This window comes from Chenopodium album, chromosome 1 (assembly GCF_948465745.1).
Source record: "Chenopodium album chromosome 1, dcCheAlbu1.1, whole genome shotgun sequence".
In the NCBI taxonomy this organism is placed as follows: domain Eukaryota; kingdom Viridiplantae; phylum Streptophyta; class Magnoliopsida; order Caryophyllales; family Amaranthaceae; genus Chenopodium; species Chenopodium album.
This window is the reverse complement of record NC_137834.1, coordinates 12,262,095-12,334,183: the sequence shown is the minus strand read 5'-3', so window position 1 is coordinate 12,334,183 and position 72,089 is coordinate 12,262,095. Positions and strand designations below refer to the sequence as shown.

Below are 72,089 nucleotides of genomic sequence, written 5' to 3'. Positions count from 1 at the left end.
AGTCTGGATGAATTGAAAAGGGACCCAAAAGCACCTCTTCGCGGTTCTCCAATTTTATTACAGGTAGAAAAATAATATTTTTAATTACAGAAATCAAAAAACATATTTTTGTATTGTAATATTAATTTATTTGCATTGGAATTTTTTTTTACAGATGTGGCTAATGGAGAGGCTAGGATTAATTAGCCCTCCGGACGATATTAAAAATTATACGACCACTTGCTTTGTGAGGAGAAAGAAGCGCATCCCTAAAATTGGGCGCCATGGGTGGAAGAAAGTCTTTGAATCACGTGATTTCGCTATCAAGTGGGTCGTCCCATGGTGGAAAATAAAAAGGATGGTTGGTGTTAACAAGCAACCTTTCTGCCGTCTTCCAAGCTTGTCTCGCATGACATATTATTATCCCTGCAGAGTAAAGAGACAATATGGCTTGCTTCAAAATATTCCTTCCGGGGATCTTCGTCCTCCCTATGAGTATCCCATATCTCAAGAAGTAGATAAATTTGACACTTACTGGAGCGCTAGACCTTTATGGGAAGTGATTACCCAAAAGGTTCCCCCTTCTTTACCTAATGATGTAAAGAAGTGGTTGTTGAAGAAGTCTTCAATTGATCAGGGTAGAACCGATGTGAAGAATCGTCTAGGTGATAGGGTGACACCGGACAAGGAACGCTTAGGTGCAAGAATTGAGTTCAAAACACCTATAATGCCTAAGAAGAAGAAAACTACTAAAGATATGGGGAAAAGGAAAACTACAGACAAGAAGGCTTGGGTGGAAAAGAAGCATGGGGTGCTAGCTGAAGGAGAAACAATCTATTCTAAAAATGAATGTAGGTCCTCAAAAGGATGCCTACTAGCTAAAGTAATGGATGAAGAGGAGGAAACGGAAAAGAATTGGAAAAGGGCAAAGAAGGAGAAGAAAGACTAGAACATTGCTTAGCTTTAGATTTATTAGATTGTTAATTTTTTATTTAAAGTTAATTTATTTCAGCCTTATTTAAATTCCATTAACAATGCAATTTTATTTCATTAATGAAATTTCAGCTTTCAATTAAATTGTTACTTTAAATTTATTTTATTAAAGCAATGAAAAACCGAAAAAATTAATTTTCCAGAAATTCTTCGAGTACGGAAGTCGAAAATTTTCCGAAAAAACACCGAAATTCGCCCAGATTTTTTGACTGAATTGGCGTCAGTAACTGCAGATTGGCGCCAGCTATTGAGGTCTGGCGCCAGGCGCCAATACCGTCGTCTGGCGCTAATGGCTTTTGGCTGGCGCTAGACTCTGTTCTATGAAGCCAATAATTTTCCGACTTTTTGTTGACTTTTGTTGATTCTGGAACGCGGAGATATCGAAAAATAAAGTGGCCGCACCCGTAATGGGTTGCCTACGTATCCTTTCCTAAGGAATCAGGCCGAACGTAGCTCTCTTGAGTGTCCTACTCAAGTAATTATGGGTAGTATTTTTTAAGTTGGTCAAGATTGGTCATGTTTGAGAATTCATGGCCGTCCATGTCAGTTAATTTTGCTGCACCACCTGACAGGATTGTTTTGACAATGTATGGGCCAGACCAATTAGGTCTAAACTTTCCCCTTGGATCTAAAACATTTTTCCTTAGCGCTTTTAATACCAAATCTCCTATTTTGATATTTCTTGTCTTTACCTTCTTATTAAAATGTCTAGCCATACGAGTTTGATAGCACTGAGTGTGATGTAGAGCTTCTAGTCGTTTTTCGTCGAGTAGGATCAATTCTTCATATCGTGCCCTAGTCCATTCGACTTCATCGAGTTTACTCTCTAGCGCAATACGTAGAGATGATATTTCTAGTTCGACAGGTTGTACGGCATCCATTCCATATACCAAAGAAAATGGTGTATTTCTTGTTGACGTACGGATTGACGTGCGATAACCCCACAATGCAAAGTGAAGCTTGTCAGGCCAATCCTTATAATTTTCTGTCATTTTCTCGATGATAGTCTTTAAATTCTTATTAGCTGCCTCGACTGCTCCGTTTGCTTGAGGTCTATAAGGGGACGAATGATGATGTTGGATACCATATTTGTGTAGCAAATCTTCACATTCGGCTTGAAAGTGAGTTCCATTGTCACTTATCATTTCATGTGGGACTCCATATCGACAAATGATATTCCTCTCGATAAAGAGTGCTACATGTTTTGCAGTGAGTTTAGCATATGATTGCGCTTCAACCCACTTCGTAAAGTAATCAATTGCTACTAGAATAAATTCATGGCCTCCTGTCCCTGGAGGAGCGATCTTGCCAATTATGTCAATTCCCCATGTAGAGAATGGCCATGGTGATGTGTAGGTGTAGAGAAAAGATGGAGGAACGTGTTGTAAATTGGCATAAATTTGACACTTAGGGCATCTTTTCACATATTGATGGCAGTCCCTATTCATGGTAGTCCAATAATACCCTTCTCGCATTATTTTCTGGACTAACATTTTGCCATTTACATGAGTTCCACAGATTCCTTCGTGGACCATTCTCATTATTCTTTGTGCATCCACCTTCCCTACACATAGGAGAGCTCGACCTTTAGGTACCCTTTTATGTAGCTCGTTGTCTATGAGTACATATTGAGAAGCCAAAAGTCTCAAGGCTCGTTTTGCTCTTTTGTCAGCATGAGGGGGGTATTCTCCATTGGTGACATAGTTGAGGATGTCAGTGTACCATGGTTCTTCTTCTTGTTCTTCATCTTCGTCTTGGACTAGGTTGTCGTCTTCTATAGCCTGTATATATGCCGGTTTGTGCCTTTTTTCGATAGTTAGAGGCATTTGCTCGATATCCGTGGGAATCCTAACCATTGAGGCTAATCTTGCCAAGGCATCAGCAAATTGATTTTCTTCTCTAGGTAGATATGTGTATTCCACCTTCTCTAACTGATCGGTAAGAGTTTCCAGATAAGTTTGGTAAGGGGCTAGGCTTTCGCTCCTTACTTTCCACCTTTTAGATATTTGATTGATGATTAGAGAGGAATCTCCGAATATCCTTAACTTCTTTACTCCCAATGCCAGAGCTGTTTCAAGGCCTACCACACATGCCTCATATTCAGCAGCATTGTTGGTAACGTCAAAATCGAGTTTTATTGAGATTGGGACGTGTTATTCTTTAGGTGATACTAGTAGCACTCCGACACCACATCCCTTTTGGTTTGAGGCTCCGTCAAAATACAGGGTCCAAGTATCATCTTCGGTGACCATCAAATCTTCATCTGGAAATTCGTTGTCCTGTATTGGTGTCGAGTCTTATATGGAAAGTCTGCCAGAAAGTCTGACACCACAGATCATTTAATAGCTTTTTGTGGCATAAACCGCACATCGAACTGGGCAAAGTTGACTATCCATCTTGAAATACGTCCATTGAGCGTTGATTTCTCGAACAAGTATTTGAGTGGATCCAATCGAGATACCACGAAAACGGTATGCACCAACATGTAATGTCTCAACTTAGTTGTGGCCCACACCAAAGCGAGGCACAATTTCTCGAGTGGTGTATAGCGTATTTCGTATTCGAGCATCTTCTTACTTAAGTAATAGATTGCATTCTCTTTGTTTTCTACCTCTTGTGCTAGCATGGCTCCCATTGTCTCTTTGGTAACCGTCAAATATAACCTAAGAGGTATTCCGGGAAGTGCTGGCGCTAATATGGGAGGATTTGCGAGATAGGCTTTGATCCGGTCAAAGGATTTTTGACACTCATCATCCCATATTACTGGTACATTCTTCTTGAGCTTTTTGAAGATCGGTTCACATATCGTTGTTAGTATTGCAACCGGCCAATGAATCCTCGAATCTGTTTCTCGGTCTTGGGCGGTGGCATTGACATGGTTGCTTTAATCTTGGTTGGGTCTATATCTATTCCTCTAGAGCTTATGACGTACCCCAAGAGCTTGCCTGAGGTGACCCCAAAAGCACATTTTGATGGATTCAACCTCATATTGTATTTTCTTAACCTTTCGAAAAATTTCCTTAAGGCTACTTGATGGCCTGGACGGTCCTTTGATTTCACAATCATGTCGTCGACATATACTTTAACTTCTTTGTGCATCATGTCATGAAGCAAGGCAGTTGCTGCACGTTGGTAAGTAGCACCTGCGTTTTTCAACCCAAATGGCATTACCGTGTAACAGTAAGTGCCCCATGGTACGGTGTGATAAAAGTTGTCTTCTCCATGTCTTCTTCCGCCATGAGAATCTGATTGTACCCTGCGTATCCGTCCATGAATGAGAGAAGTGCGTGATTTGGTGTGTTGTCTACCAGAATATCGATGTGTAGCAAAGGGAAGTCGTCCTTTGGACTTGCCTTATTTAGATCTCGATAGTCGACACACATCCTTACCCTTCCGTCTTTCTTTGGAACTGGGACGACGTTGGCGACCCATTCGGGGTATTTGGATACCTTGATGAAACCTGCAGTTATTTGTTTTTGAACTTCTTCTTTTATTTTAAGTGCTACGTCGGGTTTCATTCGACGCAACTTTTGTTTTATAGGTTTCATTCCTGGGATTAATGGTATTGTGTGTTGAGCTATTTCTCTGTTAATGCCTGGAATATCTTCATATGACCAAGCAAATACATCGATAAATTCTTTAAGCAAGTAAATTAAATCGGTTCTTTCTTGTTTATTCAATGTTAGTCCGATTTTAACTTCTCTTTTATGAGTTGAATCATTTGAGATGTCAACTGTTTCAGTCTCTTCAATTACTGGTGTTTTCTTTTCAAGTGTTTCCATTGCTTTAATAATTTCTTTATCTTTTTCATCGTTAGCTAAGCAATGTTCATCATCTTGGGTTAAGGAAGAACACGAGAAGTAAGAAGAATGAGCGATATTATTATACTCTGAGATCATTACATCAAAGAGTGATATGTCCTCAGGGACTGGATCACTAACTATCAACTTCGCTTTCTTCATCGGAGATAGCCAATGTGTGAGCTAGAGGTGCATTGTCAATACTCGGTTTCTTACTGGCAGGGGGCAACGGCAGCTTGTTACTGTCAATTAAGTCTTGAATAGCTTCCTTAAGCTTCCAACAGCTTTCAGTAGAATGGCCCCTACCTTGATGATATTTGCAATGTGCATTGGGGTTCCAATTAGGCGACCTCTTCTCGACTGGTGGATCTCCAAATGGTCCAATGGGAGTTATAAGACCTTTTGCATTTAGCCGATCAAACGCGGTGTCATAACTCATGCCAATAGGAGTGAAGTTTCTCCTAAAGGGTTTCTTTTGTCCTTGATTATTCATGGCGAGGACTTCTCCTAGATTAAAGGTGCTAACATTATTTGAGTGGGCGGTTTTGGAAGAAGAAGGATTGTCGTTCTTCTTTCCTTTCCAGCCACTGTTGGAGTTATTGTTGGCAGCTTTAGATTTAGCCAAGTCATCTTCGATATTAATCCCAATATCATAAACAGCCTTAAAGGTATGAAGGTTATTTTGATATTTAAGATGTTTTGAATATTTTTCTTGGAGGTTTTTAATGAACAATCTCACGGACTCTTTTTCACTTGGTACCTCAATCATTTTAGCTGAGGTTTCTCTCCACTTGTTAAAGAAAGATGTGAAGCCTTCATTCTCCTTTTGTTTGAGGATTTCAAGTTCTCTATGGTCAGTTTCGACTTGAACGTTGCACTTGTACCTATCAACGAAAGCGTTTGCTATGGATTCCCAGGTAGAGGTCTTTTCTTTTTCAAGAGAAAAGAACCATTGTTGGCAAACGGTCTCGAGAGATAGCGAGAACAGAGAAGGGAAGACCTTCTTATCGATACCCTTGATACTCATTATTGTTTCAAATGCACTTAGATGGAAGTAGGGGTTGTCGATTGCCCTAAACTTTGGGATGTCGTTGGCACTGAACTTCTGCGGAAGAAGATCCTTATCCACCGAGACCCCTTGGGATGTGAGTTCTTGAAACTTGTAGTCCCTGGACAACTTGCTTAGGCTTTCTTGCATGAGGTCCATTTGTTGTTGCTTCACGGGATCTTCGATCTTAACTGCGAGAAGTTTCAGTGTCTCAGTTACAGTAGCCAATTGGTTCTTGAGATCGTTAACTTCTTCCTGAGTTGCAATTATGACTCTTGCTTTCCTCTTGCGAGCTATAGGTTTGTCGAAAAGTTGGACTTGTACGAAGAGGTTATCTTTGATTAATCGTCCTTCCTTTCTTGACCACGCGCTGTAAATTAAGCCAGTTTGCGTTTTAATTACTTGACTCAAATCAATTTGACTTTATGGTTTTTATTTTTTTTTTAAAAAAGAAGAAAGAGGGTATGTAAAAAAGGGTATGCAAAAAAAGTATGCATATTTTTAGGGAGCAATAATGTACATGCGTTTAGGGAACTTAAGTATTATTATTTATTGGAGGATTAATATCCGACTTACCCCCCTAAAAAAAATGACGAAAAATGACGCGCGCACACAAGACTCCCTTAATCATGGTCAAGACATGTGTATTGGTGTGTGTATTGAGTGTAAGTGACATGCTTGGACTCTTGTGTAAGACCATGGGAATTAGTGCCTAAACTCGAATATTGATTCAATTAAGGATTATTGCCAGCAAAATTAACCGAATTAAACAGGAAACTGATTAAATAGACATTAGGTGATGACTCGACGAATAATCCGAACTGTCGGCCAAACGACAGGACTGGCGTCACAATATGGTGGTTGGCGCCAGACTTTTTAGTAAATGTCTGGCGCTACACACCATACAGTGGCGCTACAGCTCAGATTTTGGCACCAATTTTGGAGCCTCGGTCTGGGACTGTTTTCGATATTATTAATCAACTGGGGTATGCCTAAAGTCGTATTAGGTCAATTCCGATTAAAAAAAAAAGACTTTATTGACTCGAATTAATTAATTAGGCAAAATTCTTTAAGTCATTAATTATAATCTCAACACAAATCAACAAACGGTTAAGAGGAGCATAGGATATATATGCACAACAAATAATGCACAATTAGTCAAGTAGGCACAACATGATGCAATGAGTTCGCAACCTAACCATGGCTCTAGTTCTCTAAAGTTCGGGATATGGTTTGGTCAAATAGGGTCCATGGTTAATTGTCCAGATGCACCGCGTAGTAGCCTAACCGTGAAGGGTTAACGCGTGTGGATAGAACACCGCAAGTTTTTAAAAAAAACTCACTTCCATGGTTTGGTGAATTCAACCTCTCAGATGTACCCTTTGTTGCCAGGAGCGTTCAATCAGGTAGATAGAGCATGAATTCCTAGAGGGTTATGTCCATATGTAGAACACATATGGGTTTCAGAAAAGTGAGAAAAAATTCAATCAGGAAGCAGGATCGAGCAAACAATAAGAAAAACCGTTCGAAATTAGAACGCATATTTCTGGCTCGGTATTGGGGGAAATTGGCGCCAGCAAACAGAGACTGGCGCCAACTTTTAATTGTAGCGCCTGGCGCCAATACTGGCGTCTGGCACTACGGCTAAAAGTTTGGCGCCAAGCTCTGGCCCCTGACGCTACTTCCCACATGCCTCAGCAGCTTTCTGTGCTCAATAAAATCATCCTGTTTCGCGCGGTGTTATTTCAGTCCTAGTTGTGAAAGACATTTCTCAAATTTTCTACGTGTAAAAATCCTATGTTTTTGACTCATTACGGATGGTCTTTCCAATGAGAACCTTTTTATGCATATGCCACAATGTTAATCAAAATTACGCACATGAAATACTTAGAACTTTTCGATTCTCATCCACTCATTCTAAATCATTGCCGAAACAAATTCAGGAATTAAAATAGAAATCCTCCCCAGTGGAGTCGCCAAAAACTGTAGGGAATAGTTTCAAGCCTTTAAAATCCCACTAGCTTGAACCCCACTGTGATCATACACTAAAGTACAGTGGCGTCCAAAAGGGAAGAAGATAGAGCAAAAGAGTCGCCAACAAGTTTTTAAGGAACTTGTAAACCGTTCACGAGGTGAAGGTTACACCCCTTAACGATCCAAGAGATCGTCAACTCCATAAGGTCATGAACCAAAATAGGGTTCGGGGATGAAGGTACAAATCCAACCTAAAAGAGATTGAATCTGCCCTAATAATAGGCCTTTACTTTATTCTGCTCGTATTCATGTTCGCTTTCTGACTAACATGCAATCAATAGGATCAACCCTAAACCTGTTTAATCTATATTGGTTGAATTTAATGCACAAATAAACTATCATTGGCGGTCACTTGAATTATAATCAAAGTTAACCTAACAAGATTATTAATTATCTTATTAAGCGTGATTACAAGTACCAATTCCCTTTAACATGCATAAAAGGTGTGATCAAGCAATAACAATAAACATCAAGCAACATAATAAATAATCAACATCATTAATAATAATAATATCAATCATAATTATAATCATCATCATGTTAAAGCATAGCAAGATCCTAGGTATGATACTAACAAGATTAATAACAAACCCTAGCATGTCACTAAGCAATAAAAATCAAATCTTTAACCCTAACATGATACTAACATGAATAAATATTAGGAAGAAAATAGGAAGCATCGCAGGAATCATATTTAATATTAAAAATACCCTAGACATGATACTAGGAATATCATAATAACAATATAAACATGATATCTACATCATAAATCAATTAATCAATTAAAGTACTTACTTGGATGCCTCGTATCTCTTTCTAATAACAAAATACACGCGTTAGTAACTTCAAGGAAAAATAATAATCAAACAATTAAATTAAATAATTTAAATAGAGATTTGGGACCAAATCCTCAGAAATTAAAACCTTTCACGTCTAGGGCGAAGGCAACTTCGAATATGGCTAGGTGTTTCTAGATCTTGTGAATGCGGAATTATTTATTTGAGAAAAGGCTAGTTTAGAAAAAAAGAGAGAGAGAATAATCAAGAAAATCTTGATGAGAGTTGGTGAATGATAGAGAATTGATGAATGAAAACTGAGTTTATGATACGATATTTATAGAGAAAATCATCCAAAAAAGATAATTTATCAAAACAGAGTCTGAAGACCACAAAACCACCTTGGCGCCAGCCCTGGCTCATTGGCGCCAGGACCAGTGGCTAGCGCCAGGCGCCAATGGCTGGCGTCTGGCGCCAATCCTGATTCCAGGCACCAAGGCCTGGGGTTGGACGCCAAATTGGATTTCAACGCGTTTTCGAAAATCTGATAAATTTCCCGTACTGGAAGATAAAATAATATAATTTCAGTCGAAAATGCTATTTGATCCAATTAAAACTCTGAAGAGTCCTAATTGAATTAGGAATGAAAAGAACCTTCTAGAAGACTAAAACCATTCCTAATTGCATTAGGAATGATAAATCATATTAGGCCCTCCCCTAGATCATTGGGCCGTACATAAAGCTCAAACCGGGCCCAGTTTAGTAAATTGGCCATAACTTCCTCAATATTCATCGGAATTGGGCTTATAATATATCGTTGGAAAGGTCTTTCCAAACCCCATCCAACTACACCACTATTGGACCCATATCATGGACCAACCAAACTGTATTGGCTGTTTTCTTTAAAATAAAGTTTTCAAAAACAGGGAGAAAAGAAAAGAAATAAAACTTTCCGCAACACTAGACCTTTCCACACTTTTGTTTCATTCGATTATGATTCGACGTGAAAGGTACTCATCACCGGGTTTGGTTTTGGGGAGACACAAATGGGTGTCTACAGTGCTAAGTTTTATACTAATTTGGCTAATTGGCCGTTATATGTTTATGTGGGATCTTGTTAGATTTATCACATTGTACATTTTATTAAAATCAAGTTTTTATAATTTTTATGCGTAACGTTTTAAGACACATCTTGAAGATCATAAAAAGTCATACAGAAACTATATTTTAGGGATGAAGAGAGTATAAAAGCATCCACAATGGCTTGCTACGAGTTGCCACATCATTAAACCTAGGGCTGACAATTTCACCCGAACCCTTGGATACCCGAATCACCCGATCCGATTAAATGGATGAAAACCCGATAAAATACGGATTTTATATGGATGATGGATAGATCAGGTCACGATTCGAGGCGGATTTGGGTGGAGCTTCATCCATCCATCAGCTAATATTTGTTTAAAAATTACAAATGTTTTTTTATTACCGATTTGTAATACTACATAGGTATATACTTTTTATTTTTTTTTGAAAGAAAGTGGAGAGTCATAAGTATATACTTTATAGATACTAGTAATATAAGTTAGACTTATAATAATGTGAATGGTGAGAAATTTAAAGTGTCAACGATATATTTCAATTTCTTAGTTTATGGATAATAATATTATAAATAAACGATGGTGCATTATATTTTACCCTTTATTCATCCGATCCGGCCGATTCATCCGCGTATGGTGGACAGGTAGTTGGATGTGGATGGAGAGTTAAATGGTGATGGATGAGTTGAATGACAGATGGATCGTTGGCGGATGGATGTGGATTGAGCTCCACCTCTAGTCCATTGTCAGCCTAATTAATCCTCAAAATATATGATTTAAGCTACAACCACTACAATGACAAAATATTTTCTTTGTAATAAATAAATCATAAAAAACAAAAAAAAAAGACAAATACATTAAATATTAAACAAACCAATATATGTGCATTGGGTGGAGTGAAAAAGCCTCATTTGTGTTTTTTTTAGTTGTCACCTTTCTATTATCACGCTTGTCAACGCATATTTTTAACGATTAATATATCTAATTATCAACATTGTAAAATTATAAAAAGTAGAAATTAATAAAATATACGTTGAAACGATTTAAACAAGATCCACATGAATATGTTTTATCGTAGCTATAAACCACAAAAGTGAGTTAAAGCGTGTTGTTTGAATAATGTAAAAGTCAAACGGTGCCAACTAAAAAAAGAACGGAGGAAGTATTTAGTTTGGCTTTAGTTACAACTTATGTAGTTCAATAATGGCTAACATGTAGATGTAGCTCTTACTAAGTTTGGTCCCGTGTTATGCACGGTAACTTTTAATAACTGTTTTTAAAATTAACATTATATTAATTTTTTTTAGTTTCGTATGTTACGACATAATATATCTTTCTTAAAAAAAAATACATATCTCACAAATTAAGTTAAGAACATTTTCTTGCTTAAGTTTATTAGTAATTTTTGGTGTAGCAGGCCACACCATGCGGCAGGGGTTACCCGAGTTTTTGTTATGGGTTACCTGAGTTTTTCAGTTACGGGTTACTTAAGTTTTTCACTCAGAGGTTACTTGATTTACTCGGACAGAGATTACTTGAATGGTTTGGACAGGGGTTAATGGAGGGGTTCACTCGGTTAAGGGTTACTCAGTCAGGGGTTACTCGAGTTTCTCAATCAGGTTGCATTCAAAAAATTGTGGCTCGAGCAACCCCTAACCGAGAAAGTCAAGTAACCCTGGAAATTTGAGTAACCCCTGACCGAGAAACTCAAGTAACTCCGGAAACTCGAGTAACCATTGACCGAGTGTAGACACCTAAATGTGTCTCCCCAAAACCAAACCCAGTGATGAATACCTTTCACGTTATTTGATTATCAAACGAAGTGAAAGTGTGAAAATTCTAATGACGAGAATGTTTTTATTAAAATATTTCTCTTTCTGCTTTCAAAAATATTTCTTTTCTTACTCTATTTATGAAAAATAGCCAGTCCAATTTGGTTTGGTCCATGATAAAGGTCCAATAATAGTGTAGTTGGATTGGGCTCGAAAAGAGCTTTCCAACGATATATTATAAGCCAATTCCGATGAATAATGAGGAAGTTATGGATTAAATTAAATTAGTCCAAATGATTTTAAATGTGGCCCAATGATCTAGAGGAGGGCCTATTAATTATTATTCCTAAAGTGATTAGGATTGATTTTAATCTTCTAGGAATATCTAGAAGGTTCTTTTTAATTCTAATGAGATTATGATTGATAATTATATTTTTAAAAGATGTTTTATTTTGAATAAAATATATTATTTATCACAAATCTGATTTTAAATCTACTTAGACGGGAATTACCTTTTAACCCATTTAAAAGATGACTCCGCGTACGAAAGTGCGTTGAACTTTTGAATCAGCTTGTCGTCTGGCGCTGCAGCTTTCGCCTGGCGACGAGCTTGTCGCATGGCGCTGACTCCTGTCATTGGCGACAGGAGGTATTTTATTCCGAATATGATTTTCTTTGATCTCGTGCTATTTTTCCTATAAATAGGGGTCGTTTCATTCACAATAATGAATTCACAACCATCATCTCTCTCTAAAAGCTAGAAGCTTTCTCTCTCTTTCTATTCTTTTTCTAAACCTTCCCTCTTTCAAAATTCCTCACTCATAAGATCTAGACACACCTAGCCAAGTTCGAAGTTGCCTTCGCCCTAGACGTGAAAGGTTTGACATTTCTTAGGGTTTGGTCCCAAATCTCTATTTCAATTATTTAATTTAATTGTTTGTTTTATTATTTTTCCTTGAAGTTACTAACATATGTATTTTGTTATTAGAAAGAGATAAGAGACATCAAAGTAAGTAATTTAATTAATATAATTGTTTTATTGATCTTTTAAAATAGAAATCATGCTTAGATTATTTTGTTGATTCCTAGTATCATGTTACACTAGTAGAAAAATTGAAAAAGGCACCGCTCAATGGCCACCGGTTTTTATAAACCGGTGGCAAAAAGAAGTGGAAAAATGGGCGGGATTGTGGGGATATATTATTGCCACCGGTTCAAACCGAACCGGTGGTTAAAACATTAATTCCACCGGTTCAAAACCGGTGGCCTTCTTAAAAAAAAAAAAAAAAACGACCCGTCCCTTTATAAACCCCTAACCCTATTCAATCCTCCTAAGCGCCTCTCTCTTAGTCTCTCCTCTTTCTCTTTCCTCCTCACTCTCCTCTCTCTCCTCTCTCTCCTCTCCTCTTTCTCTTTTCTCCTCACTTCGTCTCATCCTCACTCTCCTGCGTCGTCTCCGGCTGCTCTCTTATCTCACTTATCTCTCCTCCTCTGTCGTTATTGCTGGTTGGTGGGAATGGTGGTGTTAAATTTCATGGTTTTTAAAGTTAAATTCGACCATGAAAACTCTAGATCTAGAGTTTTCATGGTCGAATTTGACCTTATTAAACCAAATTCAAACTAATTTCGCTTATTACCGGTATGTTTTTTTGATTTTTTTTAATTTTTTTTGTTTTTAGGTCGTTGTTGTGGTTGCTGTCGTGGTGGGTGTCGTTGTTGTGGTTGCTGACATGGTGGGTGTGGGTTTGGGTGACGGCTGGTGGCCTGGGGTGTAGGTTTTCTGGATTTGTGATTAGTTTCTCAACCTTCAATGACTTAGGTTTTCTGCATTTAACCTCCTATTGCTGTCGTGGTTGGTGTAGGTTTCTCAAGCAAAAGGTTTTTGTTTGATTTATGATAATTGTGATGTAGAATGTTCTGGATTGAATTTCTCAACTTTGTTTGTTTTGTTTGGATGTGTGTAGATCTGGGTTGAATTTGCCAGTGAATGGAATTTGGAAATTGGCGGATCGAAATATTTGGGCGGATTTTTTTTTTTTTTTAAATTTTGCAGATTTAATTAATTTATTATTTATATTAGGTATATTAATGTAATTTATGTATGTAATTTTGCAGAGTTATGTATATTTATGTAATTTTGCAGATTTAATTTATGTTTGTAATTTTGCAGATTTAATTTATGTATTTTATGTATATTATGTTTAATATTTAAGTGTATACTGATTTTTAGTTAAAAAAATGAAAAAAAAAATAATTTTTTGGGACAGTATTGCCACCGGTTAACCGGTGGCAATGACCATTATTGCCACCGGTTTTGAACCGGTGGCTTTGCATCAGACTATTGCCACCCCCCAAATGACCACGGGTTCCAAACCGGTGGCAATGGGGGGTTTTGAACCGGTGGCCAATTCATATTTTCGCCTAGTGTTAGGATGTTATATTGCTTCCTAGTATCATGTTTAGGGTTAATTAAAATTTCTAATATCATGTATATTTATGATGTTTCCTATTTCTTTCCTAATATCATGTTAGTACCATGTTAGGGCTAATTTATCTTTAATGTTTGGTGACATGCTAGGTCGTTATTAATTTTGTTAGTATCATGCCTAGGATTTTGCTATTATTATTATGCTTTAACATGATTATGATTTTTATGATGATTGTTATTATGTTGCTTGATATTATATTTATTTTTATTGTTGTTGCTTGATCACACCTTTTATGCATGTTTAAAGGGAATTTGTACTTATAATCACGCTTAATAAGATAATTAATAATCTTCTTTAGGCTAATTTGACTATCACACCTTTTATGCATGTTTAAAGGGAATTTGTACTTATAATCACGCTTAATAAGATAATTAATAATCTTCTTTAGGCTAATTTGGCGATAATTCAAGTGATCGCCAATAATAGTTTTATTTGTGCATTAATATTCAACCAACATACATTAAACAGGTTTAGGGTTAATATATTGATTGCATGTTAGACAGAAAGTGCACATGAATACGAGAAGAATAAAGTAGAGGCCTATTTTTAGGGCAAGTTCAATCTCTTTTAGGTTGGATTTGTACCTTCATCCCCGAACTTTCAGTCATGGTTCCAGACCTATTGGAGTTAACGATCTCCTGGATCGTTAAGGGTGTAACCTTCACCCTGTGAACGGTTTACAAGTTCTTAAAACTTGTTGGCAACTCTTTTACTCTAGCTTCCTTCCCTTTGGATGCCACCATGCTTAAGTGTATGATCACAGTGGGGCTCAAGTGTGGGATGCCTTGAAATATTCCCTACACCGAGAAATTCAAGTAACCCTGGAAAAATCAAATAACCCATGATAGAGAAACTCAAGTAACCCCTGCCGCATGGTACAACAGGCCGCATATAAAAATTTGTGTAAGTTTACAGTTGTCAATATGTTAGTTTAAAGCTACATCAAATATTTTATTATACTTAGATATGTAATTTTTACTAATGTAGAAAGATTTAATTAGTTTCTTAAATAGATTGTTTTCCAAAAAAAATAAAAAATAAGAAAATTTAGCGAAGAACTACCATTTAAATGACGGGTTTTGAAAACAACTACCATTTAAATTTTTTTTTTGAAACAACTACCACAAAAATAAAAAAAAAGATTGAGTAGTACTACCTTGACAATTATTCCGGCAAGAATATTCGACAAAAGGCCCCACGAATTACACTTTTCCTCCTAAAATTCTTTCTCTCTCCTCTACATTTAACTGATAAACTTCGTTTGCCCCCTTTTGCCTTTGTTTAAAAATTTTAAAACCCTAATATCTTGATTGTTTTCAATTCCAAGTAAACATGGGAAACGGGCCATGCCGCGGTGGGGGTTGTGCCGTGCCTAATTTTGGCACGCCCCAGCCCACGGCACGGCACGACCCACGTGCCTGGCGGGCCGTACCGTGCCGGGCCGCGGATCAAACCGTGCCACTTTAATTTTTTTATTATTTATTTTTTAAATAATAAATGTAAATAAAAAAACGATATATATTGTTTAGTACAACTTAATTTTATATAAATAATGTGATTAATTTATGTTTATGTTAATGTTAATATATTTTGTTTAGAACAACTTTATTTTAATTAAGGTTATATAAATTATTTATCTAATTATGTTTAAGTTTATATAAAGAAATAAAAACAATTTTACTAATTTAGCAAAAACAACAATGCATATAATAAAAAAAAATTACGAGTGCGATAATCCGAAAACACAAAAAATTGAAGAATAACTTATTTTATTATATGCCGGGTTCCGGTACGATAAATCAATAATACAAATAATTAATGATAATTAAAAATCGTACAATATTTGGTGAATAACTTCATTTATTATACGGAATACGAAGTTCGATATTACAAAAATTGTACAATAGTGTATAATGGTGAGTAAATATGGGCCTCGTGCCGTGCCTGGCCGTGCCACGTGTCGTGCCGTCGTGCCATGTGTCGTGCCCTTGCCAAAATTGATTTTTTTGTTCACGGCCCACAGGTGGGCCGTCGTGCCGGGCTGGGCTGTACCGGCGTCGTGCTGGCACGACCCGTGCCCACCTTTAATTCCAATCAAGAGATGAAGGTAAATTTTTAGGCAAACTCAAGTCAAGGTAATGTATGTCTCATTACCCATTTTAATTGACATAATTTCTCAATTGAATATTCAAATTAGGGTTCTTGGGGGAAAAAATTGAAATTGGGGATTTCTAAAATTGAGGGTTTTGGGGGCAATTAATCTTTATTATCCAATCTAGAGTACATTCGTCAATTCAGGTGGGATTTTAGGAGGAAAAGTGTAATTCGTGGGGCCTAGTGCCGAAGATTCTCGCCGGAATAGTTGTCAAGGTAGTGCAACTCAAACTTTTTTTTTTGTTTTTTTGGTAGTTGTTTCAAAAAAAGATTAAACGGTAGTTGTTTCCAAAACTCATCATTTAAATGGTATTTCTTCGCAAAATTTTCTAAAAATAAGGATTCACCATAAGACGACACGTGTTATTGCTGGTGTGTCTTTTAGTATATAGTTATTGATTGATGATTGATTATTTACAAATCGCAAGCAAGTCCTTTTATACAATCACTGTGGATGCTATAACATACAATTAATTTATAAAGGTGTATCACTTACAAAATACCATGTGCTCCTTACTTAGTACAACACTCCATAATATCTAATGTGGGATAGGAATTAGGGCATGTTCTGATTAACTAAACTGAGCTGAACGAAACTGAACTGAACTGAAATGAACTGAACTGAATATTTTATGAGAGAAGGAAATTAAGAACTAAACTGAACTTATTGGAGCCGAACTGAACTAAACTGAAAATAATCTGAAGAGAATAAACCCTTAGGAAAGACCACCCTATAATCTCATTCTCCGTACACTCCATAGCAAGGCAATATGGAGTATTTGCAAATACTGTATATAGTATAGTTTAATTATAAACCTAAAAGAGTAACAACTACATTAGTACGAGGTTGAGGTGATAGAGTAGTGGCATCACTCCCACCTCGTATCCCTGAGATATAGGGATCAAGCCTCATGAGATTCATTAGAGGGATTTCCCTTATATCCTCCCTCAAATGAGGAGCCTTTTTCCAAAATAATGTTTTGTTTTTGTTTTGTTTTTTTTTTTTTTTCTAATTCCCAAAACACAGCCACTTTTTTAAATTTTCCCATTAAACTGTACACGTCAGCCAATATACAAAAATCGTTTTTTTTTTTTTTTTTTTTTTTTAACGGTTCAAGTGAAAGCCGCTATTTGAAGTGGCGGTTTTCATCTGAACTATTAAAAAAAAAAATCCAAGTTAAGAGCTTTGAGCATCTGCAGCACCTGCATTTATCAACCCCATCTTTCCTCTTTTTCCATAGTAAATCTTCTTTGACATATGCATGAATCCAATTAAAATACGTAGTATAAAATTTAACATTCCAACCCAAATTTGAAACTGTAGTAAGTATCACACTAAACTCACATACAATTTTCTCAACGAAAACCATCCCTCAGAACATCACTTGTCAATCAAACTCCATTTATTTCCAAATTCATCTCTCACAACTTTCTCCCAATAATTCTAATTTCATTCATCAAACTTACAATTTCGATAATTATTTGACAATTTTAATAATTAATTTTTTTTTTAAAAAAAAGTTAGGGCAACTAACTAACCATTCACCAAAAAAATTAGGATAAATTAAAACAGTAGCAGAATTGTTGCAGGAGCGGCTCGATGGTGGAGGTTAGTCGGCGGCGGATTACTCCTGCCATGATGATTGAGGCGCTCTCCTTGACATGCTAGAACTCTAGAAGGTTGGTTGGTTGTCGAAAGGAAACTTGTTTCGCTTAAAATTTATACCAAGTATAAACTGCTACTTGGTTTTGCAATAAAACCGTAAATAAAAAAAAGTCACACTAAACCGGTGACGTGGACGGTATAATGGGAAATTTTAAAAAAGTAGCTGTATTTTTGGAATTAGATAAAAAAAAAAGCAACATTATTTAGGGAAAGAGCTTTCTTTAACCAAAAAAAGAAAAAAAAAAAAAAAAAAAAAAGGGGGGGGGGTTTTCTAAGCTATACCCCTAAGGTATTCGAGTTTCTAAGGTGTACCCATGCTTTTTCAAGTTTCTAAGTTGTGCCCCTCAACTCACTACCATTAATGAATGGTACCCTCCTTGGGACTTCCACGTCACCTAAAGTTAACTATAAATTTAATAGAAAGATGATAAAAGGTAAGGAAATGGTAGGAGAAAGAAATCTTAGTCACCGCAACCCTAATAATGAAAACTGAAGCCACGAAATCACACCCTCAATTAACTTTTAAATAACTAATAAGGGGACATTTTAGTATTGATAAGGAGTTGAAGGACACAACTTAGAAACTTGAAAAAGCATGGGTATACCTTAGAAACTCGAATATCTTAAGGGTATAGCTTAGAAAAACCCAAAAAAAAACTACATTAGTTCAGTTACAAGTTGGAAAAAAAAAAAAAAAAAAAAAAAAAAAAAAAAAAATGGTTTGCTGGAAAGACTTGACCAAAAATGGGAAAGAACATATCAATAAAAATGAAACCAACCAAAATGTCTTTGCTATTACTTCTGGAAACCTGCAAGAAATCCCCTTCTTCCATAAAACCTCACTGTGTCCCCTATTCTTTACATTTCCAATGTCGTAATTTCATGACTGGTCTACTTACTTGACTCGCTACTCTAACTTAATCACTCTCTCTCTTTTGCAGCCTTTTCATACCCATATACGATCTGACGGCGCTTCCCCTCTCTCTCTCCTTTGACCTTTAGTCAACACGCTACCGCCATTTTCTCTTATAAATTTTAAAGAAAATTAAAAAGGGTACAGTACCACAGTAAAAAAAATTAAAATTAAAAAAAAATACTGAAAAAAGCAAAGTGGATTTCAGAATCTGGGTACCAGCCAATTTTAATAAAGTGCCAAGATTTCCTCCCCACATTTTCATTTTTTTTTCAAAGGACACACAAAAATTAAAATTTTATTAAAATTAAATTAAATAAATAAATGAAATTCCACCTTAGTATAAAAATTCCCCCACTTCTTCTCTTACCTCATTCATTCCCTTTCTTTCTACCTTTTCTCCTTCATCTTCTTCCCCTCACCTTAAAAAATTTATTAAAATTATAAATTCTCAAAAATAAAGATAAATTAAATTTAAAAACCACACAAATTCACTTTCCTTTTTGCTCAACAAAAGTTTCCTGAAATTAAAATAAATAAAAACAATTATACACCGAGAGATTCGTATAAAGATGATGAATATGGCTCGGAACGGCGTCGTTTCGAACCGGCGATGGAAGTCGGAATCAGGAATTGATCTTCTAGATTCTCAAACTGAAGCTCATGTTCTAGCTGTCGATGACAGTCTCATTGATCGTAAAGTTATTGAAAGATTACTCAAAACTACGTCGTGTAAAGGTAATATATATTACTCCCTCTGTTTCACAATAATAATTAAACTTTCATAATTTTTTAACGGTCTCCAATACAATTAGGCTCCGAAATTTAACTGTAATTCTTGTGAATTGTTGCAGTTACAGCGGTTGATAGTGGAATGCGAGCTTTGCAGTATCTTGGATTGGTTGAAGATCAAAGAAGTTCCGTTGTTGATGTGAGTCTGATTTGTATATATATTTTCTCCGTTGTTTTTTAATCGCAACGTTAATGAGATGCACGGTATTGAATTGCATTCTATTTTTCTAATTTTCGGAAAAATTTGATGATATCAGGGGTTGAAGGTTGATTTGATTATAACTGATTACTGTATGCCTGGAATGACGGGGTATGAACTTCTCAAGAAAATCAAGGTTTGCTTCTTCGTTCTCATTTTTTTTTTTTTTAATTACAAAATTGTTTTATTTCGATAGTTTTATTAACGATGAAAATTTCGGCATTGTAAAATAGCAGGAATCATCAACTTTCAAGGAAACCCCGGTTGTTATAATGTCATCCGAAAACGTTCTGGCGCGAATCGATAGGTAATTTCAATTTCCTTATCCGAGTCGAGAGAAGACTGTACTAACTTCTTGTGTGTAGTTGTTAAAAGATGTATTTTGCAAATATGAATATTTTAATTAATTTTAAATTGTGTGGGAGCAGATGTTTGGAGGAAGGAGCAGAGGATTTCATACTAAAACCAGTGAAATTATCCGATGTAAAACGAATTAAAAACTACATGACCAAAGAAGAAGGATCCAACGGCCGAGAAAGTGGGATAAACAAGAGGAAAGAAAGGGACGGTTCAGATCAATCCTCAGAATCACAATCACCTCCTTTATCAAGATCTACATCGTCCGATTCATCAACGTCATCATCATCGTCTTCATCGTCGGATTCTCCATTAACACCTCCCTCTTCATGTGAACCATTGGATTCACCCATAACACCATCGTCACCTTCTGGACCGTTGGATTGTCTTACTCCATCTTCACCTTCTCCTGAACCATCTCAACCGTTGGATTCTCCAACTAGACGGCTTAAGATGACCCCGTCTGACCTGGCAGGGCCCACTTCTTGATCACTTGGTCCGGTTCAGGTTGGGTTTTTTATTAAAAAAAATTCGAAAAAGCCGTCCAATTAATGTGTTTTTTTTGCCAGCATTTTGCAATTTACGGGGTACAATCTAACGTTTTTTTTTTTTTACTTTTGTATTTTCGATTTTTTTTTTTAAATTTTTTTGGGATATTTCATGGAAAATTACAGGATACTTATCATACTAAATTAGCTCCTTTAATCTCCACTGTAAATTAATGGAACCACCTATTTTTTTTGTTTTTTTGTTTTTTGCGGTTTAATTAGCATGATCAATCCTTTCAAATTACATATAATTAATGATGTAGAGTTTTATTTGCTTATAGTTTTGTACTCCGTACTAAATACTATGGAGTATTGCTTATGTTCATTATTTGACTTTTTTTTTTTTTTTTTTTGACGTCTTGTACTGCTTTCTCCATATGAAAAATATTGGTTAGTCACGTATAGTACTTAAAATAATAAAGTTTTTAAAGTAATCCATACTTTGTTTGCTAATCGAATTATCAATAACTAAAACCGTGCCTAGTTAGATTGAAGGAACATAGAGTTGGAAATGATGGTCTCGGTTTATTTGCTCATCGTTTTTTTTTGGTGAATACGAGAGGCAAGCCCCAATGCTCATCAAATAATCGGATAACTATAACCGCACCTAGTTAGATTGAGGGGAAAACAAAGTTGGAAATGATGGCCTGGATAGAGCCAACGTTTTAGGTTTGAATCAGGTTGTCGTGTTGGGTTAAAGATTGTAGGATTTATTTATAAATCTAACACAACCTTTGTTCTTTAATTCCTTAAATTGTAATATTCTCTACTTGTTGGGATTACGGGCACTTGAAATTCAAATTTAAGATCTTTTACTAGTATTACATCCGAAATTTTGTACTGAGTAATATTCTACCCAGAAATATTTTTGAAATAGCAGAGTATAATATTAATTTTCATTAATTTCCACTCATGAAGAGGGCCTCTTTGTTTTCTTACCTTAGCTTGAAAATAACAATATTATCATTGATTTTGGGTGATTGTATGGATTAGGTTAGTTTGATGTAGTTTTCTTAAGGATCTTGTTTATAGATTTTGATTCATATGAAAGTATTTGGTTAAGGAGAAAAAAATAATTAAGGTTTATTACAACATTGATAGTTCAACGGCAAGACCGCAAGGGGCATTAAAAAATGGGCCATGGTCTAATTTATGTCAATTCACAAATCTTGTAAGAGGGTCCCCTGTGATTTAGTGAATCATCATGTTGAAAATTGCATTTCAGTTTCTTTCCCTCGTTTTTTTTTATCTATTTATTCTATAGTACTCTTTTGTTGCTTACTTTTTGAGGTGTCTTATGTCTACCTTATTTATAGAAGATGATTTATCTCTTCTTTCTCACTACATCATTAGTGATCATTTACTTGATGAAATAAAATATCATCCTAATCACCCAATTGGTAAAATTGGAAATTTTAACTTTAAAAAAATTCATCTTGTAAAAATTACTACCTCCTGTTCGTATTATATGCAACTTTGGAATATTTTATACCTCACAAATAATGCACCAAAGTTGCATATAATACGAACTTGAGGTAGCATTTAATTTTTACAATTTTACGCTCTATATGAATATACTCTGTATCATTTTGACTGGTGTGTGAATGATACTAAATAGCCAATAAGTTCATGTACGTCTTTGGTTTTGAATTATAAAAGGAAAATAATTGGTATCTCAAAAGTCTTTTTAATAAGTAGACAACCCCAAAACAAAACAAAAAATATAGATCTCATTTTTAGCATATAATCTACATATTCCAACTTCCTTCATAAAAACAAAAACTAAAAGTTTTCGACTTTTATAAAATCAATTTATAGTCATTAGTCATCCCTTTGAGGAAAAAAGGGTACACGCCGATGTTGATTTTTATCCACACATATATTACGTATATTTCATTTGAATTTTAACAAAACAGGAAAAAAAAATAGAAAATTCGAAGTAATGAGATTTTTTTTTTTTTTTTTTTTAAAAAAAAAATTAATGAGAACTTGAGAAGGGTATTTTAGGTAATTCCAAAACCGAGTACGGGAAAAAGAATATGGGGAGGGAGGCTGGACTTCTGTTATGATATGGAAAAGATATGAAATGATATGATTCGGATTACGGGAGGTGGGATTGATATCTGTTGTCTGCTATGTCAAGCAAGAATACACCTAATTTTGATTAAAATAAAATTGGGTGCAAAGATTACACGATGTTATAAATTATAATAAATTAATAATATGTAAAATGTACTTAAGTTTATGTTGATGAGATGTGCATGCTATGTATCTTAAAATAAAATAAAATAAAATAAAATAAAACTTAATTAGAAACCATATTATCTTCCTTTAGTAGTTAATTAAGAAAGTGGACCAACAAATAAAATACAATGTGGCTTGTGGAGTTGGAGCTTCGACTTGGAGGTGGGTTCCTCTTGCAAGTAGTAACTAATTTATACAACTGGATAGTATCTATTGTGCATTTTCTAGTTTATGAAAAAATTCCGTTTTGCCACCTTGAGGTGTCGCAAAATTTTACTTTGTTATTCTGTGTATAAGTGTTAAAAATTGAAATTTAAGTTTAGATGATGTTTTATTTGTGATTCATTAGTCCTTTAGGTTAGAAGATATTAGGTAAAAAAAACAAATGAATATTGATGGCAAGACATTCAAATCGATTCAATTATATATTCACTATAAGTCATAGAACAAAAAATATCCACAAAACACACTATTAAGTTTGCAATATTAGTGGATGTCATACAAATACCAACTTACTCAATTTAGTCAATACAATGTTCGAGTACTTATTATTTGTATGTGGATGACTTGATGGAATAAAAATACCATTAGTCCATTACCCCTTTAGTTGATTTAACTATTCTAATATTCGTAAAATCTCGATTCATACCATACTAAAATTTCAATCCTGACCCTTAACCAACCTTAAATCTAACATATTATTGAGAACAAATCGAGCAGAATGTATATGTTAGAACTTATGTATCAACGTGGCAGAATATACGAAAAGTGAGGCGTCCGGCCCAATAAAGTGACCGGTGACCCTTAATAAGATGATAAGGGTGAGCAGCATAGGGCTTGTGGGTTCAAGGGAATGAGCTGGGAATTAAACCAGCCAAAAAAGGCGGCCAAAATAGAGACAACCAGGGCTTGGGGTCATGCTGTAGAATTGTCCCAGGCAGATCCCCTTTTGGTTGGCAACAATATCTTGTTATCCAATTTTATTTTATTTGTCGCCATTTTCTTCCGAATTTTTTGCCAACTACTTTTTTTGTCACCAAGATCTTCATCTAATTGATCTAAAGCTTACACACTACCTAACATTTTTTTTAATAAAAACAGCTTACAAAAAATTAGTTCTTGTTCACCAATTACACACTTCCTTATCTCTTAATTATATTAGTACTGAGTAGTCCTATTTTCTATTGGTAATTTATCAACTTTCATAGATTTTGTTCTGACTCATAAGATTTTTTACATAGTGGGCCGGCAAAATCCACCTTTATTACTTTCTTATGTGATTTCCAAGAGGTCAATACATTTATTACAATTGTTTTTGAGGCACCATTCCTAAATATAGATCATAGTTGACTTTGATACTTTTTTTTAATTGTTTGTGAAAAATAACGCTTCACAATTATATTTCAATGATACATACTTTCTAATCTAGAATAAAAATTGGAGAGAAACCTTGGAGGTTGACGGGCTTTTATGGGTGCCCGGAGGTGGGTAATAGACATCTCTCGTGGAGCTTATTAAGGGATTCGGTGACTCAATCTAGCTTGTCGTGGGTGTGCTTAATGAGATCATGTTCCCGTCGGAGAAAAATGGAGTCAATGATAGAGTTGCGTGGCAAATGGAGAATTTTAGAGATGCGACAGATTTTTGTGGCTTGAGAAATCTTTCTTTTTTCAAGATATGCCTTCACATATGACAATGGTATAGAGGAACATGAAAATACACAATGTTGCCTTGATAGAGCTTTGGTGACTAATGATTGGTTTATCGTCTTTCCAGATGTAAATGTGGTTCGCTTGGATAGAGATTGGTATGATCATCATTGTAGACGCCTAAAAATGTTTCCCAAAACCAAATCCGATGATGAACAACCTTTCACCGTCAGTATTGGTCGGGTTGAATATTTAATCTTTGGAGTGGTTAAATACATATTCAATCCAACACATTTCATAAACCAACCCAATTTTTAGTCCATTTCCCTAAACCATATCTTATTTTCCTCATTTCGTGTCCACATCACAAAACAGAACTAAAATAATTTTATGGTCCTTTAATTTTGATCCAAATATTATTTTATTGGGTAGAACTTAAAATAAGCTTTCCAACGGTATATCATAAGCCCAATTCCGATTTAAAACGAAAAAGATATGAGCAAAACACTAAAATTCGGCCCATAACCGACACCATTTCACTAAAATGTCCATATATTAAAATAAACTAAATATTTTGACATGATTATAACTGGATGAGAAAGTAGACTTGAATATCTTTCCAACGATATATTATATGACTTATTCCAAGTAACGGATCAAAAGTTATCGAAGTTTTAAAAATGAGTAAAAACTGGAATTTGCCGCGCCATGCTTGCGAGGTAGAGAGAGACCTTCCTTAGGTTCTCCTTCTTCACTTCTCTTTGCCATCAAGCCTCTTCAAGGTTTTGCAAGAAGACCGCAAGAAGCGAGAAACTTGACTTTGAGAAAGAAGGGCATTCTATTAGAAAGTAAAGGCTCCTTATACTATCTATAGTGATCCCTATAGAAAGGCTACCCTTTCTTGTTCGTTGGCGCCCTCGCCTTGTTCCTCTAATCCATAACCTAACAGAACGCAGCAGTGAATAGTACCAGTGGCGTCTAGGAGGAAGACGGGGAGTGACTGGGGTGGGGAAGAAGAGTTGTCGCTTTGGAGTTTCACTTTCTTAGAATGGGTCGTTGAGAATTTTTTGGTTGGGCTAGGTAAAGTAAGCCCTTTACTTTCTTTCTCAAATAGCGGGGTGTTTACTCGCTAGGTTATCTTTTTCGTTCCTGCCCTACATGCGTTATTCCATTTCTAGTTGGATGAAAAAAGTGCTCCTAAAGGACTTCTCAAGGACCGCGGAAGTACTATCGTGCTACTGGCTTTTAAGCGGATTGCTGCTGGTTTGCTGACAAAGCAAAATGAAACTTCCTTCCTGTCTTCTCCCTCAGAACTTGCATTCGAGGTTCCATTTCGCGCTTATCTTTGCCCCTTAAGTAGAAAGACAAGAAAGAATTTTTGTGTTTTCTTGCTCTCGCTTCCTCATCTGCGCTCGTCAAGCCAACTTTCCTCTTTGGTTTGGGAGGTGAAACAGCGGTTGAAGCGGACATTTTGAAATAACAGCATCAATCTTTGAGTTTGGATGAGGAAGTTGTGTTTTATGACTTTGTAGCTAATGAAGGAGAAGGGGGAGATGACTCAACCCTCTGAAGCTTGCGTATTCGAGAAATTCATCCGCAAGAAAAGGGAAGCGCTTACGAGCAAGAAAAGAAGAAGACTTTTTCATTGCATTTGCTGGCCCAAGACCGCATATCAAAAGGTTTGGAACCCAAGCTTACTTTTTTTATGAAATAAAAAAGAAGAAGGCGCTGTAAGCGATAGTAGGTGTAGGTCTTTCTTTCCAGCCGGATTCATTAATGCAATGGAACTCCAGAACTTGAAGAACTGGCCAGCAATTGTGAAGAATAGCCATTCTCAAACAATCATTTGTATTTTCATTCTTTGACTGCTCCGCTCTCTCGAGAAATGAAGAAAGACTTATTCTTTCCCAATTCAGGAAGACAGAAATCACCGGTTGGTTCTTAACCCTTCTTTCCTCTCTCTTCTCCCCAAAAACAAAAAAAGGAAAAAGGAGAGAGATGTCCCGTCCTTTCTTTATGCACATTCATATACATAGCCAGACACAAAGGTGTACAATCCGGTCAAAATCTGCGGCAAAACTGTCGCGCCACGTCATATTTTACCGTGTCACAGAACATTCTACCGTGTTACGACAATTTGTGGAGTGACAAGTCAATTTCTAGGGTTTATTTCTCCGCATCGCTTCAATTGTAGGGTTCCGTACCTCACCCTTATATTTTTGCTATAAATACGAATCTGATTTCTCAATTTCGGGGTACCAAATAATACCCTCTTCCTCTCTTATGTACCAATACATATTCTAATTTCTCTCTCACATTCTAAGCCTTAAATTTATTCTCACTCCATACAACAACCGAAATTCCATACTTAAACCAAGGCGTGAAAGGGAGAATCGATTGAGGGTTTGGAGTTTTGGACCAAATCAACTCTACTTTAATTTAATTTAATTTCAATTTAATTCAATTCATATTTTGATGAAATATTTGCCAATTACTACCGCAAGTTAATACCACTTTATAAATTACTACCGCAAATTAAAAAAGTTGTGAATTACTACCGCAAAATTTTTTAAGATGTTGCGATTACTACCAAACCCCCATTAAACCCAACTATGACGTCATTATAGCTCTTTAACCCCCATTAAACCCCCGTTAAAGTGATATAATGACGTCATAGTTGGGTTTAATGGGGGTTTGGTAGTAATCGCAACATCTTAAAATTATTTGCGGTAGTAATTTACAAAGTGGTGTTAACTTGCGGTAGTAATTGACAAATTTTCCTATTTTGATTGAAGTTACTAACAATTTATTCATGATGTAGTAATTTAAGGAAGCACATAACGTGAGTAATTTATTTATTTAATTACTCTCATTTTTATCCTTATTGCTAGTATCATGATTAGGCTTATTAAATTATTATGCTTTAATTTGACTATCGTTATTATGGTTATATTGCTTCCAATTTTAATATTAATTCTACTGTTTATTGTTGATCACTGTATTGCATGTTAAAAGGGAATATGTAATTGAATATAACGCCTAATAAGATAATTTGGTTAACCGGTTATGATCCTTTTTAATCTAGTTGTTTAATTAAGCGATCACAATATTTTAGAATTATGCGTTGTCTTAATATTCAACCAATTTAGCCTAATATTAGTTTGGAGCAAATTGAATCTTTGTTTGAGTGCGTTTGAGATTGCATAAATACTTTTCACAATAAGAATCGAGTAGTGGCCAATACCGGCGAATGTAACCCATGACTCATTTCGTACCATCATCTTGGATTCTCTTTTAGTGGTTCCGGACCATATGGAGTTAATAATCTCATGGATTATGAATGGGGTGTAACCATCACAGGTCAATTGTTATTGCCTTTCGTTGTACCCTTTTGTGGTTGCATTAATTAAATGATCCATGAATGATTTATGTTGACGGCTCCCTACTTTGCTTTGTCCCTAATCGTATGTCAATTCCTACTTCCTATGAGTACCAAACATATTCACCACATGGTTTTGCGTAGGCGCGCTTTGAACGACGCGTACAATCATGCCCCAATTAAACTTGTCATGTGGAATAAAAATAATGATAGGTTATTGTAGGGAATATTTCAAGCATTACCCCAAACTTGAACCCCTCTGTGATCATACACTAAAGTACGGTGGCGTCCAAAAGGAAGGAAGCTAGAGCAAAAGAGTCGCCAACAAGTTTTAGGAACTTGTATACCGTTCACAGGGTGAAGGTTACACCCCTTAACGATCCAGGAGATCGTCAACTCCAATATGTCTGGAATCATGACTGATAGTTCGGGGATGAAGGTACAAATTTAACCTAAAAGAGATTGAACCTGCCCTAATAATAGACCTCTACTTTATTCTGATCGTATTCATGTGCGCTTTCTGACTAACATGCAATCAATAGGTTAACCCTAAACCTATTTATCTATGTTGGTTGAATATTAATGCACAAATAAAACTATTATTGGCTATCACTTGAATTATAATCAAATTAACCCTAAACAAGATTATTAATTATCTTATTAAGCGTGATTACAAGTACCAATTCCCTTTAAACATGCATAAAAGGTGTGATCAAGAAATAACAATAAATATATCAAGCAACATAATAATCATAAAATAACAATAATTATAACAATTATAAAAATAACAATCATAATTAAAATAATCATGTTAAAGCATAATAATAATAATAAATATAATAATAATAATAATAATAATAATAATAATAATAATAATAATAATAATAATAATAATAATAATAATAATAATAATAATAATAATAATAATAATAATAATAATAATAATAATAATAATAATAATAATAATAATAATAATAATAATAATAATAATAATAATAATAATAATAATAATAATAATAATAATAATAATAATAATAATAATAATAATAATAATAATAATAATAATAATAATAATAATAATAATAATAATAATAATAATAATAATAATAATAATAATAATAATAATAATAATAATAATAATAATAATAATAATAATAATAATAATAATAATAATAATAATAATAATAATAATAATAATAATAATAATAATAATAATAATAATAATAATAATAATAATAATAATAATAATAATAATAATAATAATAATAATAATAATAATAATAATAATAATAATAATAATAATAATAATAATAATAATAATAATAATAATAATAATAATAATAATAATAATAATAATAATAATAATAATAATAATAATAATAATAATAATAATAATAATAATAATAATAATAATAATAATAATAATAATAATAATAATAATAATAATAATAATAATAATAATAATAATAATAATAATAATAATAATAATAATAATAATAATAATAATAATAATAATAATAATAATAATAATAATAAAAGCATTGAATAATAATAATAATAATAATCAAGACCCTTTGATTATACAAGCTAATGATGAGCTTCAAGTTCCAATTATCAACTTTGAAAAGTTGATCAATGGAGATAGCTTTGAGTTGGAGAAGTTCCATTCAGCATGCCAAGATTGGGGCTTTTTCCAGGGTGCGATTAGGGTGCGATTAGGGTGCGATCAGGTTTCTCGTCCTCGTCAATAATCCGGCAGTTTCCACGTTAGTTTTCCGGCAGGTTCATCGGCGGCTTCTGCAGCGGTGGTCCGGCATATATAGGGGCAGCAACGACTCTGTTTTCTCGTTCAATTTGGTGTTGTTTTAGGGCGTAATTCAGGCAGTTTCCTGGCGGTTTTCAGGCGAATTTTCTGGTGTATTTTTGGTGCAGCGTCGGGTTCTGTGATCGTCATAAAGCGGCTTTCTATTCAGGTCTATTTTCTGGTTTGTTCTGGCAGTTTGTGGGCAGTTTTGGGTGTTTTTGGGTGCAATTTCAGGCGATTTTCAGGCGAAAATTGGGTGTATTTCCTTGCTGTTTTCTGGTCAGTTTTCTGGTCGGTTTTTGGGTAGTTTGGCAGCCGTTTATTGATCAGTTTCGGGAAGGTTTTTGGGTTGTTTTCTGGTGCGTTTTCTGGTGTGTTTCAGGCATTTTGCTTGCTGTTTTCTGGTCAGTTTTCTGGTCAGTTTTTGGGCAGTTTGGTAGCCGTTTTTTTTGATCAGTTTCGGGAAGGTTTTTTTGGTTGTTTTCTGGTGCGTTTCTAGCGGGTTTTCTGGTGCTTTTCAGGTGGATTCTGCAGTCGGTTCAGTGGTTTTTTGGGTGTGTTTTTGTAGTGGTTCAGCGGAGGTTCTTCGTTGGTTTCTATTTTGGGTTTCGGTGATCAATATTTCCAGTGATTTTTCGATATTGGGGGCTGTTTTGGAGCAGTTTTGGGTGCTGTTTTTGCAGCAGTTTCTGGTGCAGTTTCTTGTCTAGTTTCGGCAGCTCTTGGGTGCAGTTTTGGGTTCTGGTGCTCTTTTGGGCGTATTTCAGTTTTGGGTGGTGCAAGTCATCTATGTCGGCTGCCGTTGTGAAGTTTCATTGTCCCTTTGTGGGTCTTAGTGGTTGTCAAGATGGGAGTGGAAATGGCCTTACTCGACGTTCTCTAATTAGGCATCTTAGTGATCGTCATTGTTGTATCGGTGCGCGAGATATCACCCGACATTCTCTAACTTCTAATTTAGCAGTTTATAATGAGGCAGAAGTTACTTTTAGGCGTATGGGGATTTGGTTATGTGGAGTTTGCTATAAAACGCACACGTTTCGTTCTAAGTGTCGTCATGATAGGGATGAGGATGTTTCGCCCCCTGATGAAGGAGATGGTATTGTTCGTTTTGTGCTTCATAATTTCACCAAGCCGCAAGCTCCTTCTTCTCCTGCTCGAGTTGGTCATGTGGATGGTGAGGTGCGAGATCATAACGGTGGTTTTGATGTGGCTCTCCTTGATTGTTTTTTCTCTAAGGGGTTTCGCACTGTTAAGTCTATCCCTCCCAAGTGTCGTTTGGGGTTTTCTCGGGTTCTGAAAGGTGCTCTTGATAAGGTGATCTCTAAGCCTGATGACATTTCTAATTGGGTCTCTTTGTTGGTGTTACCTCTTTGCATCCTTAAAATCTTTCGCCCTCGGAGTAGTCGTGAGTCTCGGTCTGCGGTAAGACGTCGGCATCAGGAAGAGAGTATTTCCCGTGCTATTTGTTCTTGGAATGTAGCGGGTGGTAATTTGCAGCTTGTGAGGGAAATTTTGGCGGAGGAATCTCCTACTTTGTCGGTGGTTGATGATGAGGACTTTGATTTGGAGGAGCGTAATATAAAGCAGTGTCGTAGGAAGATTTGCGATGGCCATTACACTGCTGCAGTTCGGGTTCTTTCTTCTTCAGGCGTTGCTCCTTATAATGACGCCACTCTTGCGGATTTACTGTCCAAGCACCCTTCATCTCCAGCTCCATCCTTGCCTGATATACCTATTGATCACCTTCATCTCGTAACGACTTCTGCTGTTGTTTTGGATCGGATTAAGAGCTTCCCCCGTGGCACATCATGTGGTAGGGATGGTTTGCGTGCTCAACATCTTATGGATTGCTTAAGTGGTGCAGCTGTGGCAGTCTCAGATGAGTTGGTTGACTCTATTACCGGGGTGGTTAATATCTTTCTAGCTGGAAGATGTCCTATGGAATTAGGAGAGTACATTGCTAGTGCTCCTCTTACGCCACTTGTCAAGCCCGGTGGTGGTATCCGTCCTATTGCTGTGGGTACGGTTTGGCGGCGTCTCGTTTCGAAGGTGGGTGCTGTTATGGTTGGTCAGTCTTTAGGGAGTTACTTTGATGGCCTTCAATTTGGTGTTGGGGTTTCTTCAGGTGGTGAGGCAATTCTTCATGCGGTGAATCGGTTAATTGAGGATCGTGGTTCTGATGTGGGTCTATCTATGTTGTTGGTGGATTTTCAAAATGCCTTCAATCTGGTTGATCGTTCGGTCATGTTAAGTGAGGTACGTCGCCGTTGTCCAGGCATTTCGCGATGGGTTGAATTCTGCTATTCTAATCCAGCCAGGTTGTACTATGGGGACCAAACCTTATGGTCATCTCAAGGGGTGCAGCAGGGTGATCCCCTTGGTCCTTTGCTTTTTTCTTTGGTTTTACAACCTCTGGTGTGTAAAATTAGAGAGACTTTTGATGTATGTCTTCAGGCTTGGTATTTAGATGACGGCACGATTATTGGAGACACTTTGGTGGTGGGGCAAGTTCTGCAGTTGATTATGGAGGAAGGACCTCGTTCTGGGTTATGTCTTAACGTGGAAAAAACTGAAGTTTTCTGGCCTACGGAAGACCCTCGAAGCAGGCTGGTGGGTGTCTTTCCGCCTAATATTGCTCGACCTTTGCGTGGTGTTAGGTTGCTTGGAGGTCCCGCTAGTTCCGATTCTGGTTTCTGTGGTGAGCTTGTGATGCAGAGGGTGACCAAGACCATTGCCCTTATGGATAAGGTCGCTATGCTAGATGATCCTCAGTGTGAACTGTTGTTACTTAGGGCATGTACTGGAGTTTCAAAACTCTACTTTGCATTACGTACTTGTCCTCCTAGTACTTTTGAGGTAGCTCAGCGCACTTTTGATGGAGCTCTTCGATCTTCCTTGGAGCGTATTGTTACCGCTTCGGGGCCTGGGTTTGGTGATTGGCAGTGGCGGCTTGCCACCTTACCATTTGCGTTTGGAGGGCTTGGTGTTTATTCTGCAGGTGATGTTCGTCACTATGCTTTTCTTGCTTCTCGGTTGCAGTCTGCTGGGTTGCAGACACAACTTCTTCGGCATACTGGCATTGTTGGTCTTGGACGAGCCTTTGAGGATGCGTTGTGTCTGTTTAATGGAATAGTGGAGTCTGACATTTTGAGTAATCCGAGTGAGGTCGCTGCCCCTAAACTCATGAAGAAATTGGCAGATATGTATTTCACAAAGATTACCGCTTCTGCAGAATCTGCTTATTCTTTAACTCCTCGACAATCAGCATTGTGGAAATCACAGCAGGGTGATCACACCTCTGCTTGGCTTCGGGCGGTTCCTATTTCGGGGTTGGGTCAGACGATGAACGCCAAGACTTATCGCTGTGTGTTGTCCTATCGGTTGGGTGTTCCATTGTTCTCTATCTCGACGTCGTGCTCTGCTTGTTCGAGGGTTTTTGCTGGAGATATTTTCGGTGATCACGCGGTGTCTTGTGCTGGTATTGTGGGTATTAAACATCGGCATAATGTTGTTCGGGATACCCTTGTTGATGTTTGTTATCGTTCTGGGATTTCAGCGAGAAAAGAGGTTGACATTGGGTTGGCTGGAGGGAACGACGAGGCCCTCAGACCTGCGGATGTGTTACTTTATTCATGGGATCGTGGTCGCGATGTCTGTATTGATTTGACAGGGTCTTCTCCTTTGACACAGTCAGGGCTATCTGACTTTATTCCTGGGCGGGTTGTGGCTGATGCTGCTCATCGGAAGCGGGTTAAGTATGAAGCTCGATGTCAGGCGATTGGATATGGTTTCATTCCCTTCTCCTTTTCTTCGCTTGGGGAATTAGAGAAGGAGGGTGTTGCGTTACTGAAGCGGATTCAGAGGTTCTCGATGACGCAAGACATTGGGGCTCGTGCTGCAGCTCATATCTTCACTAGGGTAGGATTTGCTATAGCTAGAGGAGTGGGGGCCCAGATTGTATCTCGGCTTCCCACTAATTTATTTTTATTGTAGGTTGTATGCCTTTTGTTTTTGATAATAATAATAATAATAATAATATTAAAAATAATAATAATAATAATAATAATAATAATAATAATAATAATAATAATAATAATAATAATAATAATAATAATAATAATAATAATAATAATAATAATAATAATAATAATAATAATAATAATAATAATAATAATAATAATAATAATAATAATAATAATAATAATAATAATAATAATAATAATAATAATAATAATAATAATAATAATAATAATAATAATAATAATAATAATAATAATAATAATAATAATAATAATAATAATAATAATAATAATAATAATAATAATAATAATAATAATAATAATAATAATAATAATAATAATAATAATAATAATAATAATAATAATAATAATAATAATAATAATAATAATAATAATAATAATAATAATAATAATAATAATAATAATAATAATAATAATAATAATAATAATAATAATAATAATAATAATAATAATAATAATAATAATAATAATAATAATAATAATAATAATAATAATAATAATAATAATAATAATAATAATAATAATAATAATAATAATAATAATAATAATAATAATAATAATAATAATAATAATAATAATAATAATAATAATAATAATAATAATAATAATAATAATAATAATAATAATAATAATAATAATAATAATAATAATAATAATAATAATAATAATAATAATAATAATAATAATAATAATAATAATAATAATAATAATAATAATAATAATAATAATAATAATAATAATAATAATAATAATAATAATAATAATAATAATAATAATAATAATAATAATAATAATAATAATAATAATAATAATAATAATAATAATAATAATAATAATAATAATAATAATAATAATAATAATAATAATAATAATAATAATAATAATAATAATAATAATAATAATAATAATAATAATAATAATAATAATAATAATAATAATAATAATAATAATAATAATAATAATAATAATAATAATAATAATAATAATAATAATAATAATAATAATAATAATAATAATAATAATAATAATAATAATAATAATAATAATAATAATAATAATAATAATAATAATAATAATAATAATAATAATAATAATAATAATAATAATAATAATAATAGCAAGATCCTAGGCATGATACTAACAAGATTAATAACAAACCATAGCATGTCACTAAACAATAAAGATCATATATTTAGTCCTAACATGATACTAACATGAATATTAGGAAAAACATAAGAAGCATCATAATAAGCATATTTGATATTAGGAATTTTTAGTTGTTACCCTAAACATGATACTCGGAAGATCAAAACGCCCTAACATGACACTAGGAATCATAATAACAACCTAGACATAATTTCTATATCATAATATCAATAAAATCAATTAAAACACTTACTTGGATGCCTCGTATCTCTTTCTAATAACAAAATACTTACGTTAGTAACTTCAAGGAAAAATAATAAAATCAAAACAATAAAATCAAGTAATTGAAATAGAGATTTGGGACCAAACCCTCAGAAATCAAACCTTTCACGTCTAGGGCGAATGCAACTTCGAACTTGACTAGGTGTGTCTAGTGCTAATGTATAAGGAATTTTGTATGCAAAAGGCTAGGCTTAGAAACAGAGAGAGAATAATCAAGAGATTCTTGATGAGAGTTGGTGAGAGAGAGAATTAGAGAATTGATTGTTGATAGTTGTTGATGATTGAAAACAGAATCTTAGGAGCCTATTTATAGAGAAAATCAGCCGGATGTGATAAAAAACGAATCAGAGTTTCGAAGAGAATAAAACGACTTAGCGCCAGACGCCAGGCATTAGCGCCAGGCGCTAATCCTGTCGTCAGGTGCTAGAAAACAGTTTCACGCGTTTTCTTTATTTGATAAATTTTAGCCGTACAGGAGGGCAAAATCATATTTTCCTTAAAATACTTCTTTTATTCTGATTAAAACTCTAAAAAGTCAACTAAAGTCAATTTATCAATGCTAATTAAATTAGGAATGAAAAGAACCTTCTAGAAGAATATAGAAAACTACAATCAATTCTAATTGCATTAGGAATGATAAATCAATATTAGGCCCTCCTCTAGATCATTGGGCCGCACATAAATATCAAACTGGCCCAGTTTAGTAATTTGGCTATAACTTCCTCATTATTCATCGGAATTGGGCTTATAATATATCGTTGGAAAGCTCTTTTCGAACCCGACCCAACTACACCATTATTTGACCCTTTCCATGGACCAAACCAAACTGGATTGACTGTTTTCTTAAAATAGGTTTTCAAAAACAGAGAGAAAGAAAAGAAATAAAAACTATCCGAAACACTAGACTTTTCACACTTTCACTTCATTCGATTATGATTCGACGTGAAAGGTACTTATCACTAGGTTTGGTTTTGGGGAGACACAAATGGGTGTCTATAGTTGTATGATAAACTGTTTCGGTTTGAGCAAATCTGGTAAGCTGATGAGGGGTGTGAGAGTGTGATTGAAGGGGCGTGGAATGGTGGTTTCTCTCTAGAGTTGAAGCTCTTGGGCTGTGCTGAGGGTTTAAAGGCGTGGAGTTGTGAGAAGTTCGGTGCTACATCTAGAGAACTCGAGAAAAAAAAAGGAAAAAGTTACAGAAGTTGAATAATGGGCCTGCAGACAGAGCTACCTACATAGAGGTGTAGGTAGAAATTTATATGAAAACTATCCGGTTTGACGATTGATCGTATGGCCCAAAATCGTTTCATGCGCAAAGTTCAACGGGGGCTTAAAAAATGGGCCTATAATAGAAAAGGCCTCAGGCCTCAAACCCATGTTCAAATGAAGAAATTAAGACAACCTTTTTTCTTAAAACGTAAATTAATTTGGCCGATTTAAAATGCAAATGTCCAAATTTGATTTGATTGGGCCGACCTAAGCCCTAAATAGTCCAGCTATATTTTTATAGGGCTTCGTACCAACTTTTTTCACAAGTCCATTTAAATTTTATAGCCATTACGGAATAGTCATTGTGAAAAAGTGAATGAAGATTTATTTGTAAAATAAATTTGGGATTGGCTTTAATTTCACGTATAAACTTCCAAAGACTGAATGCATTGATGCTGAAGCTTAATTCTACTTTAATGAGAATTTAATTCAGGAGTAGCTCTTTAACTCTCCTACACTCTTTCTGTGTATTTATCGTCTTTTTACAAAGTTAACGCGTGTGTCTAATTAATGTACATATAAATACATATTTTGTAATCGGTACGAAGTAGTTGTTACAGAGTACAAAGTAAAGAGAGACCAACATTTTGCTAATATAAGGCAAACACTTAGCTATTCAAATAAGTCAAGTTTACAAAGGGCTATAATGACGTCATAGCTGGGTTTAATGGGGGTTTGGTAGTAATCGCAACATCTTAAAAATTTTTACGGTAGTAATTCACAACTTTTTAAATTTGCGGTAGTAATTTACAAAGTGGTATTAACTTGTGATAGTAATTGACAAATTATCCATATATAAATAACGAGAACGCGTTTTTACCTTTTAAAAAAATTGGACAACCTCATAACAACAGTCCTTATCATAGATAAGAAGTTGGCAAATGGCATATAGGCAAATATTGAGTAGTGATTAAAGCTCAAGATTGTCCGTTTATCACTGAATCCACTAATAAGGATGCGTTCATTAAGGGCCCAAGATAAAGACCTCCACCCTTACCACTTTAAAAAGTGCACGTCAATCTTAATTATCCATAAATCATTCTGACATGCATACATGGAATCATCGCTGTTATGGCTAAGCTGGAGCTACACAGCTAAGACAAGTTTTAAGATGATAGTTGCAACTACGCATATATACTCTCTCCGTCCTTAAAAATTAGGAACAATATATTTTAGTGACAAAAAAGGTATTTCGTAATTAGAATAAGTTACTAGAGCTGCTAATGAATTAATTAAGATCGAATAAACCGTAAGATTCGAACGAGCAATAAATTTATACTCATCATAGTTAAAATATTTAGGTTTCAACTCGATCAAGTTGTTAGTTATACCTCAGAACATGTTCTTCCAAATTTACGATAACATTAGTATGCACTCATATTTTGGTAACTTATACGGAATATTATTACTTATAGATCATAACTCATTTGTTTTATGTATATGAATTCTATATACCCCGTATTTGAATATGTTTATCATCAGCCTTTTGAGCTATGCTAATTTCAGTTTGTTTAATTCTCAAGTCAAGCTTTAGCCAATTGGAATAAGTTTGACTCATTATCTTCCCCAAATATAAACTTAAAAAAATAAAAAATAAATAGTATGAAGGGCATCTTAGAATCTTAAAATTATGGAGTATAAAACAGTGCCGTCTCAGACATTTTTGGGGCCCGGAGCACAAACTTAAATAGGGGTCCCGACCCTAAACTACAAGGTGTGTTTTATACGTAATTTAGCAATAAAATATTTTACCCCTTATTATTAAATAATTAAATAAAAAAATTTTGACGGGCATCACAAAATTTGAAACTAGAGAGAGAAGAGAGCAATAATATACTCCTTTTATTTCATAATAATCACAACTATAACACACATGTTAATGCACAAATTTGACTATATATATTTATTAATCCAAAATATTTTACATGACAACATATGTTTTTTATATATTGGTAAAAAGTATTGTCAAAGTAATATAAGAATATGACTATTGAATAGCGTAAGTCAAGCAATATATTACAATTATCACTTAACGGACTTACGGATGTAGTAAAAGATTATTAATTTATTAGCATGGTTATGGATATAATTAGTGATAATAAATAAACCAAATATTTCTCACATATATATCTAGTATTTAAAAATTCATTTTATTTTGTAAAAAAAAATTCTAAGATGTCGCGGGGGCCTGAATCGTCACTCAAGGTGCTCCCCCTAATAGACGGCCCTGGTATAAAAGAAGGAGCGATTTTACTAGCAAACTACAAAGTAACTTTTAGTATTTAAAAATTATTGTTCTTTCATTCTAGAACATTAAGCCCTCATTTGATTGAATGTAAAACATTTATTCATAAAAGTATTAAATATATATTTTCAAGGACAATCACAATTAGTCAATTACGTATTAGTTTTCCTTTGTTTAGTTCCATACAAGAAAGTATAGAAAAATTATAAATAAGAGTGAAAATGTGAGGATGAATGAAAGGAAAGTAAAAGGAGCTAGCTTAGGCAAGGATGAGGGGAGAAAATGTGGCTTACTAGTTGGCTTCCCTTCATCCCTTGTTTTGTAAAAGAAAATGGTTTCCTCCATTAAGGATGCAATTTTACACCATTTGAAATATTGTTTTCCACCCCTTCACAAACTAAACAAAGGAATATGTGAAAAATGGAAAAATTCATTTTTTATAAAAACATTTTACATCAAACTAAACGAGACTGCTTGAGAACAAAATTAAGGGTAAAAACACAAAACAGGCCGTATGAAATCATATTTGAGCATATAGTCATAACCAGCCGACAAATTTTGGATATTGAACACATCCTTTTAACATGAAACCTGAAATTTAATCTAGTCAATTTGTATCTACCCAACCCAAATAGACTTGATCGATGGACTAAATTATTGAGAGGTATGCCCAAAAATTATATGATCTCTAGCTCAATATTTTATAAAAAGGACAATTATAGTCTTGCATTAGAAATTACAGGGTACTAGAGAAGCTAATCATTCACACATAATAGGTAAACAATAATGTAGAAATTAGCTTAGCTCAATAATTTAAAATAAGTGATGATTTCATTCTTAGACATAATACATGCACGAGTGAGGTAGGTTTGGCTTTCCTAGCTAGACAATAATCTATTATAATTGTAGTTTTCTTGGAAAAGAGTGGTTTAACCAAAATTTTACTTCTGTATAATACTAATATTCTTAATTTTTTTCCCAGTAAACTAATCCAAAAAAGTCCAAAATTTTCCTCCTAATAGTGTTAAAAAAAAAGCCAAAAAAAAATTGTTAGGAAGAAGCTCACTAAACATTAAATCATGTTTGTTCCAACGACCCTAAGCTTGACTTTTATAAGCAAACAATAATTAAAAAAAAATTTGTGTGACCAAAAATCCTAACCATTTACAAGATCTGTGTGCATATGCTTGTTTCAAATTCTCACCTAATTCATGACCACCAATGCAATTGACCAATGTAGTAAAATATTTTCTCAGTTTTCTTTTATTTGCAACGTTTTGACTTTCATCACGCCAATACAATCATTTTTTTAACTTTAAAATTGTTATAATTTAATAGTTGATTAGTAACATTAAAATAAAAATATTACTAGCTTGAAAATATAGATTAGGACTAATTAAGATTCTTTAACACATTAACGTTCAATATTTGAAAATAGATTGTATGGACAAAGAAAAAGTCATTGTTGAGATTAAAAATGACAAATTAGGAAGTACTTTTTTTTTTTTGGACATACAAGTAAAAAAAATAATAAAATAGATTGTATAAATATGGCAAAAGTAAAAATATTATACTCCTCCAGGGACACTTTTTATTCTTTAAGCTGTGAAGTTTATGGTCTCTAATGGTCATCTTTGACTGCATATATTCAATATGTTATGAGTCAAAAATTTGAAAACTGATATTTAGAAATTAAAATGTATTTCAAACTGTATCTAACAAGATTATATAATCTTGATATTTATAAAAGTGAATTTTCATTGTCAAAGTTTTATAAAGTTTACCATAAAAGATCCTAGCTAGATATTGTAAAGACATTTTGAGAAAAATGCAGCACCCTCCTCTATACTCATAAGTGTCTAACTCGTAAAATTGAACTAAAAATACCGTGAGGGTTGATATCTGGTGAAGGTCCTATTTATTAAAAAAAAAATATATAAATAAATAATTTTTTTTTTGAGAAAAGTACAAATTAAATTTGTACGTAAATAGTCTAAGAAATTTTGACTTTTGTTTGTTGTTTTCCATATGTCAAAATGTCAAATGTGAATTGATAGATATGGCTGCACATATGGTAGGAACATGAAGACATTTGATGTCTACTAGAATTCTAGAAACATTAGAGATTCAAAGATCATAGAAACAATTTTAAACTAACATTATAATGATTTGATGAATATTGACTTAACGCTACCTGATGCCAAAGTAGAAACTGTAGCATTGTATTAATATACACTTGCGAATAGTTGGGAAATGCAAAGAACCTTTGTTTACTAAAGTTGGAATATCCGCAATCAGGTGTATGATACGAAGTAAAGTTTAATTTAATGGTAAGAATTGTATCTTCAAACCTTGAGGGTAGGGGGTTTAATCCCTACTAGTGAATAGTGATACTTTAAGGGTAAGGATCCCTTACTCTTCCGGTCTTCCCCTCTTACTTTTAAAGTGCTGATCCGCAAATATTGGATCAAAAAAATCGTAAGGATTGAGATACGATCACGATCCTTTTCCTTACCTTAAAAAAAAAAAGTATAGTACAATATATGATAATAATTGTGTTATACATAGGGTAAAAAAGTTTTAACATTTTTTTTGACAAAAGAACTTACAAAAGACAAACAACAAACATACTAAAAACGGAAACAAAGTAAATCACGCCGACACGCTATCCCTGCCAAACAATGAGCTTGAGCAACCGTAGATCTGGGAACCTTCCGAACATGACACACAACCAAAGTCCCAATAACTTCCAGAAGCTCCTGCTGAATCCAACAGACACAAATATCATTGGGAACCGAAGATCGAAGCGAATCCACCACCAAAGAACAATTAGTAAGAATATGTAAAGAGGAATACCCACGTTGCCTGGCATGGCGTAAAGCAAACAGACAAGCAATCATTTCAGACTGGAACGCAGAATTAGAGCTATAAGCCTGTGCCCCATCCCGAGTGGAACATCAGAATCCACATCCAAGAATACCCATCTAGTACCCGCATTATGATTGTCAGACTTCCAAGCCCCATCAAAAGTAAGACTGACGGTACAAACATCTGAAGCATTCCCTCTAAGAACTGCAGAAGACATAGTACAAGAAAACCCTGGAGGAAACGCATGCATAACATCATATCTAAACGACCTAGCCTCGGAACACCTGTCCACCCAACTAGAAGCTAGATCCATAATAGAATCAGGAGAATAAACCGCAGAACGAAACCTCATAGAGTTCCGAGTAAGACAGAGGTCCCATAACAGACTTAAAAAACGATCTAGCATCAACCAGTCCTTATCATGAAGAAACTTAAAAAGAACCTCAGGAAACCACTCCTCAAAAGGCTAATCCGGGGACATATTCAAGGCCGATCCACAAGGTTGGACCTCCCATAAACTCAACGTAAATGGACAATCTCTAAAAAGGTGAGAGAGTGTCTGCACATCCTAATGACAAAACCCACATCTGGAATCCACAGGCAAACCCTTCTGAGCAAGCAACGAAGTAGAAGGCAATGCATTATGGATAATCTTCCAAGCAAGCATTTTCCACTTTGGAAGTAAAGGCGAAGCCCAGAAATGCCTCCACCAAGTTGAGTCAAGAACCAAAGGTGACCGCTGGTCACCATTCTCATAACACAAGGAGCACACATATGCAGTCTTCGTGGAGAACCTCCTATCCCTGGTAAATTTCCAGTAAACAAAATTAAATCATAGATTCTTTTTCCTTGGGTCGTTCAAGGCCCAAAATAATGCCAGCCGTACAAGGAGGAAATAACCGATGAATCAAACCTGTATTCCATGCGTTCAAACGCACATTAATTAGATTAGAAACAAAGGGTGGGGCACCCATTCTGCTAACAGAATCCTTAAACTGAACTTGAACCCAGGCACCCAACTATCATCAAGAATCCGAATGTTGGAACCAGACCTCACCTTTCACATCAAACCATGACGAAGGGTCCGAAAACCCTGTAACACACTACGATAACCCCAAGACGGTCTGACTGTCTTAACTGTACCATGAGAAGCCAGCAAAGACGGATACTTTGCTCGGTACACCTTGGAAACAAGAAGCTGAGAATTATGCATAAGCCGCCAAGGCTGCTTAGCAAGGAGAGCATCATTAAAGCAACTAAATTTTCTAATACCCAAACCTCACAGCCCTCGAGGCAAATAAAGAGCTGATGAAGGAGATAACACTACTCCCTTAGAGGAAGGAGAAGAGCGCCACCAAAAAGAGCTATTTTTAACATTGATTTTCTAGTTTTTTTTACACCAAGCTTTAAAGATTTTTATAGATCTAGCTTTCCACATCTTTTATTTACAAATTTAGTAAAATATTGCTCTCTCCATCGTCAAGTGATTTTCCCATTTCGAATATTTATGTCAAACTTTAACCATAAATTTCCATCAATCTTTAAGAGATTTTTTTTTTTTGAAACAATTAATCTTTAAGAGATTATTTGTTCATGTGGAATCTTGTTGGATTCGTCATATTGTATATGTTATTAATATCAAATTTTTATAATTTTTACCTGTATGTAAATGGAGAAATAGATGTTTTAAAACACATTTTGGAGTCTATGAAAAGTCAAATGAGAAAATTATTTGGTGACGAAGGGAGTACAATATTTATACGGAGAGTTGTAACAAAAATACATGTGGACTAATGTATGGTTGGTGCACCCGGGTGCACCATGCGCATGATGTACCCGAAAAGAACATAAGGTATATTTAAAAGAACATGGGCAAAAAAAGAACATTATATATATTTATAAAGAACATGATCATAATATGTTCTTTAAGTTTGATGATTATGTTATTTGAGTTTGAACTATATGTTCTTTATATTATACAATAATATGTTCTTTATTTTATACAATATATTCTTTAATGTATGTACATTAAAAAAAAAATCAATCACTCGAGTTCCCAGAAAAAAGAACATGTTCTTTAATGTATTATCATGTTCTTTTTGTAAAGACTTTATGTTCTTTGGCTAGAGGTGATCAAAGTTAGAACGGCCCGACCCGATTTTGGATGGGTTTTGGGCAGAATTTTTTCGCCCCCAAAATCGGGTCGGACTCGACCCTTAAATTTAATTTATTGGGCGGGTTTGGGAATGCATTTTATGCATTTTAGTTGATTTTTTTACTCGACCCCAAAAGCCCGCATGGCCGGACAATTTTGGGCACAAGAACTTCGGCCCAAAATTTGGCCCGACCCGAGAAGTGAGCTGATTTTTTAACCTTAGCCCGGCCCACCCAATGATCACCTACATCTTTGTCAAACACGAACATGTTCTTTTTTGTCAAATATAATGTTCTTTTTCAAACACGTTCAACACCTAAATAACCATGAAAAATAACATGTTCTTTTTGTAAAGACTTTATGTTCTTTGTAATGTCATGTTCTTGTCAAACACAAACATGTTCTTTTGTCAAACATAGGTATGTTCTTTTTCTAACAGTAGCATGTTCTTTTTTTTGCCCATGTTCTTTAAAATATATCTAATGTTCTTTCCGGGTACACCATGCGCATGGTGCACCCGGGTGCACTATACTATTTTCACATGTGGACGGATGCTATAAACGAAGTACGGATTACATACTAAATATTTAGGGTTTTTTTTTCTTATTTTTTTTAAAGATTAATATGCTTAATAGTTTTGCTTTTAGCCATTTGTGTTCCAGAGTAACTTTTATAGCCAAGTTTCATACCAGTATTATTTCATCATAATGCCATTTTAAAATTTAAACTGCACTTCAATTAAAAATTACTCCGTACTAATATCCCTACCTTATAAAAAGTACAAAAGAACTCTTATGAATAGTGTGATGACTTTTTTACCCTTAAAAATGTTTATTTACCCATATACCCTTTTATGTCATATTAACTCTTATGCTTCCGTATTTATTTCTCTATGCTTCTTTAGTCTTCCTTCCCTTCCAACTTCCAACCTTTTCCTCTCTTTTAAACCCCCCTTTCTCTCTCCTTCCTCCTTTACTTCCCTACTCTTTTTCTCTCCTCCATTAAAGCGAAGGAGCCCTCCATTAAAGCACCTACCGAGCTAAGCCACATGAAGAAGAAGAAGAGGAAAAGGAGAAGGAGAAGGAGAAAATTGTTGAATTTAATGGCAAAACTATTTAACGTGAAAATAATCCTGTTCAAAGGGTGGGGGAATAGTCTGGATATAACCCACTTTGTTACTATTTTCTTTAAAACAAACACACACACACACAAACCCACTGAATTTAATCATCTAATTAGACATTTTTCTTTTGAATGTTTTTCCGCTAAATATTTAGTTGTAACATTTTAACTTTCACGCTTGTCAATACATAATTTCAATCTCTTGTATCTCTAATCATAGATATATAAATAATCTAAAGGTTAAATATTTAAAACACATATATAAATCGAAATGAATCTAATAAGATCCCACATGACTATTTTGCCCAACAAAAAAAGTCAATAAAATAAAGATCAATTATTAAAAAAAATGAAAAATGTATATATTTTCAAGTGTTGCAACTAAAAGTGACGGATGCTATGTAATTGTATTTTATAACTCACAACAAAAGCCATATTACACCATAAAAAACTTACAACTAAAAAGTGAATAGTGTTTATATATTTTCAAAAGTTACATTTTTGTACCTATGCAAGGGTATGATTTTCAACAATTTATTTCTTAGTATATGCGTTCAAAAGCCTACCCAATAAGTTTTGGGTGTCAAGACAAGCTATTACAGATCATAAACATCGATTATGTCGCGCGCAACGCGCGCGTAGACTCCCCTAGTAACCTTAAAAATACAATTTTCATCCTACATTCAGAAATACACAATCTCATATTGATTGTCTTCCTCATATGCATAGGAAAAGTGTCTAATTATATATAATGTTACACATGCAAGCTGGGTGAACACTATTTTAGCGGCAAATACAAGTTTATTTGCCAAATAAACGAATTTTGATTAATCTGGAGGCATGTCCGTAAATATATTGAAAAAACGTGGTAATTTATTCTATACATTTGGTGAACTGTCCAATTACTGTTTGCAACTTACATTTACTGTTTGGCGAGGAAATTACACATGTACCCTTCAAATAATACTTGAAAAGACGTATGTACCCCTCCACTGGTACTTGAAAATACGATTATACCCGATTTTGTTTATTTGGGGAACTAACTGAGCACACCTCCTATTTTAGGTGATGCTCCTATTTTAGGTGATGAGTAGAGTATTAATTCCGCACATAAAAAAAGAGGTTGACAAAAATGAAAACTTTCTGCAAATTGACACATTAATCAAATAATTGAACACAGAAAAAGTAATAAGTTACAAATTAAGTATATATTCTTAAAAAGATCGTCCATGGAGATTATTTCAGCGAATGATTTTTCCACATATACAACATTTTATAACAAGTAGGAGTATTTTAAATATACTTTTCAAGGTCAAACAAAGAAAAAATTCGACAAGGGTAGACTTTATTTATTATTTTTATTTATTTATTTTTTTTCACCTAAGTTTTGATGCTCATTTAGTCATATTCAAGTACCAAAGAAACAAACTCTATTAGATTAACAAAAAGTTAATGAACATTAATTATTAGAGCATACACTGGCTTTCAAAAGAACATAAAGTTCAAATTAAAAGAGCATGCATGTAATACGAACTATAAATAAAAGAATAGAGTATAAGATTGTGATAACAAAAATATGAATCATGGATCTGAAATCTGTTCTCTTTATCTTGAGCTATGGTTCCTCTTGAGTTCTAGATGTGCATTATGTACTCGTGTGTAGAACCAAATTTACGAATGGGCATAATTCTTACAAGTAATCCAAAAAGAAGGTTTTTCATAAACTAAATTGAAACTATCAATACATTATCCCTCAACCTTAAAAGTTATCTAATTGTATAAGGAATGTTAAAAGGAGCCCGCCCCAATCAATCAGGCTGATTAACGAACCAGTGTAAATCAACCCTTTTTGTGGGTCAGATTTGCAATTTAAAACACTTTTTTATTAAAAAAATAAAAAACGTAGATATAACAATCTAGTATCACAATCCAAGAACGACGAACCACCACCATCTCCGTCTACCCATGTCATCTCGCAGGTCAGCCACAATCATCTCTGAAATGTCCTATTTGCGTCTCTCTTCTTCTTCCCTTCTTCCTCCTTCCTCAACAACCACTCCAACGCGGTTTCGTGGCGGTAACAAAACGACACTCTAATAGCAAAAGGGTGTAAATTAGAGCCATATCAACCCTTTAGGGTAGCATCTTCTTCGTGGAAGCAATTTTAACCACCTTATGTGGTGATGACATTGCTGTGATGGACTGATGGAGGAGGAAGAAAGTGCAGTGAGCTGTGATGGAGGAGGAAGAAAGGAATTGTTAGTTGAAACGAACACTACAAGAGGTGGGGTGAATTGTAGGTGAGTTCCTAGTGACTACTTTTGCAAAATATAAAACAGAACACAAAAGGAACTTTGCAATGCACACAGGATTTTACGAGGAAAACTTCCAGTGGCCCAACTGGAAGTAAAACCTCGACCCTTCTAAGGGATTTCCAAATAAAAACCAATCCACTATAATAGGGCAAACACCAAGTTAGAAACCTATTATATGACAGACCTTTACTCACAAGTTTCAAATAGAACTTGCTGCTCAGTAGGACTCTATCCTACTCAACTCAAGTTCCCAACTTGAATTCTCTCGTACTCTCACAGTACTATTTCACAGCTTTTACACTTAAAGCTATCTTACCTGTATGCAATATAAATTTCATACATTGGCAAACTTACACAAATTAAGCTTAGAGATTTCTTCACGCAAAACTCACAAAAACTTATTAAAATGTGATCTCTACTATTTATACAAGATTAACTCATATAGCTAGTAGGGTTTTTCAAAAGATAATTAAGTTAATTTATCTAAATCACAAATGAATTTTTATGTAAATCTTTTAAGAGAAAATCTTTTCGGAAAATAAGATAAGATAAGTTATAGCAAAACAAATAAAATCTTTTGTTAAAACCAGATTTTAAGAAAAATGGAGGAGTTTATTGTCTGCTGTTGCCTTGGATCCAAACAATGAGATTTACCCACTTGCATATGCAATTGTAAGCAGTGAAGACAAAGACACTTGGAGTTATTTTTTCTGGCACATTCACAACATAGTAAAAGATTCAGGGAGAACAGATTGGACAATCATTTCTGACAGGCAGAAGGTGTGTATATATGTCATGTTTTTCAGTTTTTGATTACTATATTCAATTAGAAAAGAAAGCATGTTTTTGAGTTTTTTATCACTATATTCCATGGCATACATTGACTACTTTCATTGTTGTAGGGTGTTGATGTTGCTTTGAAAAGTGTATGGCCTGAAGCTAAGAGAAGATATTGTTGCAGACACTTAAGTAGAAATTACAAGAAATCTTTCCCAGGTCCACTTATGTACATCCTATTCTGGAGAGCTTGCAATGCTACTAACAAGTTCACATTTAGAAAGGCAATGGAGAGACTTCAGAAAGAAGGTGGTGAGGATGTCATGCTATGGTTTGCAGATTTAGGCCATCAATCTAAGTGGAGTAAGCACCAATTTGATCCAAATGTGTGCAATGACTCCAACACTTCAAACTTTGTTGAGAGTTTTAACTCAACCCTTGGAGCTGACAGATGCAGGCCAGTATTGACTCTACCAGAAGGTAATGATAAAGCTTTCTTGCATAAGAATTATCCAAGATAACCTTGCATAAGAATTATCCAAGATAACCTTGCATAAGAATATGATGATAACATTACTAATTTCCTTGTTAATATTATGATAGGTATAAGGAGAGTGTGCATGGTAAGAATAGCTTCAAGACATGAAGCTGCAATGGCAATGAGTGATGATGAAATCTGCCCCAAGATAGCAAAATTGGTTAGAGACAACAGCAAAGCAACAACAACCTGTAGAGCTTTCCAGTCAAGTCCTAGTGAATATGAGATTCATGAAGGGAAATCACAGTTCCCTCTAAGCCTAAATAGCAAGATTTGCTCATGTGGAGCATGGCAATTGACTGGCATACCTTGCAGACATGCCATAAGGGCAATGACACATGCAAAAGTTGACCCTCACAAGTATGTTAGCTCCAGGTATTCTGCACAGACCTACAAAAAGGTTTATATTCATTGAATTTATCCCATACCAGACCTTAGTCAGTGGCCTGAATCTGCTGCTGAGAACCCTCAACATGTCCACCCACCAAAGATGAAAAGGGGGGTGGGCAGACCAAGCAGAAACAGGAAGAGGGAACAAGGTGAGGACCAGCCAAGCAAAAGGTCAAGGACTGTGAAATGCTCAAGTTGTGGCTGTTTTGGACATAACAAAGCCACTTGCAAAGGAGGCCTGACTGGAAAAGAGCTTAGGGCTGGAGAAGAACTTGTGATCCAAAACCCAAGAGTTAGAGATCAGAAAAATGCTGCAAAAGCTGCAAGATCAAAATCAAAGGTTCAAGGTTCTGGTGCAACTGAGCTCAGTAGTTCACAGCTGTCAAGTCAGCCACAAGACTTGTCACAATCTCAGAGCTGAGTCAAGGGAGATATGCAAATGGTTTTTTTTGTCTATATGAAGTATAATTTTAAGGCTGTTTGAACAGAAATTGGTTAGGTTATTTTTGGTGAACTTAGTGAACTGATTTTAAACTTGGTACATTGTCTACTTTTGATGTAACCTTCTGATGTTTGGGTTGCAGTACTGAACTTGAAGTGCTTTTGCTATAACAGTTATATATATATGCCTATTCACTAAGTTATGTCATTTTGCCTAATTTTGAAACCTTATTTATGTCATTTTGCCTAATTTTGAAACCTTAGCAAAGAATTATCCAAAATAACTTTGCTAAGAATTATCCAAAAAAATCTTGCATACCCCTTCTCATTAGAACCATTAAATATTAATGATTAAATAAGCAAGGAAAAGAACATAAAGCAAACACTTTTATTTATATCAATTCAAATTACATTACATAACTACTTTCTCATTGCAACTGATACACCCACTCTTAACCTGAATCTATTTCAAAGCAACAATTAATAAGACAAAATACATAACAACTATAATCTTAACAACCATATGAACAAAATCAACAAAGTCATCTGTCTTCTTCATGAACTCACTGAATTTTGCCCTTAAAAGTTGCACATATGCAAATTCTGACTACATGTCTGCCACCAACATCCCTCACTATGTGTTCATCACTAACCCACAAGAAGAATCCACAAAGACTGCACTTGTAATAGGGTCTTCTTGGATTTACTGCTGAGTTTGAGAACCTCATATCTGCAGATCTTGAAGGGTTACAATTGCAGGCAATACATTTAACCCACACACCTCTTACAATTTCATTGCTTGAAATAGACCTTGTGGTAGAAGAGGAAGCCATTACTGATTTGAAAGCAAACGTAAGAAAAGAAAAAGAAAAAACAGAAGGGGAAAGAAATTAGAAAAGAAATCATGGAGCAGAGCATGTATTTATAAGTTTAAATGTGGTGGGAATTGTTTTTTTTTTTTTTTTTTTTTTTTTTTTTTTTTTTTTTTTAATTTAAGGAGGGAAATGTTGGAGGGAAAGGTTGGAGGGAAAATAAGTGGGAGGGCATTGAGGTCTTTGCCTCTTTTTTTCAATTAAAACGTTTTAGATTAACAAACTAAACGTTTGTTTAACGTTTTAGTTACTGTAGTAATTAGGAGTTAATTATGAGTGTACCAGTGATAATCATTTTTTAATGAAGTGTACCAAAGATAAAAGCCAAAAGCTGGAGTGCACCAATGATAATATCCCAACAATTAATCTTGAAAATCTTTTCTTAAAATCTTTCTTTTATCTTTTTCCGTTTAATTAAATTTGCCAATTATCTTGTCATGCTTCTAATAAGTTTTGTGCATATCTACTTAACATATTTAACAATAAATCTAGAAGATAAAATCTTAACTAAATTGATATTGCTGTGCTGCGTTTATGTAATACTGAATTACTTGGGCTTCACGCAGACCAGGACCAAGTTCCTGCTGTCACTCGTTCTTCAGTCTTCAATTGGAACTTCGCAGACTAAGTTCCTTCCAGAACTTACTGTCTTAAGCTCGCATCCTCCAGGGAACATTCCTGTTAAGGAACTCAGTTCTTGTTAGAAAACTCTTCTTCTATATTTTTTGACTTTTTTTTCAAAGGTCTCTTCATGTCTTCTTAGCCTAAGTTACTCTTCCACCTCCAAGGTCAACTTCACCTGTACTAATCAAACACTTACAAACCTTTATTAATTGAGTTTTCTTTAGTTTAAGTTCATCATCATCAAAATCTTTAAGCTTAAACAATTTCCCCCTTTTTGATGATGACAAACTTAAGCAAACTCTTTTGAAAAGTTAACACAAATAGAAGGGCGTATTTTTGGATTTTTATTTACTGACAGAAAGTAAACAAACAAGAAAAAGACAAATAGACAGAAATTAAAAAAAAAAACTAAGCTACTGGCATCATATTAGAAGAAAGTTTTGATACTTTCTCAACTGGAACCCAGAACAACTTCAGCCTCCAAGTTTGCCTTTTCTTTTCCCCTTTTTGGCATCATAAAAAAGTCCTGCCTTTTCAAGTTAGTAAGCATGTAGCCACAACCTCACAAGCAATTCATCGAGTGTGGGAAACTGAAGGCAGAGCTGCTAACTTCCTTTAAATTAGTTCCACTTTTCTGCACAAGCTTTTATAACATACATATACACACATGTTTCTGCCAAGTTCCAAAAGTGTTTATTAAAACCAAAAGATGAACACCCTGCTGAACAATTAAAAATATTATAAGCCAAAATAAATTGTCTCCAAACTAAAACAGAAATTAAACATGCCCATGACTGAAATAGAAAAACTGAGAAATGGCTAGGCTAAGGGAGGCTGGTTTGAGATAAATTTGAAGGAGTTCAAGAATCTTCTTGTTATCTTCAATATTCTGCTTCACATATTCCTCCATTTTATCTTGAAGACTCTTGAGATCCTTCTGGAACTCCAGCTGCTGTAGTTTGAGACTGCCCTCAAGACCTTGTATTTTCCTCTCAAGTTTCTGCACCTGATCTGTGACTGCTTTAAGCTGCTTCTCAGCAATGTTAGCTCTATCAATAAGCTCAGCCACCTGTCCAGCAGTCACATTTTCCTCATCATCATCTAGTTCTAGAGACTTCTCCATACTTGTCTTAGGAACAGTGCTAGCTGAGAGCCTTCTGCTTTTCCTCACAGGCTTATCAGGAACTTCCTTCCCTTTTCTCTTCCCACCTACCGCCTTTTTCTCTTCTATTCTTCTAACCTTCCCATTCACTACCTCAAGGCTTATACCCTGTAGTGTCTCACCGTTTATCACATTCTCTGGTTTTTCCTCCAATGCCTCATAAATCCCTTTGAGCTTCACACCTAGAGACTCGAACACAGTAGAGAGCACAACCTCATAGCCCACTTTGTTCTTTCTAGGAACACAGTGTGCTAGATGTTGATACATTAACGAAGGAAAATTAATTTTGATCTTCTTGGAGAGACAGAAGATGACAACCAAATCCATCAAACATGCTTGACTTCTTTTCTGAGTCCTGCGCAGAATTGTTTTTCTAACCAAGTTAAACAACAACTTGTTCAGAGGGCTTAGGTCATTATGGCTCATAATATTATTCCCCCTTTCTCCTCCCAAGGACTCAACTATATCACCACTTAAATAGTCACCAACCTTCACAATTGTCTATCCTTTAACATACAGTTCATAACCCACAGTAGGTACCTTTAGAATTTTCCCTAATTTTTCAACATCAAGTTCAATTTTCTTTTTATTAACTACACTAGTGATCTTTCCTTGATTTACTTGGAACTTGCTACAGAATTCATCCATAGCAACTGGATACAAAACATTATTGGAAGCAGTAGTCAACAAATACTCCGACCCTTGAAATTTGATTAAATCAAGAAATTCCAAAAACCTAGACTTCTTGCACCAAGAAATATTGAGTCTATGTCCAACAACATACCTTTCGGCACTTGCAAGAAGTTCTAATTGATCATCATTCTCTTCATCCTCTTCATCCTCTCTCTCCTCTGTCCCATTTTCATCACTTTCCTCTTGATCATCTTCTTCCTCCTGCTGAACCCCTTGTTCTAACTCCTTAACTTCCTGCATTTGCTCCTCAAGTGATTTTTCCTTTTCTTTCTTTTGTTTCCATTCTCGAACCCTTTCAAGTAAACTTGAGGAAGCTATTTCTTCCTTTTCATTTTTGCTCTCTGCTTCTTTAGGGTTTGAAGTCAGAGGTTTAGGGTTTTCAGCGGGCTTGGGTGATTCGAAAGTTGTTTTGGTTGTTTCAGGAGAAGGTTTGTAGTTCACCATTGCTAGAGGAGAGGTTTCTTATTGAATGGTGTTTTCTGAATTGTGGGAGTTTTCTGAAGACACAATGACCATGGTGTTTGCTGGTGGTTTTGAGCTTTGATGTTTTTACTGAAGAGGGTTAATTTGATTTAACAGTGGAGTGAAAAGGTGGGTGAAAGATGCTTTTATATTAATTGAAGCGGTGTGATGGAATTGAATGGGTTTTACTGTTCAGTCATTTATTAGAACAAGTTCAATTAATTTTTATAAAATTAATTTTGGCAGGATGTATTTTTCAAATTCGTTTTCTTTCTAAAATCATTTAATTTACAAAACGAGTTTTCTTTCTAAAATACACGTATTAGAGCACGCTTTTAACACATATGCAATGTACATTATTAATTACTTAAGCAATTAAGTGTTTAGTGAACTAACCTTAAGTGATTAACAACGGTGACACTTCAGCTATGTTTAGCACACCAAGATTGTGCTAAATGCTCTTTTTGCTTTATTTACATTGTTTCTGACTTTACCATATCTTGGAACTTGAAAAGCAATCAAGTCAGCTTGATCATTCCCTCAATTTCTCAAATCTTTCTCTGTTCAAGGGCTTGGTTAGAATATCGGCAATTTGATTTTCAGTTTGACAAAATTCTAACTTAATATTCCCTTGCTCCACATTGTCTTTTAAGAAGTGATGCCTAATGTGGATGTGTTTTACCTTTGAGTGTTGAACTGTATCTTAAGAATTACAAATAGCACTTGTATTATCACAGTAAATAGGAACACATTCAAAAATAATACCAAAATCTCTAACCTGTTGTTTTATCCATAAAACTTGTGAACAACATGCTGCTGCTGCCACATACTCAGCTTTAGCTGTGGATAATGCAACTGTGTTTTGCTTCTTAGAACCCCAAGAAACTAAACAAGGTCCTAAAAACTATACCATACCTGAAGTACTTTTTCTATTAACCAGATCACTTGCATAATCAACATCAATAAAGCCATTTAATTCAAATGAATCACTTCTTGGATAGAAGAGACTCAAGTCATCAGTTCCTTTCAAGTAACAAAGGATTCTCGTTACTGCTATCAAGTGGGATTCCTTTGGATTTGCTTGGAACCTGGCATAAAGTCCAACACTAAAAGATATATCAGGTCTACTTGCTGTTAAGTAAAGTAATGAGCCTATCATACCTCGATACATAGTTTGATCTATGCAAGTTCCAGATGGATCTTTATCCAACCTATTTCCAATACCCATAGGAGTCTTATTGGTTTTTGCATTGTCCATCTTGTATTTCTTGATCAGTTTCTTGATGTATTTTTGTTGATGGATCATGATTCCTTCTTCAATTTGTTTAATTTGCAAACCGAGAAAGAAGTTTAACTCTCCCATCATGATCATTTCAAATTCTCCACTCATTAGGTCAGCAAAATACTTGCTGTAGACACCCATTTGTGTCTCCCCAAAACCAAACCCAGTGATGAGTACCTTTCACGTCGAATCATAATCGAATGAAACGAAAGTGTGGAAAGGTTTAGTGTTGCGGAAAGTTTTATTTCTTTTTCTCTTCTTCCTGTTTTTAAAAACTTTATTTTAAAGAAAACAGCCAATCCAGTTTGGTTGGTCCATGATATGGGTCCAATAGTGGTGTAGTTGGATGGGGTTTGCAAAGACCTTTCCAACGATATATTATAAGCCCAATTCCGATGAATATTGAGGAAGTTATGGCCAATTTACTAAACTGGGCCCGGTTTGAGCTTTAAGTACGGCCTAATGATCTAGGGGAGGGCCTAATATAATTTATCATTCCTAATGTAATTAGGAATGGTTTTAGTCTTCTAGAACATTCTAGAAGGTCTTATCATTCCTAATTCAATTAGGACTCTTCAGAGTTTTAATCAAGATCAAATAGCATTTTCGATGGAAATTATATTATTTTATCTTCCAGTACGGGAAATTTATCAGATTTTCGAAAACGCGTTGAAAACTGCTTTGGCGTCCAACCCCAGGCCTTGGCGCCTGGAACCAGGATTGGCGCCAGGCGCTAGCCATTGGCGTCTGGCGCTAGCCACTGGTGCTGGCGCCAACTAGCCAGGGCTGGCGCCAAGGTGTTTTGGCGATTTTCAGACTCTGTTTTGTTAAATTATCTTTTTTGGATGATTTTCTCTACAAATATCGTATTAAAAATTCCGTTTTGATTCACGAAGAATCACCAATTCTCTTTATTCTTAAGTTTTAATTAACTCTTCTCTTTCACAAATTATTCATCACATTCATTCATCTCATTCATTCATCTCTTTCATTCATCATCTATCATCAACATCATTCATTCTTTAGAATAAATATTCTTTCTTTTCTAAAACTTGCTTTTTAACACAAAATTCCGCATTCACAAGATCTAGAAACACCTAGCCATATTCGAAGTTGCCTTCGCCCTAGACGTGAAAGGTTTTAATTTCTGAGGGTTTGGTCCCAAACCTCTCTTTCAATTATTTAATTTAATTGTTTTGATTATTATTTTCCTTGAAGTTACTAACGTGTGTATTTTGTTATTAGAAAAAGGTACGAGGCATCCAAGTAAGTACTTTAATTGATTAATTGATATTATGAAGTAGAAATCATGTTTATATTGTTATTATGATATTCCTAGTATCATGTCTAGGTTAATTTTAATATTAAATATGATTGCTATGATGCCTTTTATTCTCTTCCTAATATTTATTCATGTTAGTATCATGTTAGGGTTAAAGATTTGATTTTTATTGTTTAGTGACATGCTAGGGTTTGTTATTAATCTTGTTAGTATCATGCCTAGGATCTTGCTATGCTTTAACATGATTATGATTATTATGATTATGATTAATATTATTATTATTAATGATGTTGATTATTTATTTATGTTGCTTGATATGTATTATATTTTATATTGTTATTGCTTGATCACCTTTTATTGCATGTTTAAAGGGAATTTGGTACTTGTAATCACGTTTAATAAGATAATTAATAATCTTGTTAGGTTAACTTTGATTATAATTCAAGTGATCGCCAATAATAGTTTATTTGTGCATTATATTCAACCAACATAGATTAAACAGGTTTAGGGTTAATCCTATTGATTGCATGTTAATCAGAAAGCGCACATGAATACGAGCAGAATAAAGTAGAGGCCTATTATTAGGGCAGGTTCAATCTCTTTTAGGTTGGATTTGTACCATCATCCCCGAACCCTTATTTGGTTCATGACCTTATGGAGTTGACGATCTCTTGGATCGTTAAGGGGTGTAACCTTCACCTCGTGAACGGTTTACAAGTTCCTAAAAAAACTTGTTGGCGACTCTTTTGCTCTATCTTCTTCCCTTTTGGACGCCACTGTACTTTAGTGTATGATCACAGTGGGGTTCAAGCCAGTGGGATTTTAAAGGCTTGAAACTATTCCCTACACTTGCACAAAGATTCATTAGTTGCACCAAATAAAATATCATCAACATAAATCTGTACAACTAGTATATCAGTTCCATTTGATTTCAAAAACAAAGTTTTATCAATTTTTCCACGTTTAAAACCATTTTTTAATAGGAATTTTGATAATCTTTCATACCATGCTCTAGCAGCTTGCTTCAACCCATAAAGGGCCTTGTCAAGCTTATAGACATGGTTTGGGAACTCTGGATTCTCAAATCCAGGAGGCTGTTCCACATAGACTTCTTCATCAAGAAATCCATTTAGAAATGCACATTTAACGTCCATCTGGTACATCCTAAATCCCATACAAGCAGCAAAAAAAATAAGTAAGTGTATAGCTTCTAACTGGCTACAGGAGCAAATGTTTCTTCATAGTCGATTCCTTCTTGTTGATTGAAACCTTGTACAACAAGTTTAGACTTGTTCCTGACAATAATACCATGATCATCTAGCTTGTTCCTAAACACCCATTTGAATCCAATTGTCTTCTGCTGTTTGGGTCTAGGTTCCAAATGCCAAACTTTGTTTCTTTCAAACTTGTTAAGTTCAGCTTGCATAGCATTAATCCAGTCAGCGTCAGTTAAAGCTTCAACATAGTTCTTATGTCCATAGAAGATAGGAATGCATAGAATGCACAGAAGTTCCTAAGCTAAGATATGGTCTGAGTTTCTTTTGTGATATCGATCATGATTGCATCCACTGGATGTGACTTCTGATGTTTCCAAGGTTTTGGTGTAAAGTCTTTGATTGGATACAATCTTTCTTCATTGTTGATGACTGGTTCAAATGTAGGAACTTCAACTTGATTCTCAGTTTGAACTTCTTCAGGAATTTCCACATTAGCTTCGTTCTGTTCTGGAACTTGTGGAGTTCCTGTTGCATCCTCCAATGTAGGTGCTTCATTTGCTTCTGTATTTTCTTCTTTTTCCATCTGCTGCTTCTGCAATGATGTTGATTCCTCATCTGGATTATGCTTGCGTACAAGTCCAATTTCAAAATCATCATCACAATCCTGTACATCAATCAACTGTTCAGTTTTATCAAATATAACATGTACAAATTCCTCAACACACATTGTTCTCTTATTATAAACTCTATAGGATTTACTATTAGAGGCATATCCTAAGAAAACTGCTTCATCCCTTCTTTCATCAAACTTTCCCAAGTTCCTTTTACTATTATTATGAACAAAACATTTACAACCAAAAGATTTAAAATAAGAAATGTTAGGCTTTCTCCCTTTAATGAGTTCATAAGGAGTTTTGTTGGTAATGGCTCTAACAGATACTCTGTTTAGAATACAGCATGCTGTGTTCACTGCTTCTGCCCAGAAGTTCTTAGGCAGTCCACTTGAGATCAGCATAGTTCTGGCCATGTCTTTCAGGCTTCTGTTCTTCGTTCCACCACTCCATTCTGTTGTGGAGTTCTTGGGGCAGAGAAGTCGCGATCCATTCCATGCTTAGTGCAAAATTCATCAAATCTTGAGTTTTCAAATTCTGTTCCATGATCTGATCTTAGATGGATCAATGAGTTACCTATTCTTCTCTGTTCTTTCTTTACAAAAGCCACAAATTCATCAAATGTTTCATCATTGCTTACAAGAAAGAAAACCCAAGTATACCTTGAAAAATCATCAACAATAACCATTACATATCTATTACTACTTCTTCTTTGGATCCTAATAGGACCACAGAGATCCATATGAATAAGTTCCAAAGGCCTTTTGGTGCTTAACATCTTTTTGGATTTAAAAGAAGCTCGAGTCTGTTTTCCTCTAACACAAACATCACACACTTTGTCATATAAAAACTTAATGCAAGGAAGTCCTTCCACTAATTCCTTAGATCTAAGTTTATCAAGTAAAGAAAAGCTTGCATGACCAAATATCTTGTGTCATAATAGAGGATCATCCTCAATAACACTGAGACATGTTATACTGCTATTAGGAACCTCGTTAAGATCCACAACATATGTGTTCCCTTTTCAAGTTCCTTCTAAAATTATATTCTCAATGTCATTGTGGATGATTATGCATTTATTAGATGTAAAGCTAACGGAGTTACCTTTGTCACAAAATTGTGAAATACTTAACAAGTTTTGTTTGAGACCATCGACTAAAAATACATTATCAATAGCATGGGAACTTGACCTTCCTACTTTGCCAATAGCAACTATATCTCCTTTCATATTATCACCAAAGGTCACAGTTCCACCATAATAGGCATCCAGTGAGAGAAATCTAGATTTGTCTCCAGTCATGTACTTAGAACAACCACTATCGAGGTACCAAGTGTTGTTCCCCCTCACTGAAACCTGCATGAAGAATCAAACATTAGTATCAGGAACCTAGGTTTCCTTGGGTTCCTGTGTAGTAGGAGTGAGATTATTTTTCATAACCCAAATTTGCTCTACAAATTTTTCATTCTTCTGTGTGCTTTTTTTTTTCTTAGGAAATTTAACCTGCTTATGTCCTGTATTACCACAGAAGTAACAAACAATACTACTAGGCAAATTAACATACTTCTTTTCCTTTTGGAACTTCTTCTTAAAACCTAAACCTTATGTTCTTTTAGTCTGAGCATTTGTGATCCAGTCAAGAACCCTATACTCAACAGGTTGTTTTCCTTTCCTAACCTTCTCAAGTTCCCCCTCAAGTCTAGCTTTTTCCATCCTTACATTTTCCAAATCAGATTTCAAATTTTTGAAATTAGTATACTGAGCTAGAGGAGGAACTTCAGAGTTAGGAGTATCAATACCAAATTTTAACAAAGACAGTTCCACATTCAAGAGTATGTTATCATGTTTTAATTTTTCTATAGTCTCTTTTAAAACAATGTTATCATCAAAAAGACTAAAGAACCTATATTGAATGTCGAACTTCATATTATCAACCCACTCACTATTTTCTTTGTAAGTAGTCAAAGCTTTGTCACTTTGCTGTTTAGCTCTATGTAATTTTTTAAGTTCTTCTTGAATATCTAAAACAACACATATTAGATTCTCTTTAGAAAAATGTTTTAATTCATTTTGAGAAAACCATACCTCAGCCTCAAGTTCCTTCAGCTTGGCCTTTTCATCAGTTTTGGCCATGAGACATAGATGAGCAGTTTCTTCATGAGGTTGGTCTTCTTCGTCTTCTGAATCTGTGTCTCCCCAGGCAGCTAACATTGCCTTCTTCACATTATCCTTAGTGAAGTATGGCTTATATACTCCAGATTCTTTAGATTGCTCCTTTCCTTTCTTCTTTCCTTCCTTAAGTGGATAATCTTTAATGAAATGATCTTTTGCCCCACACTTGAAACAGGTAGTATCTCTAGAACTTGTGAACTTCTTGTTCCTATCAAACTTCCTGTTATTCATCATCTTTTAAAATCTTTTGACTAGCATTGCCATCTCTTCTTCATTAACTTTTGAGTCCTCTGAATCTTGAGCCTTTAGGGCAAGGCTTTTGTTTTTGGAACTTTTAGTATTGGAACTCAGGTGTAGTTCATGAGTCATCAACAATCCTGCTAGCTGTTCCATATTGAACTTGGTGAAGTCCTTTGCTTCCTGCATGGCAGTAACTTTGGATCTCCAACGTTCATCTTGTGGTAGGCTTCTCAAGATCTTTCTAGCCTGTTCATCAATAATGATGTGCCTGCCAAGGGAACTCAGTTCATAATTATATAATTAAACCTAGTAAACATTTCTTCTATGTTTTTTTTACTGCATTTCAAACCTTTCATATCTAGACATCAACAAATCGATTTTAGAACGTTTTACCTCATTTGTACCTTCATGAGTTACCTCCAATAGATCCCAAATCTGTTTAGCAGACTTGCATCCCATAATACGATTATGTTCATGAGGTTCAAGTCCACAGTGTAAATACTTTATTGCTAAAGCATTCAATTCAAGTTTCTAATAGTCCTCTTTGTCATAATCAGAATTAAGTTTAGGAACTACCTCGTTTTTATCATTGGTTGTAGTTGCCTCAAAATCACCAGCTTCAATAACACACTAAACCTGGTAATTTTCAGCCTTGATGAAGATCTCCATTCTGTTCTTCCATTAGGTGTAAAACTTACCGTTGAACATAGGTGGACGTTGGGTGGAATATCCTTCTTCAAGTTTCTCCTTGTAGTTCATTTCTCCTCAGGAACTTACTTAGCAAAATTAACTGCTTAAACGTGAGAACCTTGCTCTGATACCAATTGTTAGTTGAAACGAACACTACAAGAGGGGGGTGAATTGTAGGTGAGTTCCCAGTGACTACTTTTGCAAAATATAAAACAGAACACAAAAGGAACTTTGCAATGCACACATGATTTTACGAGGAAACCTTCCAAGGCCCAACTGGAAGTAAAACCTCGACCCTTCTAAGGGATTTCCAAATAAAAACCAATTCACTATAATAGGGCAAACACCAAGTTAGAAACCTATTATATGACAGACCTTTACTCACAAGTTCCAAATAGAACCTGCTGCACAGTAGGACTCTATCCTACCCAGCTCAAGTTCCCAACTTGAATTCTCTCGTACTCTCACAGTACTATTTCACAGCTTTTACACTCAAAGTTATCTTACCTGTATGCAATATAAATTTCATACACATACACCCAATAACCCAACCAATTACAGAAAATATAACACCTAGAATATGTTAGGCAAGCCATGCACGAAACCCGAAACTAATATGACAAGATTATAGCTTGGCAAACTTACACAAATTAAGCTCAGAGATTTCTTCACGCAAAACTCACAAAAACTTATGAAAATGCGATCTCTACTATTTATACAAGATTAACTCATATAGCAAGTAGGGTTTTTCAAAAGATAATTAAGTTAATTTAACTAAATCACAAAATGAAGTTTTATGTAAATCTTTTAAGAGAAAATCTTTTCGGAAAATAAGATAAGATAAGTTATAGCAAAACAAATAAAATCTTTTGTTAAAACCAGATTTTAAGAAACAAATTATCTCGAAAATATTTTCTTAAAATCTTTCTTTTATCTTTTTCCATTTAATTTAATTTGCCAATTATCTTGTCATGCTTCTAATAAGTTTTGTGCATATCTACTTAACATATTTAACAATAAATCTAGAAGATAAAATCTTAACTAAATTGATAATATTGTTGTACCGCGTTTCTGTAATACTAAATTACTTGGGCTTCACGCAGACCAGGACCAAGTTCCTGCTGTCACTCGTTCTTCAGTCTTCAACTGGAACTCCGCAGACTAAGTTCCTTTCAGAACTTACTGTCTTAAGCTTGCATCCTCCAAGTTCCTGTTGGGGAACATTCATGTTAAGGAACTCAGTTCTTGATAGAGAACTCTTCTTCTATATTGTTTGACTTTTCTTCAAAGGTCTCTTCATGTCTTCTTAGCCTAAGTTACTCTTCCACCTCCAAGGTCAATTTCACCTATACTAATCAAACACTTATAAACCTTTATTAATTGAGTTTGCTTTAGTTTAAGTTCATCATCATCAAAACCTTTAAGCTTCAACAATAATGAAAGTACAAACTTGTCCCCAAATAAAGAGGTGAAATACCTTATATGCCCCATGATTTACCAATTTGGTAAATCAAATTGATGAACATGTATTTGCTCTAAAAGTAGCCAAACTCAAAGCGTAAGATGTTTAGGGTAGAAAGAAACATTGAACATTTAACATTATTATAACGAACATATACGATGTATGTTTAAGGTAGAAAGAAACATTTAAATAAGATTGTCTTATCATTATAATACCACTTTATAGGTAAATAGAACCAAGAAAATGAGATCAATTTTATAATGATAAGGCGGTCTTGTATATATATTATCGAATTACGTATTGGTGTTTTTTTTTTTTTTCAATAAAATAAAATATGTAGTTGTTGTGTACAAGAAATGTTCATAAATGGAACAAGTGTTTCTAAAAATACAAAAATCAAGTGGAACAACAAAAAAAGAAAAACGCGCATTGACATAGAAGATGTATTATTGAAGAGTATTCCGTATGAAAAAATGACAAGCCGCATAATTTTGGCAAGAAAGCGGGACCCGAAAAGGAAAGAATCGGATCATCAATATAAATGGAATGTGAACTGACAGATTAAAGTCGGGTTGACAATTACCATATACGTGTACAACAAACTTTTATTCACATTTTTCCTTAATAAATACTTGTATAGTTAATTAATTAAATTAATGCTATAATTACTGTAAAGTTTTAAAATGGCATACACATGACTTCTTAAATCCAAGCAAAGCTGTTTACCAGTTCAATGTTCCAACTACTATCAATTTTTAGAGTATTTAAAACATAAGACAAAGTAAATCTATATTGCATGATATGTCAATTATGTAGCACATAATTTAATCATATTATATTAAAATTGACTATATAGCCCATCACAATACTTTTTATTTTTATTCTTATCGACTTATCGTATTTAAGTGCAAAGTATGAACATATTTTTTTTACTAGTATAAAACTTAGTTGTTATTTTTAAACTTATTTTGTTTGAAAATGTTTCCTATGTTAAACGGTTTTATAAATTGTGTATTGTATGAAATTGTCTAAAAAAACTTACTCCGTATTAATTTGAATTTATTAAAAAAGGCCTAAAATGATGCTTGTTTCTTTTTAATGAAGAGTAATGCACTAATGCTACCTAATTTAACAATCAATGTCAATATTATTAATAGCTTAATACATAAATACAAAAAACTAATGTGTACAAATCATTTTTTTGGTAATAATTTAAACCAAAATATACAAGTGTATAGATTTATAACGGAAGATATTCAATCACATTGATTGATGCATAATTTTAATCGAAAATCCTCGCCGTTAACCCAATTATAATATACATGATTTAAAACTAATTAAGTGATCAGATATTATGAAACAAAAGACATAATTCTAACAAACCACAATATTCCTCAATAATTTTATTTACTCCGTAAATGACAAGGATGGACACTAATTTCACAACAAGAAAGGCTTAGTAAAAACTAAGGTAAAAAAGATTGATTTAAAAAAAAATGGCAAGGAAAAATTCTAAAAGTCAGCAACCTGCTTACTTTGACATTGTCTGCAAGAAAAAGAACCCAACATGGGAACAGCTCAACATCATCTTAATACAACAAAACCACCCTCAAAAAAATGAGAACTAATCAACTAAATTAGTTGCCTATCTTACCTCTTTCTCTCTCCTCCCCCCTCTTTTTTGTACAGATCAAAGAGGATGGCATTCCTAACTAAGACATCCCATTTCTTTCATACCTTCATTCTCTTCTTTCTGTGCCTTAATTCTTTCATTCATCATTCCTTCTGTCAACAAAATATCGAAACCTTCTATCCTTCCGCATTAGAACCAGCATCAGCACCAGCACCAGCACCAGCATCAGCAGCAATCCCTCCTAGTAGTCCCGCAGTTCTACCGTCTCCACCAACACAGCCTACGCCGCTGCTGCCACCCCCACCGGATACGACAGGGCCTCCGCCATCACGATCAACGTCTCATAAGGCAATATACACGGCTGTTGGGGTGACAGCTGCAAGCACTCTGGTGGTGGCTGCAGCACTCTTTTTCTTCTGCACTAAGTATACTCAACGGAAGAAGGAGAATGGTGGTCAGGTGCAGACTGTTGGAGCGATTGCTGCTTCGGGTGGAGGAGGTGGAAGTGGTGGTGGGGGAGGGAGGTTGCAGCCGTTGCAGCACACAGAGTTTACGAGGTTTGATGGGAATATCAAAGGGCTAATAGTTGATGAAGATGGTTTGGATGTTCTGTATTGGCGGAAGCTTGAAGGGAGCCAAAGGAAGAGCGGACCTTTTCATAAGGATGTGTTTAACAAAGGAAGCAATGGAAGGAGGACGTATTCTCGAGGCAAATCATCGTCTTCTTACAACCAAATACATCCTAAGGAAGAGCAATCAGCTAGACTGCTTGGTCCTCCTAAACAACTCGAAAACGAAACAACCTTTCAGTCTGTTGGAAGAGCAGAGGAGGCAGAAAAAGTGGTTGTTGCAAAGGAAGGAATCAGTAGAGTTCCGTCTTTACCTCCCCTTCCGTCATCCAATTCATCCAAGGCAGGATCGACACCACCACCACCGCCACCGCCACCAATGGCAGTCAAGAAAGGACCTGCTCCACCACCACCACCGCCGCCAATGGCGGCCAAGAAAGGTCCGGCTCCACCACCTCCACCGCTCAAGATGGGTGGATCACTAAAACCACCAGCACCACCAAAGCGGACACCAAGTGGAAATATTCGAGAAGCATCTGCTATTGGGGAAGAGGTATCAGACAGCAAGAATGATCAGGTCAAACTGAAGCCATTGCATTGGGAAAAAGTCAACGTTAATACTGATCATTCCATGGTGTGGGACAAAATTGAACGCGGCTCATTCCAGTAAGTTCAGCATTTGATTTACTTCTTAATCTCAACAAAAAAGAATTACCAAAAAAAATCTAATCCCAAATTCCCAATTGAATTGAAAGTTGATGAATATTATTTTTTGTGCAACAGATACAACGGTGATATGATGGAAGCTCTATTTGGATGTGTTGCGACAAACCGCAAATCCCCCAAGGGAGATGCTGCAGTTCAAGGTATTGCGAGTCCCAATGCAGCAGCAAAGATTTTCATTCTGGAAGCACGGCGTTCCCAGAACATAGCTATTGTAATTCGGTCATTGGGCATCACTCGCAATGAGTTGATTGCAGGGCTCCAAGAAGGAAAAGGGCTGAATGTAGATATACTTGAGAAACTGACCAGAATAACTCCTACACGAGAAGAGAAGATTCAAATCCTCGCATTTGAGGGAGATGCCGGAAGGCTTGCTGATGCAGAATCCTTCCTTTATCATCTGCTCAAGGCTGTTCCCTCAGCCTTCACTCGAGTTAGCACCATGCTCTTTAGGTTCAATTATGGCTCAGAAGTCCATCAACTGAAGGAATCACTCCAAACACTTGACTCCGCTTGCACTGAGCTTCGAAATCGTGGAGTATTTTTGAAACTTTTGGAAGCAATCTTAAAAGCAGGGAATCGGCTAAATGCAGGGACTGCAAGAGGAGATGCAAAGGCTTTTAACCTTACAGCTTTACGAAAGCTCTCTGATTACAAAAGCAGTGATGGGAAGACCACTCTACTGCACTTTGTGGTTCATGAGGTTGTCAGAAATGAAGGGAGACGGTGTGTTATGAACAGGAACAACAGCTTATCTAGAACAAACAGTCAGAAAAACTCAAGTTCAAACCTTAAGCCAGAGGAATCAAAGTCAAAAGAGGAGCAAGAGAAGGAGTTCTTACAGCTAGGACTACCTGTTGTAGGTGGCTTGAGTTCCGAGTTCTCAAATGTAAAGAAAGCAGCCACCCTTGACTATGATACCATATCAAGCATCAGTACTTCTGTGGGAGCTCGTATTGCTGAAACCCGGCAACTTGTGCTGCAGTGTGGTGCTGATAATGAGGGGCGAGATTTCATTGCAGAGATGAAAGAGTTCCTGGCAGCAGCAGAAGGAGAAATAAAGGTTGTTCAAGAAGAGCAGACGAGGGTGATGGAATTTGTAACAAAAACAGCACAGTACTATCAAGCAGGCGGTTTCAAAGACAAACAGCCACTACTGCTATTTGTTATAGTAAAGGATTTCCTGAATACAGTTGATCAAGCCTGTATAGATATTGCTAGGAGTTTGCAACATAAGAAATCACATACATCTAGCGCCAGCTCCTCATCATCATCAACTCCTTCATCACCCCCAAGCCCAGATATTTTAAGGACCCGTGTGACATTCCCAAGGTTACCAAGACATTTCTTGTCAGACAAATCGAGTGGAAGTGACACAGATGATAATAGCTGATAATTACAAGTTCAAGTCTCACAAGGTTGCAGACTTTACGTGATGTAAATACAGGACGAGGAAAGTACACAAGGTCCTTTTTCTTCATTCAATTTGAAAGGAAAAAAACAGATTGAAAATATAGAGTGATTCTGGCTTTTTTCTTTAATTTTTTGGACCGGAAATGAGTGATCATTATACTGTAATGTGATTATATTCTCAACACAACTACCCCCTTCCCCCCTTCCAACCCACTCAAGATACGGAATGAAGAAATTACTCTTAGAACTCTTAATCTTTAATTGCACAAAGAAAAAGAATCATTAGATTGCCCAGCACTTTAGGATATGTATTCACAATGAGTTTTAAGTATCAATAAGTATTGTGCATGTTCAGGGAACATGAGATTGCAGTTGTCGAAAAAACATATCTTATATGTCATGCTATTGTACATAAGTGAGCTAGCTGGAAACCTGTACCAATTCAAAACCAAAACTATGGTTTCATTTTGAACAGAATGTCCTGATTCTGAAAATTTGAAGTCATAAGCAGTTTATTGTGTATATTTGAGACTTCAGGAAACATATTACGGAATTTGTCACCTATATTAGTTTATATTGTTTCCTATTTTCATGTGATTAGGATTCTATTTTTTTGCATATGCTCCAACTCTACAAGCATGTACTTGTATATAAATTGTAAGTTTGTAACACATTCCCAAAAGTTTACTCAAGTAAATTGACATTTATTTTAAACCTTGCTGAATGTATCAAATCAACAGCTTTTTGATCCTCTTAAATTGACTAATTTCAAGTAACTTGTAATTTTCATATCAAATCCATTGGGTTAAGGCATTTAGTTTGTATTTAGTACAATATGTTGTATTTTAGTTGAATACAAAAGTTAAACTTATCATTAAATTGCAATTCTAAATAAGTTACATTACATAAGTAACCAAACTGGCAGAATGAAGCAATCACTCTTCTGATTGGTTTGCAGTTTGCCATCAAATTAATAATTTGAAAGGGATAACATCTTTAACATTAATATCTAGCAGGGTAATTAAAGGTGTCCTACTGTCCTATGAGGATCCAGCTCCTAATAAACGCTCGTTCTGCAATTTTACCACTTGTCATCCAACCATCTTTGACCCAAAAGCAAGCCATTTAAGCAACTAAACATATGTTCTCTTTTGGTTGGCGCAACATCAAGATTTTAAAGCTACCGACTGTTCTACAAAGCAGTCTTTTCACCTTATTACTCTAGATAACTTAAGCTAAGATGCTTGAACTCTAAAACAAAAGTCATACTCCGATACAAATTTAACTTGAAAATATAAGAACAAATTACTAGTTTCCATATTTCAACCTTGAACACTAGGAATTGAATACTTTCCTACATTTTAGATTTCTAACTCAAAATCAAAGTATTCAAGTACTTAGAGCCTGTTGTGATTTAATAAACTGAGTTGAGCTGAACCGAGCTAAACTGATTGGAGCTGAGCTGAATTAAATATAGCTGAAGTGAATATTTTATGAGAGAAAGAAATTAGGAACTGAACTAAACTGATTGGAGCTGAACTGAAATGAATTGAAATTAAACCGAAGAGAACATACCCTTATAATGTCATAATCCAACACTCACACTTAAGCTAAAAGGAAAATTTAAAGCATCATAGGGATTAGGTAAGCAACTTTCTCCCTTTACGGGAAGTAAAATTTCCTATGAATTTGTACTAGTATATTCTTTTGGGCCAAATAATTATCCAAATTTCTATTTTCCTATAAGTATAAGGCCCTACCTTGTCAAAAGAATGATCGTTATGCAATGATGGAAGCAAAAAAATACTATGAGAACAAGTGTTTCCATTTCATTTTGTGTACCCATATGGCCATATCAAATTATTGACACTTTGATGTGGAATTGTTTGATAATAGACACTTTATATTGCAACAAAAACATGGAAGTCTTGTCCAATTGATTGTCAAGTCTTACACAAATACACCATGAACACATCACACATATTTGTGTTTGATATTAGTATCAAGTATCGAAGTCAAGTAACTTAGGGGCCTTTTTTTTATTTATTATTTGATCTTAGCAAAACTTAGGGCCTGTTCTCATTGACTGAACTCAGCTGAACTGAACTGAACTGAGCTGAACTGAAATGAATATTTTATAAGAGAAGGAAATTAGGAGCTGAGCTGAACTGAACTAAGCCGAGCTGAACTGAACTGAATTTCAACGTAAGAGACACAAACCCTTACTTGAACTTAAATGACCTTACATTAGTTGTAAATCAAGCTTATATCGCCCTTATTAAGGCTAATCAGAACATGTATGAACTTATTTTTCTTGAAATTATCTTGTGAGAACTAACCCTTATCTAAATTTGCATTTCTTATATTAAGCTTGTGTACAAATCATCTAATTTTCACTTATCTAAACTTATTAGACCTTATTAAAACTTTTTTGAGTTGTAATTTGAACTTGGGTTACCAACTGGACTTATCTGAATTTATAAGACCTTAAATAAGTGAAAACAAGGTAAACGGAACAAGTTCTAAGGCGATATAACGTGAACGGAACCGGACCTTAGTTTTGGAATTACTTCATAGAATTAGCCTAACTTAAAATGGGATCCTTTAGTTTTGACAGGCCTATTCAGGTCTCACCTTGCTTTGCTTTGCTCCTACATTCTCAACTCTGAATTTGCCTTCCAAATATTAAAATACTCAATTCAAAGAAGAGATATACTTGGCTTGAAATACAAAACTAAACAATCATAAAAATGCAAAGTTATTGAACACATACATGAGAAATCGAAACCAACCCACCAAAAATTAACTAATAAAAATTAACACAAAACCATGGGATAAAGTCAACAATCTACAACTATTCACAGAAATAAATAAAACCCAATTTACCAATTCTTCAATCTCAAATAAAATAATAACACCACAATCGCAAAGTAAAGAGGACCAGCCAAAATTGAAGAAAGATAAGAACTTTACATTCTTACCTCATATGATGACAGTAGCAGTAGTAGTTTATCTTCCCACTGATTTTGATTAAATCAAATTGTGTTGGTTATTATTACAGATGATGAATTTTCTCTTCTGGGTCACTGTAAAAACCTTTCAAATGGTATGATTATGCTTATTGAAAGTTTAATTGGGTTGAATTATTCAAATGGGTGTCATTTGGGATTGAATATTGTGTATTTTGACCTCCGTACGAAGAAGAAAGGGCCAAGAATTTGATTTTCCAAACTTTCTCATTACGTTTGTTTGCCGTATCATAAAGGTTTTACCAAGTACTGCCTCCATTTTTAAAAATTGATTACCATTTGACAATTTTTTTTTCCTTAAGGATGTACCTCAAGTCCTCAATTTTTATTTCATTTCATTTTTTTTATTTTATTTTTTTTATTTGCTTTATTTATTACAGAATGAGAAATTAATTCAAGTGGTTAGAGTTTTATTCTCGATTTCACCAGATTTCGGATCAATTCTCACCTCAAAACATGTCTAGATCAAAACAGTCATTTTAAATTGTGTTGGCAAAAAAAAAAAAAAAAAAAGTATAAGACAATAAAAAAAAAAAAATAAAAAAACCCACATTGGTAAGTGTAACACTTAAAAAAATATGGTGGGAGTACAAACTACATAGTATTACACATCCTCCATTTTTTTCTACTTCGTATTTGAAACAATTTTAACTTTACCATATTTATAAACTCCCCTTTTGGCGATTTTAGTGATTTATAGTTAAGAAAAAAAACCTAGTTAACTAAAGACCTTGGGTTTGGTTTAAGTTTGAGTTTTTGTTAGATTCATTTTGGTTTATGCAATTACAATCTACAACTTTTATAATTTTTACTTATATATAATAAAAAATAAAAAAGATTGCAATTGAAAAAAAAAATTTTTTTTTAAAAAAAAAGTAGAGAAAAAAAATTATATTATGTCCTTGTTTGGTTGACAACATAAAATGAGGAAAAGTAAAAATTCATAGGATTTGATAAATTAAAATGTTGTTTGGTTGATACAAAAAGAAAAAATGGGGAAAGTAAATTATACTATAGTCTTGTTTGGTTGACAAATGGGGGAAGTAAAAATTCATAGGATTTAATAAATTAAAATGTTGTTTGGTTGACACAAAAGTAAAAATGGGGAAAGTGGAAATTCATACAAATTTCAACTTCCCACAAAACAAGGGAAGTAAATTACCAAGCTCCTCTTGATCAATCAATTTTATTCATGGGATTTTTAAATTGATCATTAGGGAGTAATATTTTTTTGTAAAAAAGAAAAAAAAAAAACTTTGATTCCATGTTATTTTTCTATTTTGGTGAATTTTGGTTGTAAAATCCTACATTCACTTTTAAAAAAAATATAATTCACTTGTTCTCCTAAAACTACATGCAAATTTAAAAGGTAATATAAGGTATATACATCAAATTCCAGCAATTAAGGGGTGTTTGGTGGGTAGGAATTGGGGTTTGGAAATAGGAAATGAGGTAGGAGCTTATAAAACGCTGCTTGTGTTTTATGAGATTGTGATTTGGAATATAAATAGGTTTATTCCCATAATCTCATGTATTTATGGGGTGGAGGGAAGTAAATGAAGAAGGCCTAGTTAATCTTTTGGGATGAGAATTGAGAATAAAGAGGAAGAGACTAATGAAAAGAAAAAGGATAAAAGAAAAAAAAAAGTAAGGGTATTATAATAAACTTTTATATTACTGGTCCCAATCAATTCCATCACAACCCCAATCAAAGCATTATCAATATTTCATTGAATTCCCAATCCAATTCTCACCATCTAAGACCCCATTCACTTCACCCTTATTTTTGCAAAACTGAAATTATTTTTATTAACGGAAATTTCACCAAATGCCCATGAGTTTTTTTTTTATTCACCAAATTCCCATCAAAACTTTCAAATTCACCAAATACTCCTGAGTTTAAGAAAAATGTCATCAAATGCCCTTAATGACTAACGGCGGTTAACACCGTTAGTCATTAATGACTAATATGCCACGTGGCAGCCTCTAATTGGTTGTTGTAATATTAATTAATTCATTAGTAAAAAAACTTTTAAAAAAAAATTAAAAAAAAAAAAACTCAAACCACCCAAGACCCACCCCACCCCCAACCACCACCCCCAGACCCTGCGCCGGTGGTCCATTTTCGCCGGCGAGGGCAGCCCCCCACCCTCCGATACCCCCTCCCCTACCCTAGCCCCTTCTCCCTGCGTTTCCCCTCCCCTTAAACCCCTCTCCCACCTCGAAACCCCCCTTCCTTCTCGGCCGGGCGCCCAAACCCCCTCCCCGGCGCCGGCAAACCATTTTCGCCCCACCCCCTTTCCCCCCTAAACCACCACCCTAAAAACCGAAAACCCCCTAAATCGAAAAACCCCAAATCGAAATCTAGGGTTTCGATTTGGGGGGTTTCCGGTTTTTTTAGGTGGTGGTTTAGGGGGGGAAAGGGGGTGGGGATGGGGGTTTGGGCATCGGTCGTGAAGGGGGGTTTCGAGGTGGGGGAGAGGGTTTAAGGGGAGGGGAAACAGAGGGAGAAGGGGCTGGGGGTAGGGTGGTGTCGGAGGGTGGGGGGCTGCCCTCGCCAGCGAAAATGGACCACCGGCGCAAGGCCTGGGGGTGGTGGCGGTGGTGGTTGGTGGTGGCTGGTGGTCAGTCGTTGGGGGTGGTGGGGTTTTTTTTTAAATTTTATTTTTGTATT

At 34.9% G+C, this 72,089-nt stretch overlaps 3 protein-coding genes across 4 annotated transcripts; all 3 read left to right on the top strand.

Moving 5' to 3' along the window:
• The first annotated feature begins 19,084 nt into the window (after positions 1-19,084).
• On the top strand, positions 19,085-20,893 carry LOC145642131 (two-component response regulator ARR17-like). 2 transcript variants are annotated; one of them, XM_081693226.1, is made up of 5 exons: positions 19,085-19,459; positions 19,576-19,652; positions 19,771-19,848; positions 19,946-20,019; positions 20,141-20,893. In XM_081693226.1, the coding sequence occupies exons 1-5, from the start codon at positions 19,294-19,296 to the stop codon at positions 20,556-20,558; spliced, it is 813 nt and encodes a 270-aa protein (XP_081549352.1). In that variant the 5' UTR covers positions 19,085-19,293; the 3' UTR covers positions 20,559-20,893. The 2 variants fall into 2 exon arrangements, with proteins under 2 accessions (XP_081549352.1, XP_081549358.1); XM_081693232.1 differs by having other exon boundaries at positions 19,086-19,459; positions 19,949-20,019.
• Positions 20,894-47,025: 26,132 nt separating this feature from the next.
• LOC145628447 (uncharacterized) lies at positions 47,026-49,261 on the top strand. The gene is made up of 5 exons (XM_081680744.1): positions 47,026-47,078; positions 47,816-47,915; positions 48,038-48,392; positions 48,516-48,825; positions 48,889-49,261. Exons 1-5 carry the CDS (start codon positions 47,026-47,028, stop codon positions 49,259-49,261), a joined length of 1,191 nt encoding a protein of 396 aa, XP_081536870.1.
• Positions 49,262-63,747: 14,486 nt separating this feature from the next.
• Positions 63,748-66,514, top strand: LOC145642121 (formin-like protein 4). The gene is made up of 2 exons (XM_081693214.1): positions 63,748-64,916; positions 65,034-66,514. Exons 1-2 carry the CDS (start codon positions 63,748-63,750, stop codon positions 66,364-66,366), a joined length of 2,502 nt encoding a protein of 833 aa, XP_081549340.1. The 3' UTR covers positions 66,367-66,514.
• Positions 66,515-72,089: the final 5,575 nt, after the last annotated feature.

What these genes read in the sequence shown, in the direction of transcription:
- LOC145642131 (XM_081693226.1), top strand. Translation starts at nt 19,294, where the DNA reads ATGATGAATATGGCTCGGAACGGCGTCGTTTCGAACCGGCGATGGAAG. An exon ending in CAAAACTACGTCGTGTAAAG is followed by an intron (nt 19,460 to 19,575) that starts GTAATATATATT and finishes GAATTGTTGCAG; the next exon opens with TTACAGCGGTTGATAGTGGA. An exon ending in GTTCTGGCGCGAATCGATAG is followed by an intron (nt 20,020 to 20,140) that starts GTAATTTCAATT and finishes GTGTGGGAGCAG; the next exon opens with ATGTTTGGAGGAAGGAGCAG.
- LOC145628447 (XM_081680744.1), top strand. Translation starts at nt 47,026, where the DNA reads ATGGAGGAGGAAGAAAGTGCAGTGAGCTGTGATGGAGGAGGAAGAAAG. An exon ending in GGAGGAGGAAGAAAGGAATT is followed by an intron (nt 47,079 to 47,815) that starts GTTAGTTGAAAC and finishes AATTGTAAGCAG; the next exon opens with TGAAGACAAAGACACTTGGA. An exon ending in AGTATTGACTCTACCAGAAG is followed by an intron (nt 48,393 to 48,515) that starts GTAATGATAAAG and finishes ATATTATGATAG; the next exon opens with GTATAAGGAGAGTGTGCATG.
- LOC145642121 (XM_081693214.1), top strand. Translation starts at nt 63,748, where the DNA reads ATGGCATTCCTAACTAAGACATCCCATTTCTTTCATACCTTCATTCTC. An exon ending in ATTGAACGCGGCTCATTCCA is followed by an intron (nt 64,917 to 65,033) that starts GTAAGTTCAGCA and finishes TTTGTGCAACAG; the next exon opens with ATACAACGGTGATATGATGG.